General features: G+C 42.0%; 3 protein-coding genes across 5 annotated transcripts; 1 reads left to right on the top strand and 2 right to left on the bottom strand.

The window, feature by feature from the left end:
* The first annotated feature begins 7,387 nt into the window (after positions 1–7,387).
* LOC118397544 (serpin H1-like) lies at positions 7,388–12,156 on the top strand. Of its 3 annotated transcripts, none has more exons than XM_035792428.2 (6): positions 7,401–7,544; positions 8,558–8,619; positions 9,696–10,318; positions 10,461–10,559; positions 10,684–10,916; positions 11,084–12,156. In XM_035792428.2, the coding sequence occupies exons 3-6, from the start codon at positions 9,733–9,735 to the stop codon at positions 11,384–11,386; spliced, it is 1,221 nt and encodes a 406-aa protein (XP_035648321.1). In that variant the 5' UTR covers positions 7,401–7,544; positions 8,558–8,619; positions 9,696–9,732; the 3' UTR covers positions 11,387–12,156. The 3 variants fall into 3 exon arrangements, with proteins under 3 accessions (XP_035648320.1, XP_035648321.1, XP_035648319.1); XM_035792426.2 differs by having other exon boundaries at positions 7,402–7,544; positions 8,558–8,601; XM_035792427.1 differs by lacking the exon at positions 8,558–8,619 and having other exon boundaries at positions 7,388–7,544.
* An 818-nt stretch (positions 12,157–12,974) lies between these two features.
* LOC118396988 (retinal guanylyl cyclase 2-like) lies at positions 12,975–40,560 on the bottom strand. The gene is made up of 19 exons (XM_035791367.2): positions 40,000–40,560; positions 38,980–39,801; positions 31,911–32,212; positions 31,272–31,626; positions 31,092–31,176; positions 30,092–30,188; positions 29,871–30,005; positions 29,666–29,746; positions 29,213–29,389; positions 28,871–29,027; positions 28,131–28,280; positions 27,637–27,785; positions 18,700–18,863; positions 18,264–18,456; positions 17,943–18,117; positions 16,365–16,463; positions 15,846–15,940; positions 15,663–15,748; positions 12,975–14,685 (listed from the first exon to the last, which is right to left on the bottom strand). The coding sequence occupies exons 2-19, from the start codon at positions 39,722–39,724 to the stop codon at positions 14,601–14,603; spliced, it is 3,330 nt and encodes a 1,109-aa protein (XP_035647260.1). The 5' UTR covers positions 39,725–39,801; positions 40,000–40,560; the 3' UTR covers positions 12,975–14,600.
* A 7,973-nt stretch (positions 40,561–48,533) lies between these two features.
* Positions 48,534–58,890, bottom strand: LOC118397543 (WSC domain-containing protein 1-like). Its single transcript, XM_035792425.2, has 10 exons — positions 58,519–58,890; positions 55,209–55,454; positions 54,641–55,101; positions 54,309–54,423; positions 51,042–51,226; positions 50,692–50,813; positions 50,353–50,527; positions 49,962–50,126; positions 49,559–49,759; positions 48,534–49,362 (listed from the first exon to the last, which is right to left on the bottom strand). Exons 3-10 carry the CDS (start codon positions 55,068–55,070, stop codon positions 49,010–49,012), a joined length of 1,746 nt encoding a protein of 581 aa, XP_035648318.2. The 5' UTR covers positions 55,071–55,101; positions 55,209–55,454; positions 58,519–58,890; the 3' UTR covers positions 48,534–49,009.
* Between the last annotated feature and the right edge of the window lie 5,878 nt (positions 58,891–64,768).

Below are 64,768 nucleotides of genomic sequence, written 5' to 3'. Positions count from 1 at the left end.
AGGTGTCTCCACTACAGATACCTGTATTCCGACCTTGACTTAATTAGCTCATATAATTCCACCACCTTTACACTGAATAAATCATAAATAAGGTTGAGTGAAGCTGCTGGTTCTAAGTGGGAAATCATCTACTATATTTATCTCATAGAAATAACACCATTCTCCATGCACTATAATTTATACATTGATAAGAGCTATTGATAAGAGCAAGGTAAAGGAGTAATCCGATTGGAGAAGGGGTTGTAAATACACATCGCAATTGTTTTAGATTCTTTTTTCTTAATGATCCCTGGAGATTAATGTGAAACCAGCCATATGGAAACAAATGTATTGCGGACCCTTTTGCACAGTGAAATAGAATATTAATAGCTGTGCCGTAATTCTGAATTTTAATTGTGTGGCCTCATAATTTGCGTGAATGAAATGGAGACCCAAGCTATTGGCTTCTATAGGGACCTGCAGAGTTTATGTATGCGCTTAAGAATGTTTTGATTATATGCCTGGGCTTTACTCTGTTTTCTTTTACAATTTGTATCATGTTAACTGTTAGCCACTATCAGGAGCCACAGTCACTAATACCTACTTGCATTTATTTTTTAATCATTCCATTCCATTCTGTTTAAATCACATCAAATCATATTTTATTTGTCACATACACGTGTTTAGCAGATTTAGCTAAATGCTTGTATTATCTTTCTTTCCTCTGTGTAGTTGTTCCTGGGGGTCGCTAGCATTAGTGGATCATATTAGGCTAAAGTTGTGCAATAATTTGGGACATATAGCCTTTTGAATCATTATGGAACTCATACCACACGTAGCAGGTTAAATCTGGAGCCTGGCGCACGGTTCATGAAGATTGGACTGTTGTCATACAGTTCCATGATTAGTGAGAATTAGGGTGGATTTGTAGGACTATTGTTTAACCCCTATTGTACACTTTTTTTCCACCTTCCAATATTTTATGGATTGAGCTTGAATATAACAATTTTCAGGGTGAATCAAACCACTTTATTTTTTTATTCCTAACCAAAAAAATGTGCCTAAATAATCTACAAGATCAGAGTATTTTTAAATCTACCAGTTGGTGCTAAAACAGACAAATATGCATAGATTGCTTTCTTTCATTGATCCTTATATTCTGACCTCGTTTTCTCGATGTATTCTATTGAGTCTGTAGACAAAATTATAATTAATGGTACACCGTATTCAAAGGGATGGCTTAAAGCCACATTGAATGAAAACTCCACGAGAAAATCTGTTGGCCAGTAAGGGTGAGAGTTTTCAGTGGTTGAATGAAATTTATTCAGGATGTTCAAGGTAGCCAGAGCTGCAGGGCTCCCTTACACAACTAAAAAACATAAGTCTAAATACCAAATACTGAGAAGTGTGTAGGAAAGGTGTGTGTAGGAAAGGCATAAATTCCCAAGTCGGGATAAGGCCCATCATGCAGGATTGGGTGGCAGTGATTGAAAGCTTTTTTTATTAAAAATGTCCACAACCTCAAACAGTCACACTCCAAACTCCACTATGGCCAAGACCAAAGAGCTGTCAAAGGACACCAGAAACAACATTGTAGACCTGCACCAGGCTGGGAAGAATGAATCTGCAATAGGTAAGCAGCTTGGTTTGAAGAAATCAACTGTGGGAGCAATTATTAGGAAATGGAAGACATACAAGACCACTGATAATCTCCCTCGATCTGGGGCTCCACGCACGATCTCACCACGTGGGGTCAAAATGATCACAAGAACGGTGAGCAAAAATCCCAGAACCAGGAGGACCTAGTGAATGACCTGCAGAGAGCTGGGACTAAAGTAACAAAGCCTACCATCAGCAAGGGCATTGAAGATGAAACGTGGCTGGGTCTTTCAGCATGACAATGATCTCAAACACACCGCCCGGGCAACGAAGGAGTGGCTTCGTAAGAAGCATTTCAAGGTCCTGGAGTGGCCTAGCCAGTCTCCAGATCTCAACCCCATAGAAAATCTTTGGAGGGAGTTGAAAGTCCGTGTTGCCCAGCAACAGCCCCAAAACATCACTGCTCTAGAGGAGATCTGCATGGAGGAATGGGCCAAAATACCAGCAACAGTGTGTGAAAACCTTGTGAAGACTTAGAGAAAACGTTTGACCTCTGTCATTGCCAACAAAGGGTATATAACAAAGTATTGAGATAAACTTTTGTTATTGACCAAATACTTATTTTCCACCATAATTTACAAATAAATTCATTAAAAATCCTACAATGCGATTTTCTGGATTTTTTTCCCTAATTTTGTCTGTCATAGTTGAAGTGTACCTATGATGAAAATTACAGGCCTCTTTTTTTCTTTTTAAGCGGGAGAACTTGCACAATTGGTGGCTGACTAAATACTTTTTTGCTCCACTGTACTTGATTATTCTCAAAGAGTTGAAATTACTATAGGATCGTAAAATGAAATGATCTTCAGCCAACACTCTACTGACGAAGACTCTTATAATGCCTTATCATTTTACTTCATAAATCCCTGCAAAAAGAACACAATTTTGTTGAGTGTCCGATTGTTGGTGGACAGACAGCACCAGCCAGAAGAGAAACAGGAACCCCACTGCCGTCACTTACAGCCATGAGTATTTCTTCATATTGTGGTAATATGAAGTGCTAATAAGCTGTCAGCTCTCTTCATTCATTATGTAAAACATGAATGTAGGCCTTTAGAAAACAATAGATGATGCAACTCTCAGGACAATATTATGCTGTTTTATTTGGATTATGAGGTTAATAAAAGCTTTTGTCATTGATTCTCACTCACCCAAACGGAACTGATTGTAGTTAACAGAACCGGGCTATGATAAACAGCAGCTTCTGTTCTGGTTGGGGCTCAGCTGTTCATTTCAAACCATGCCATCTCTGTCCAAATTGATTCATGCAATTGCACACATCCAGATTTCCCACACAAAGAATAGCAACATTAGAATGCCCTAAAAAGTGCAGAATAAAATTATCTCTATGTTTCATCTTATATGTTTTCTATATGTTCGCAGTGTTTCATTTTCCATCATAGTTAAGGCCTGAAGTTTTTTCCTTACCATGTGACCTGATCAGGAAAAACCTAAAGAATTAGTTTTATATATATATATATATATACACACACACAGATGAAACTACTTGATAAACAGAAAGTTATACCGAATGGCACAGCGGTCTAAAGCACTGCATCTCAGTGCTAGACGCATCACTACAGTCCCTGGTTTGAATCCAGGCTGTATCACATCCGGCCGTGATTGGGAGTCCCATAGGGCGGTGCACATTTGGCCCAGCGTCGTCCGGGCTTGGCCAGGGTAGGCCATCATTGTAAATAAGAATTTGTGGTCAGAAAAGGAACATCTATTTATGTGTATCTAAGCAAACAGCAAATGCTTCCATTGCTATCATTCTGACATCAATTCAATTTGACAGAGGGAGAACCTTAAATGAGAACTGCAAAGTGATTGTTGTCAAGACATTTACAAGGGGATGGCACCCAAAATGATTGAACATCATGTTAGTACTGTAGTAGTGTAGATCCTTTATGCCTCGATCTGGTTCATTTATGCTTTGTAATTCTCAATTAGCCAGAGAATTAACAACCCTCGGATGGAAGTAATGGAAAATAAATAATTGAAATGCAATTAATCTCCTCACATGAAATTATGCATGACAGAGAGTGGATCCCCCATCTACATTTCAAACACACACGCACGCACGCACGCACACACACACACACACACACACACAGCTCCACTTACTGGCTGGGAGCTTGTAACGGCACAGGGGACGGGGGGCAGAGTGGTGTTCAGACTACTTCCTGTGACATTTCATGTGTGAGGGAGCTTCAGCAGAGTAGCAGACCCCCTGCTCTCCCTATGCAGGCATTAGTCAGAGACTCCAACTGGTTTGATGATTCTGTATGTCTCTCCTCCAAAAAGCCAAGCAGCAGGGAGGGTGGCTGGGTGAGGGAGGCACTGGGGAAGTCACAGACTAGGGTCTTTGTACAGGTGAAGGTGTGTGGAGAGAGGGTAAAATTATAACGTAACAGCTTGTGATCGCTCAGGTGATGGAGAACTGGGCTCTTTTTCAATCGTCCTTCCTTGATTTCTCACGTACTCTCTCCTGACCTCTTTCTCAAAACGTATTAGAGGAGAAGATCCAAGGTTCCTTGACTCTGACCTTTTCCAATTGGATCAAACGTGTTGCCTCAGTGCAAGAAACTTCAGATCAGACAAGGCATTTATTTGTTTTGATTGCCATCTAGTGTCTATGTATAGAATTGCATGGGATTAGTCCCATTGTGAATATTTACACGTTCATTTTGCCACCCTCTGCCAACCTCTTTAATTTGAATGCTTATCTAAATGGGAAAAGAAACAGATTAACGAGTATAATTAACCAAATATGAAGTCCATATTTAGAAGACAGATAATGAGAATAGGAGTTCAATCAGAGCTAACCTCAGGGTTATATTAAAGCTGCAACAATATATTGACAATTCTTTTAAACTGCCAAAATGTGTCCTCAATTAAAAATGAGCAAAACTTGAGTCTCCATCAAGTTGAGCAATTGCACTGTTAGGAAACTTTGTTTCCGTTTATAAGTCGCTCTGGATAAGAGCGTCTGCTAAATGACTTAAATGTAAATGTTTATGGAAAATGTGAACCTCTTTAGACCACCAGAGTGCATGCTAATCCAATAGCCAAGTATTGCGAGCCCTTCCCTAGATGACTATTTTATACAGTCTTTGAACCCACCCCCAGGCAGTTATTAGCCTATTCTGCCAGCTCAGCACAGTCACAGACCTGAAGAGGAGTTAAAGTGAATCAAATCATAAAACAAATCAAATGTAATATGTTGAGCTCAAGAGTTTGGATCAAGCGCTGGATGTGGAAAAATGGAAACATGTTTACTTGATTGATTCTAAGCGATGGAAGTTTAGTTACTTACTTGACAGAAATTCAATAGTTGTTTTTAAAACGTATTGTTGTTGGTCAATGATTGCACATACTATCAACCACAGTATAAACATTTATTAATATGGCATCAAAATGCCTCCTGAAAGATATCCAGTACATAGATGTGTTATTCATGGTAGACTATTCCCGATATGTGAATTGCATGATTGTGATATTCTTTAAACATGCTGCTCTCTACCCATCTTCAAGACTCAGATCTAAAGGTAATGCCACAGAAATTTACATCATTCGGCACCGTGGCAACATCACTGAGGTCTGACATCATACGTTAATCTTGGCAGCACCCCCCAAGTTTCCTTAAACTGAATAGATCCCTGGTGTCTCTCATGTCGCTGAATGAAGGTACAGAATCCTGCACAGCGATACTATTTCACATATCCAATCATGTTGAACATCTCAAGCACCAAAAACACCGTTAGTGTAGTTGTAACGGCGGTTGGTGGAAGAAGGTGAGGACCAATGCGCAGCGTGGCACGTATTCTTCATTTATTAAATAGAACTGAACACTAAATACGAACTAACAAAATGCACAACCGAAACAGCTCCGTTAGGTACAAAACAGAAAGCAACTACCCACAAAACCCATGTGTGCAAGAGCTACCTAAGTATGGTTCTCAATCAGAGACAACGATAGACAGCTGTCCCTGATTGAGAACCATACCCGGCCAAAACATAGAAATACAAAAACATAGAAAAAGGAACACCCTGGCCTGACCAAAATAGAGAATAAAAGCCTCTCTATGGCCAGGGCGTACCAGTATCTAACGTCAAACAAGCATGAGAGCAAAATTACAGTTCAGCTGGGTTGTGCATGGGAAAAAAATATGACACTGAAGAACATTGAGATTAAACAGGAAATTAAATGTTTAGGAAACCTCTTCAGTAGCAGCTGCAGACTTCTGTTTCTTGTCCTGAACCATTTAACTTTGTGGGTTTAGTAATAATTAGTATCACCCCAAAGGCCTTTTCATTTCCTATTTAAGTGTTGTGTACAGAGCTACAGAAGAGCGACATAAATGTGTTTTTTTTTAAATACCCCTATCTCCACCAGGCGTACTAGTCCCTCCATCCTTTCACAGGAGTTTGAATTTGTATTAGTCGTATGTACAGGATACACATGGTATACACTGGCCAACTAAATGCTTAAGTGAAGGTTCCTTCTCTACAATGCCACATCAATAAGAAATACATTATAAGAATATGAACATAAAGTAAATGGCTCAGTAGAATAAAATAAACAACATGTCACAGGAGCACCTTTCAGTCCATGTTGGTTTGCTGAATTAAAATGGATTATGCATGTATGAGGCCCTAGTGAGTTTTATAGAGTTCTCACTAAAAAACGAATGTATTGCTAATCAACAGGATAGGGGCATCTTTGCATTAGATAAGATCCATTGGGGATTGGACCAGGCTAGTTTGAACTCGGCCTGGCCTGCCTCATGCAGGTGCTGAGGAATTTCAGAGTATTTAACTCCTACAGAATTTAAAAAACGGAGCCTGGGGGAAGGTGTGTGGACATGGAACAGTGGCATGGGTGTGGGAACGAGGTTACATTTGTAGAAGCCTCGGGGAACCTTCTCCCCCGATCACCAAAAGGCAAGGCTCTCATCAGCTGGCATGTGAGGGTAATTTAAAATAGGGTTGCAAAAAATGTGCGTTTCTGGAGAAAAACTAGCACCGTGAAATGATGTGAACTGATGGCATCAGAATTACATTTCACTATATAAGTTATTCATGGTACCGGCAGAATTTCACATTGTATTACAATAAAAGATTACTTTTCGTTTAAATGGTGTAAAAAGCCATTTCAGTTGCTTGTATTCGGACTGGTGAGGACGTGTTTAGGCAGAGCTTGATTTCTACAGCACTGTTGCTATAGCTCCTGCTCCACAACCCCCATCCTAAACAAGCCTGCAATCGGCAGAGGAAGACGTGGCAGTATGGGGGAGGGGTGTGTGATGGAGAGGCGGAAACTGTAACTACTTTTACAAACTTATAGTAACTACGGTTACAACGACTGTTATAAATGCCATGTGTATTCCCTTCCATAGTCATTGCTTTTTAACAGGGTTATTGAAAATACAATACACGTATACGCATGCATATGAGCATTGTGCCCGGTGTGCCCATTCACAACTACAAGAGGAAGCCAAAGGGATATCATCACTGACATGCACGTATCCACACTATTGTACTGTACTTTTCTTGCACTTTTATGTATAAAAACGAAATGACCACATCCATACCCATATCTATTGTACTGGTGAAAGTTAGAAAATGTGTGAAAGTTAATATGATGAAAGCTGTGTGTGTGATTGAGTCAGCCTACAGCATTAGGACCATGCAGAGCACTGCATCAAATGGATCCAGGGGAGGTCTGAAGTCTCCTCTCCAGAGGAGACACATAGGTTTTTACATTTGCATAGCCCATTCCCAACTTCCAGAAGTTTCTTTTCCATGGTCTATAAAGGCCAGAGAAAAAACTGTAGGATCAGTCAACAGACGAGCGAACCCAAAGAGTGAGGGCTGAGAGAGATCGTGCAAAACGCTGCCAGGTAAGGATTGGGAGAGTCTGGGAGAAGGCTTTCTTTTGACCATGGTTTGTTGGGAAAGCTGTTTTGTTTTAATGTTTAAAGTCAAAGTACAGTGCATGCATTAAGGTTCTGAAATGGCACTCTTTTTAACATAACTCTGTGGAATGTATTCTGATTCAGTCTTTACGTTTAGTAAAATGACATATTTCCTATCTCAACTGTTTGGTGAGAACTGGAGTAGCTGATAGGATGCCGCATTGATGTTCATGCAATGTATCTGTAAAGGGTATTAGATATGGCAGTTATAAGTGTACTAATAATGATAATATCGTTGCTTGATGATGCATGTTGATAGTTTTTTTTAAATTATTCAATAAATTAAGAGGGAACTACAAATCATTGCATTAACTTGATTAACTATATATAGTTAATCAAGTTATAGTTAATGCAATGATTTTTGGTTCTCTCTTAATTTATTGAATAATTGTAAACCAAACATCAACATGCATCATAAAGCAACGATATTATCTCAAAGTACAGTTATAACTGCCATGTGTATATATATATGTATGTGTGCCAGTAATTTATTGGGTAAAACACCAACGTAAAACACCAACGTTTCAGCATCACTGTGCCTTTTTGAGGGTAATTGCACACACAAACAAGCAGAACTGCTACTGACTAACATTGCATAGATGATTTTGGGAGTGGTGGGATGTTATAATAAATCCGAACTTGGTTCTCTGTGGAACTGATGCTGTTCCACTGTGGCATTTCTGATTGGATGGAAGTTTTCCTGGGACATGCACTGACCAATGAGAGAAGTTTTGCGTGTGTATGCATGATATACCTAACTACGGATCATTATTCAAGAAAATATCAAATACAAAATGTTTTCAACAATGGACCCTATATCAAGGGAAGATGGAAAGAATATTAAAATGTAGAAGTAATAAAATAACTCCGTATGAGTCTTGACTAATGCTTTATCACCTGCTCTATGGAGATTACCACATGCACCTCTTTTCTTTCAGAATGAAAAACGAAAACCTTGACATCAGTATGAAAACATTTCAAGGTATCCCAAGAGAATGATGTAAAGACATACAAAGTGAAACATTCAGAATCTGTGAAAAAAAGCTACACAGCCACGTTTTTGAAGGCAGGAAAGCAATTTAGAAGTAGTGGGAAATCAAAGGGTTGATCAGAAGCCACTCCTCCACATGTATCCTGAGGATACATATTTGTTCCTTTTGTTTGAACAAGTCGGGCAAAGAAAAGAGGGCTCCTGTTAGTAACAGCTAAAAAGTACCTCCATAGGTTCTATGTTGACATGATCTATTGACAAATGTGTGCTGTAATGATATCTCTGAGAAATTCTGAATATCATATTTTATTTTAGAAATTGAGTGCTTTTTTGTTCTACAATTAACAAGAGCACAGAGAGGAATCAAATTACACCCTCAGTCAGAGCCCAGCACTCCTGGCTGCTGCTATAGCTCAAGATTTCTACAGCTGCTGACGTGGCTAGAAACATGGCTGCCTAAAATTGGAACACATTCATTTATGCAGCCAACGTGGTGGCTAATGTCATTTAATTGCTGCATTTGTGGGACCTCATTCTAAAACCACACTGTAATAACACATTACACTCAGTAAACAAAACATTAAGAACACTTGCTCTTTCCATGACATAAGTTGAACAGGTGAATCCAGGTGAAAGCTATGATCCCTTATTGATGTCACTTGTTATGAAGAGGAGACAGGCTAAAGAAGGATTTTTAGGCCTTTAGACAATTTAGACATGGATTGTGTTTGTGTGCCATTCACAGGGTGAATGGGCAAGACACGATTTAAGTGCCTTTGAAATGGGTATGGTAGGTTCCAAGCACACCGGTTTGTGTCAAGAACTGCAACATTACTAGGGTTTTCACACTCAACAGGACATCCAGCCAACTTGAGACAACTGCGGGAAGCATTGGGGTCAACATGGGCCAGGATCCCTGTGAAACGGTTTCGATGCCTTATTGAACCCATGCCCCGACAAATTGAGTCTTTTCTGAGGGCAAAACCTCAACATACTCAGCGTATACAAAAATAAACCCTTTGAAACAATGGCCTCAAATACCAACACAGGATTTCCAACATTATTGTATTTTTGTCTGCTTTCAGACTTCTATAGCTGCTCAACAACCAGAAGACAGAAAGGATGTGGGTAACCAACGTAGTAGTTCTGTGCCTCCTGGCCGTTGCGGCCTCCGGAGAAGACAAGAAGAAGCTGAGCAGCCATGCCACCACCATGGCTGACAAGAGCGCCAACCTGGCCTTCAGCCTCTACCACACGGTGGCCAAGGAGAAGGGCCTTGACAACATCCTGATATCCCCTGTGGTGGTGGCCTCCTCCCTTGGCATGGTGGCTCTCGGGGGCAAGGCTTCCACCGCCTCCCAGGTCAAGTCTGTCCTCAGCGCTGATGCCCTGAAGGATGAGCACCTGCACACAGGCCTGTCAGAGCTCCTGACTGAGGTCAGCGACCCCAAGACCCGGAACGTCACATGGAAGATCAGTAACCGCCTCTACGGCCCCAGCTCGGTCACCTTCGCCGACAACTTTGTGAAGAGCAGCAAGAAGCACTACAACTATGACCACTCGAAGATCAACCTCAGGGACAAGAGGAGCGCAGTGAACTCCATCAACGAATGGGCGGCCAAGTCGACAGACGGCAAGCTGCCTGAGATCACCAAGGATGTGCAGAATGCTGACGGAGCAACGATCGCCAACGCTATGTTCTTCAAGCGTAAGTAGAGTTATTCAAAAACACACAGTAGCCTAGTAGTTAGTACCTTTGACTACTGTTATTACTGTTAATATTGGGGTGTATTAAACAGTAAGATTATGAGATGTGAATATCTTTAGAAAACATTATCCTCTGTCTCCAGCTCACTGGGATGAGAAGTTCCATGAGAAGATGGTAGACAACCGTGGCTTCCTGGTGACCCGTTCATTCACAGTCTCTGTTCCCATGATGCATCGCACCGGTAGGTTTCACTAACCTTTTGAATAGAGACGTACCGTACTATAAGCCTTAATATAAGACATTATCTACATCATTATCAAGAGAACTTGACTCATCTATTCTCATCCCATGACTGTGTTCCACAGGTCTCTATAAGTTCCATGATGACACAGAGAACAGGTTGTTTGTGCTGGATATGCCACTGGGCCAGAAGCAGTCCAGCCTGGTGTTCATCATGCCCTATCACCTGGAACCCCTTGACAGGCTGGAGAAGCTGCTGACCCGCAAGCAGCTGGAAACATGGATGGGCAAGATGGAGGAGAGGGCCGTGGCCATCTCTCTGCCCAAAGTCAGCATGGAGGTTAGCCACAACCTCCAGGTAATTACATCATTGCAATTATATTGTTTGCAATAGATTTAAGGGTCATTAAAGACTTATCTCATAAACTATGACTCAACTCGCAAGCTTGACTTTGAAAGAACATATTTGACTTACATATGAAACGTTTCTCCATATTTCACTGTCTATTGTACACTTCTCTCCAGAAAACTCTTGGTGAACTTGGTCTGACCGACGCTGTGGACAAAACCAAGGCCGATCTGTCCAACATCTCCGGCAAGAAGGACCTGTACCTCTCCAACGTGTTCCACGCCTCTTCAATGGAGTGGGACATCGAGGGGAACCCCTTCGACACCAGCATCTTCGGAAGTGAGAAGCTGAGGAACCCCAAGTTGTTCTATGCTGACCATCCCTTCATCTTCCTGGTGAAGGACAACAAGACCAACTCCATCCTCTTCATCGGCAGAATGGTGCGACCCAAAGGAGACAAGATGCGTGACGAGTTGTAATAGTTAATGGACAGTTTGAGAGATACGGTTACTGATTGAATCATGCCAGGAAATAGTATGTGTATTATGGTTTGACTGTTACCCCAAGAACACATTCCAATAGGGCATCTGTGGACTGAATATCTAGACCTACTATTGTATCAGACACATTAAGCACTCCCAGGGAACAGGAGTATATACGTTCAAATAAATGCTGTTTGGCCTTTACAATGCGCCATAATCAATAACATTGTCAGTCTGCATTTCAATACATTTCAGGAAAAATCTGAACACCACAAGTGCCTTTTTAGAGTACCTGAACATTGAATAGCAGACGACCCGACAGCATGCTTATATTAAGTATGATCTCTCTGATTTTTGCCTTCCATAAAATCAGACATTTTCCACCATTCTTTTCACCAGCATTGGTTTGGCTTCTCTCTCTTATTGGGTTTGTGATATGCGTGATTAGTTGCATTATCTTTAATGTTTAAAGAGAAAAAGGTTTGTTGCACAAGTGTACTACAAGCTAATTTCATGTCATACTATTTTCCACTTTCCACCCTGCAAATGACATTTCTCATGCTTTCAGTTGTTTTTGCCTCCCAGCTGCACTGAAACTGTTCCTCTGCAGTCTTTGATTTGATTGAATGATCTATGCCGTTTGTCAACCAAACTGTATGACTGTTGTAGGCATTTACCACTAAACCTTGGACTGTTGCCATAATACAATGTGGTGTCCTTTTTGACTCTTTCTTTCTTTTTTTCAATAAAAAGAAACCTAAAATAAACTTGGTGTCTGCTTAACATTGACTTTATCCAAGTAAGAATCTGGTCAGTTTCCTCAAACATACTGATACATCATGATCAAGAAAGGGTTAATGTTGCATAGTAAAGGGGCCATAATCAGGATGCAAGCCTCTGAAATTAACTACATTTTGCACTGAGTGTGCAATTGTGCAGAACGTGTCTTAACTGTCTGGGTTCAGTGAGGAGAATGATACTCGTTCCAGTCGGGCTGATGGCCCAACATTCCTCTGTCTACAGAATGGATGTGGAGATTCTTTCCCCGGAGACCCTAAGTTGCAAACCTGCGAAAGGCACAAAATTCCAAAAGATTCCCCAATCTTACAGACCATACCCACTTTTAATACAGTTAGTACTGTCAGAGTTTAAGTTTTGTATAGAGCTCACTAAGTTAGGAAATCCCCATTATAGAGCTAATAAACCGAGCTGGGTGAGATTGGAGTGCAAGGTTAACATGGTGAACAGGGAGAAAGATCTACTCAACAAGGATGTCAAATTTATGACACATCTCTATTGTCAATTGACAGACCTTAGACACGAAACTGTTTCAGAAACTGTTAATCAACCATAAATAATTATAAAAAACAGACATTTAGTATAATCTGGGGTGTTAGAAACAAAGTTGCACTCCATCATCATATGCCCGTAAACAATGTAGAGAGTAAAGGACAAAGAGAATGGAGGGGACAGAAAGAGCAAGAGGTTCTCAGCGCCATCTCCTGGTGAATAGAGGAACCATGTGGAGAATACTTTCCCTTTCCTTCTGTCTCGAAGAACCATTGAAATAAGTGTCACATACATCTAAATAAAACAGATTTAATTAAATATATAATATTTACATTACTCTTTGTGTCTCATAAATATTCAAGACTTATAACATAATGAATGCATCTTTACGTTACTGATTACAGATTACATGATTGATTACTTTAGTCATGTAACTGTAATCAGTAACAAATTACATTTTTCAACACTGTGCATCTTGAAAATTAAAGTTGCATACTGTATATTATTTTAATTCATTGTTCTCATAGTCTATGAAGTAGATGAAATAATAGAAGACAATAAAAGTTCACCAATATGTATCATCAAACATCCATCTGCATATATCATTGCTCATGTTATTTGGTAATGATCTATTAATGTTTTCAGCTGCATAGGTAACCCTAAAGTATGAGCTCATAGCGCCTCTAATGGACGCTCATTCATTTTAATTTATACAAGTCATACCTTCAACCAAACAAGAGATGGTACTCTTGTCCATGAAGGTGTAGACATCAGACATGACAATTCTTTGGAGAATCAGTATACTCCGTGGCTCCAAATGCCCTGCTTAAAGGAAAGACGTTTTACAGAAACATTACATAGACAATCTATAACAACGGGACACAGCATGCATATACTAATTATGTTTTGAATTTCTAAAAGTCAATGTAAAACATAGAAATCCAGTGTCTGTCCTTAGTTTTTGCATTGTATCATTGTCCTCAAAATGCACTCTTTTTTTTCATACAAAAAAACATGATTAATATAGGGAATTATTTACCTAGATGCCAACAAACTTGTGGTCCATTAACAATACAGTAGATATATATCCGATTTCCTCTCACAACTGTGGAACGCTAATCTTACACCCTTACAAAGCTTTTCAGCCATAACTTAAAAATTGAATATCATATTTTGCCATAACTAACAAAATGTCTTATTTCACCCCACAACTCTCATCAGGTGGAGAGAAGTGCTCCTTTCAAAACGTTTAGAAGAGTGATAAAATATATTTTTTTTTATTTAAACTCCTATTATGCATGTGATTAAAAGCTACAGTACAGTATGGGAGTGGAGTGATACAGTAGTACATCCTGTTGAGCACTGGGGCCTCAACTCCACTGGCCATGGGATACAATGTATGTCAAATTGACGTCCAAAGTTGATATGTTTCGGATTTTAGCTAACCATAAACCTAACCCTTTTCCTAACCTTAACTTAATTCTCCTTAGCTGCTACATTAATTATCCTAACCTGCTGCGTAAATTCTCCTAACCTGCTACAAAAAGTCAATTTTGACATAAACTGTATCCCATCTAGACAAAACCACTCCACTGACACAAAGCCACTTAGTGGCCAATGGGAGACCAGAGACATAAGTGTATGGTTCATTAAGAAGACACGCACTATCCCTGTCGCAGGACGGTAATACAACAACCTTCATTTCATTAGTGCTCTCCCTTTCTGCTGTGCTGGCCACAAGCAGATTACACAGACAGAAGCCAGGAAATCCTATTAAAGGAGGCCACGTAAGCTGCAGTGAGCAGGCCGGTCCATGCCCTCTGTCCTCCAGTTCTTCATCATCCATTTCTCTTCCTCCCTCTCTCTCTTTGGATGTGTCCTCTTCTCCCCGTGTTTGTCTCTCTCCGTCTGTCTCGTCTGCTCATATTTTAGGTTTGTCCACCTCCCGGTTGGCCTTGCGAAATATAGTCTTGATCTCTTCTGTCACCATCTCTTGCCAGTTGTCCCTGAGAATGGAAGATCAAATAACATTTAAACATATTTCCACTTAAAACAGTAGTCTAGTAGGCCTATCAGATTATAGTAGACAAGACAGCTGGTGAGATGAGACGAGAGGACATGGCAGAAGAAGCATGACTAAGAATGTTAATTGTCTTAGAGAACAAGAGGCTGGAGAGGGAAGGACGGCTCATAATAATGTCTGGAATGGAGTGAACAGAGTGAAATCCATTAATTCCGTTCCAGCCATTTCTATGAGCCCGTACTCCCCAATTAAGGTGTCACCAGCCACCAGTGTCTCAGAGGTGCTGCCTCAAATGAGAAGGTGAGAAGAAAGGAAGGACGGAAATGAGGGTGAACCACTCACAATGGAAAGAGATTATCCAAAATGAACAGAGCTTTTCTGTGATGGTCAAGCTCCGCTTTAACGTTATTTAAGGTGATAAGATCAGAATATTAGAGAAGAGATCAGATCAAGACTTGAAGAGATCAGATCAAGAGACTATGATTAGACAGTATAGGGGGCAGGGGGGCAGTGGAGGGGGCTCAACAAAATCCCATAGATTGAGAAATCCACAAACTCCATGCAACAGAAGAACCCACACAACAACTAGCATTCCACCATGACACAACAGAGCACGGCATGCAAGTTGCTAGCTACCTCCTCGAATCAAGCTTTTTTCTCTGTTTTTTTCCCCTTGTACGCAGCTATATCCTCTGGGTTCAGTCCATGATTGTCATCCCTAAAGTAGGCAAAACATGTAATGCCACCATAACAGCCTCAATCCCATCCTAGGGCTCCCTTTTGCTCATGTAGTGAATGATGAGAAAATGTGTGAAATGACTACACATAAACACATAGAACTGCTGTATAATCAATGCACAAATATTCGCCAAATGAAATGTAGACATGTTAAGATTCACTTAGGGTGGTTCTTGCCAGGGTGTCAACATAAGGTACTGTATTGTGAGTGTGAGTTCTTACCCTGGTTTAATCTCTGGAGGGTTCGGTAAAGGCTTTGTGAAGTTTTCTTTCCCAACCAGCCAGTATGTCTCTTCAATGCCTTTACCCTGTAAGAACACATCATTATTCATGATTTATTTATAAACAGTTGAAAGAGATCCTACAGGTGAACACAGAGGATAATGTATTGTGAGGTGTTTATACCTTCAGCTCTGTCATGCCCCTGACGTCTATCTTGTAGCCCTCGTTGAGGGAGCGCAGGATCTTCACAGTGCTCATGTTCACATGAATTCTATAAGCTGAATGGATATAACACTGTCACTACAAACCATACCATAATGCAGACATCCTGAGCAGAAATACACTGAGTGAACAAAACATGAAGAACTGTTCTTTCCATAACAGACTGACCAGGTGAATCCTGGTGAAAGCTATGATCCCTTATTAATGTCACTTGTTAAATCCACTTCAATCAGTGTAGATGCAGGGGAGGAGACAAGTTAAAGAAGGATTTCTAAGCCCTGAGACAATTGAGATATGGATTGTGTATGTGTGCCATTCAGAGGGTGAATGGGCAAGACAAAATATTTAAATGCCTTTGAACGGGGTATGGTAGTAGGTGCCAGGCCAGGTGCACTGGTTTGTGTCAAGGGGGTGCAACTTAATATTAAAAAGGTGTTCTTAATGTTTTGTAAATGAACACCAATAACCTCTGATACTCACGCAGCCCAGTGGATTCCATACGAGAGGCGGTGTTGACTGTGTCTCCAAAAAGGCAGTACCGAGGCATGGTCAGACCCACCACCCCAGCCACACATGACCCTGTACACACACAACACACATGTGCATCACATCTCAGACATCACATTGAGAAACCAAACCTTGGCCTGCTACTGTTTCAGCCGTCCTCATTATGACTGATGGATCCCCACAAACTGACAGTGAGAAAAGGAAATAGAATCAAAGTGATTGATTGTGATATGAAGAGTTTATTTCCAAAACGTTATATCCACACATTTTTCACGTGTTTTTTTCAGCAGAAATTATTGCTGGTTATGGGTACCTTCATGTGTGTGTAAAATATGACTGTTTCAATTAATAGATTTTAAGTGTGCATTAAAATTTTGATTTTGTTTTTTTTGCAAATCGCTATATCCATTGTTTAGCTAGAATGGAATGTTTTCATACTGTATATTTGACTGTGATATTTGGTTGTCTCACCTACAGTACCAGTCAAAAGTTTAGACATACCTACTCATTCAAGGGTTTTTATTTGTACTATTTTCTACATTGTAGAATAATAGTGAAGCCATCAAAACAATTAAATAACACATATAGAATCATGTAGTAAGCAAAAAAAGCTGTTAAACAAATCAAAACATATTTTATATTTGAGATTCTTCCAAGTAGCCACCCTTTGCCTTGATGACAGCTTTGCACACTTGGCATTCTCTCAACCCCAGCTTCATGAGGTAGTCACCTGGAATGCATTTTAATTAACAGGTGTGCCTTGTTAAAGGTTAATTTGTGGAATGTATTTCCTTCTTAATGCGTTTGAGCCAATTAGTTGTGTTGTGACAAGGTAGGGTTGGTAAACAGAAGATAGCCCTATTTGGTAAAAGACCAAGTCCATATTATGTCAAGAACAGTTCAAATAAGCAAAGAGAAATGACAATCCATCATTACTTTAAGACATGAAGGTCAGTTAATACAGAAGAAATTTCAATAACTTTTAAAGTTTCTTCAAAAACCATCAAGCGCTATGATGAAACTGGCTCTCATGTGGACTGCCACAGGAATGGAAGACCCAGAGTTACCTCTGCTGCAGAGGATACGTTCATTAGAGCTAGCTGCACCTCAGATTGCAGCCCAAATAAATCTTTACGTCACAAATGTATCACAGATCTTTATTAAAAATGTATTTGTTACAGTACATTTGACTGTGTAAAACCTGGCAATACTATTTATTTGTGAGTGAGGTGCAAAAAAACATGATTATTTGTCTCTGAAATGAAAACATCAAGTGATAGATTTCAAACAAATACATGTGTCATTGAACAACCCCATGTCATGATTAGATAGTGAAAAAACACACCAATCACTTTCATAAGTTCTTTAAAACTGTAGAAGCTCATTTACCAAGATTTCTGAAAATGTATATATAGCATTTTGGAAAAAAACTTCATCTTTATTAACAACTCACATTGGGATTCAGCCATTGAGCAAGATTGATCAACTAGCTCATACATGTGACTTCAGAGTATGTCTGCCAGGCAGGGACAACCCAAAGCCCTCTCTCACCTGAGTGTATCCCTATTCGTATCCTGACGGGAATGCCGGGCATGTGGCGCATCTGGAAGGTGCCCACAGAGCTCAGGATGTTCAGGGACATGTTGGCAATCTCCGCTGCGTGTTTGTTGCCATTCCGCTTGGGTAGACCTGATGCCACCATGTAGGCGTCACCAATGGTCTCCACCTACACAATGAAAACAAACAGGCATACAGTAAATCATTGCCACATTGATAGTCAGTGATGCTTCCCTTGCACCACAACCCAACCTGCAACTATGATGCTCAGCTCATTTCGGTTCAACTCAGTAGTGTGAAAATAGTAGAACTGACCTTGTATACGTCGTGGTTGCTGAGTACAGCGTCGAACAGAGTGTACAGGTCATTGAGCAGGTCCACCACCTCGATGGGATCACTGAGGGAGGAGATGGTGGTGAAGCCTACTATGTCACTGAAGTAGATGGTGACCTGGTCAAAGTACTCTGGCTCCACTGTTGCACCCGTCTTCAGAGCCTCTGCCACAGAACTGTATTGTGACATGGGACATTTTGTGTTTGTGGTAATGTGACACAGAGCAACAAACAATTATTATATTATATTATATATTATTATTATTATAAACAATCATTAAAAGTCAAAAGTATGGTACTGTATCTTGTTATGAATGGACAATACCCTTGGCATTGTACAAGAATGATATCTTGAAATAACAAAATGCCCATTGTCTTCTTTAGTTGTCTGTGTGTGTGTGTTATAACATGAAGCTCACGGAGGCAGCATCTCAGACAGCAGTTTCTCTGTCCTCTGTTTCTCCACTTCCAGCTCCTCTGTCCTCTCTCTGATCAGGTCCTCCAGGTTAGATGAGTACTGCTCCAGCATCCGCAACATGGAGTCAATGATGTTGGTCTTCTTGCCCTTGTTGATCAGCTTGAACTGTGACACAACACCACCATCATCATCATTGGTGCACCACTACATTATGTAATATTATGTATGACTTATGCTCTCTGTAAAAATCCATAAAGCTATAAGCCAAGACTTTTCCCGTGTCTGAATAGCCATACTAGCGATTGCATTTTATTTTTATTTATTTTATTTTTATTTTTTAGGGGTGGATCAGCTTTAATATTGAGGAGAGATTGTTGCTTCCATCAATTTAATTGTCTGCATCATTTCCAATCCCCCAGATATTATTTGGGTAAACACACATACATTACATCACATACATACAGTGCCTTGCGAAAGTATTCGGCCCCCTTGAACTTTGCGACCTTTTGCCACATTTCAGGCTTCAAACATAAATATATAAAACTGCATTTTTTTGTGAATAATCAACAACAAGTGGGACACAATCATGAAGTGGAACGACATTTATTGGATATTTCAAACTTTTTTAACAAATCAAAAACCGAAAAATTGGGCGTGCAAAATTATTCAGCCCCCTTATGTTAATACTTTGTATTAACATCATTTCATTATTTCATGTATCGTCAATTCTACATTAAAGAACATGAGTAACCACCACGCTGCATTTTGGTCCGCCTCTCCTTCAACAGACGAACGCCGTTACAGAATCACCCACCACACCCGGACCGAGCGGCGTGGTAACAGGCAGGGAAAGGAGGAATGGACATGGGAAGCGGCTATGGAACCCTGACCTGTTCACTGTGATTACTATTATTTGACCATGCTGGTCATTTATGAACATTTGAACATCTTGGCCATGTTCCGTTATAATCTCCACCCGGCACAGCCAGAAGAGGACTGGCCACCCCTCATAGCCTGGTTCCTCTCTAGGTTTCTTCCTAGGTTTTTTTCTTCCTAGGTTTTTTTCTAGGGAGTTTTTTCTAGCCACCATGCTTCTACACAAGCATTGCTTGCTTTTTGGGGTTTTAGGCTGGGTTTCTGTATAGCACTTTGATATATCAGCTGATGTAAGAAGGGATATATAAATACATTTGATTTGATTTGCTTGGCAAGCTTGGTCTTCATATTGCCGCTTGCTTGGTGGTTCCCCTTGCTTAGCGGCGTGCAGACTCTTGGGCCTTTCAGAACAGGTGAATATATACGGAGATCATGTGACACTTAAATAAAGTCCACTTGTGTGCAATCTAACTAATTATGTGACGTCTGAAGGTAATTAGTTGCCCCATATCTTATTTAGGGGCTTCATAGCAATATGCATGCAGCACTTTTCCGTTTACAATATGTATATATATTTTTTTCAACAAGATATATTTTTCATTTCACTTCACCAATTTGGACTATTTTGTGTGTCCATTACATGGAATCCAAATAAAACTACATTTAAATTACAGGTTGTAATGCAACAAAATAGGAAATACGCCAAGGGGGATGAATACTTTTGCAAGGCACTGTATATCACTTGGTTCCTGTTTCAGTAATAATGAAATCAGACCTTCTTGTTGCGTGTCCGATAATCTACCATTTATATAGGAGTGGTTAAAACATTCTAATAATGGTCCTCTGAGTATATAAATTAAACTTTGGTGTACTTCCACTGGTATGCCATCCAGCCCTGGAGTTTTCCCATCCTTAGAGGCTTTAATTGCATCAATAAATTCCTCCTCTGTAATTTGGCCTTCACATGAGTCTTTCTGTACAGATGTTAATTTTACATTATTAATAGGAAAACAATCCATACAATTAGCTTCGGTTAGTGGAGATGGAGGCGACTTAAACGAAAACAAATGCTTAAAGTACTTCCTCTTCCAAAATGTAATTGTGTGACTATCACTTGTAACAAGTTTCAATAAAACAATTTGGTAGCATTTCTATGTTGAAGATAATGAAAAATCATTTGGTGCATTTTCCAATACATTTCATCCAGGTCGACTTATTTTTTATAATATATTACACTGGATCTTTCTTGAATATGTTCCTCCATTTCTTTTTGTTTTTCCTCTAACTAATTCTGTGCCTCTATGGTTGTCACGCCCTGGTCAAAGTATTTTGTGTTTATCTTCATTTATTTGGTCAGGCCAGGGTGTGACATGGGTTTTTGTATGTGGTGTGTAGCTTAGTGGGATTGTAGCTTAGTGGGGTGTTCTAGGAGAGTCTGTGGCTGTCTGAAGTGGTTCTCAATCAGAGGCAGGTGTTTATCGTTGTCTCTGATTGGGAGCCATATTTAGGCAGCCATATTCTTTGGTTGTGTTGTGGGTGATTGTCCTTAGTGTCTTGATGTCCTTAGTCTGTGTCAGTTTGCACCAGTTTAGGCTGTTTCGGTTTTCATTACGTTTATTGTTTTGTTGAGTGTTTGTTTTGATTCGTGTTACGTTGTTTTATTAAACATGGATCGCAATCTACACGCTGCGTTTTGGTCCGACTCTCCTTCACCACATGAAAACCGTTACAATGGTACAGTTTCTATTGCTATCTATCTGTTCCGTTCGTCCTTCAATTTCCTTTGTTAATATGGACTCTTGATCTAAATTGCTTTTGTTTTATAGATGAGTATGGAATTGCCTGGCCTCTAAAGGCACATTTATAAGTGTCCCATACAATAAGGGTCCCTATGTTATGTCGGAAAAAGTCTTATAAATGATGCTGTCCTAGTTATAAACATGCTATCATCCAGTAGGCTTTGATTAAATTTCCAATATCCTCGCCCATGTGCAAATTCTGTAAGAGTAACATATATGACAATTATGTGATGAGGCGGCAGGTAGCCTAGAGTGTTGAGCCAGTTGCTAGATCAAATCCCTGAGCTTCCAGGGTAAAAATCTGTCATTCTGCCCCTGAACAAGGCAGTTAACCCAATGTTCCTAGACCGTCATTGTACATCAGAATTTGTTCTCAACTGTCTTGCCTAGTTAAATAAATGTGATGATCTGACTGCATCCTGTCCCCTATCAACACTTTTTAAACTTTTGGTGCCAGAGAAAATTACATAAGGTAATCGACACGACTAGCATGATTAAGCCTCCGCCATGTATATCTCACTAGTTCACAGTATTTCAGCCTCCATATATCCACTAATTCCAATATATCCATGACATTCATGATTTCCATAAGTGCTTGAGGGTGATAGTTTGTAGCGTGATGTCCTTTACGGTCCATAGAGGTATTTACAACTGTAATAATAGTGTTGCTTGTAGATAAATTCTTATATTTTCAAAGAAGCTTGGATCATTATTTGGACCATATAGTTTAATAAGCCATATGTTTATTGTCCAATAACATATTATTTAAAATGATCCATCTACCTTGATGATCTGTTTGGACAACTTGCATATTTGGATCAAAATTTGTGTTAATTAATATCATCACCCCTATTGAATTTCTTTGCCCATAGGAGAAATATATTTCGTCCCCCCCAGTCCTTTTTCCACAAAACTTAATCTAAAATTGTTGAATGACTTTCCTGTAAGCAATAGATATATTCCTTCTCTTTTAGCCAGTTAAATTGTCACATTTGTCATAATACATTCTTTATTTAAACGAACACTAAACAAACAAACAAAATAACAAAACGAACGTGACGCTATAACACGAGTGCTGACATGCAACTACACAGACAATAACCCACAAAACCTAAATGGAACATGGCAACCTAAATAGGATCCCCAATCAGAGACAACGATAAACAGCTGTCTCTGATTGAGAACCAATTCAGGCCACCATAGACCTACATTTACCTAGACAATACCAAAACCCTATAGATATACAAAAAACCCTAGACAAGCCAAAAACATGCATACCACCCTCGTCACACCCTGACCTAACCAAAATAATAAAGAAAACAAAGATAACTAAGGTCAAGGCATGACCCCGGACTGTGGCCCGTCGCCAGAGGCCCAGGACTGTGGCCCTTCGTTGGAGGCCCAGGACTGTGGCCCTTCGTTGGAGGCCCAGGACTGTGGCCCTTCGTTGGAGGCCCCGGACTGTGGCCCTTCGTCGGAGGCCCCGGACTGTGGCCCTTCGTCGGAGGCCCCGGACTGTGGCCCGTCGTCGGAGGTTCCGGACTGTGGCCCGTCATCGCAGGTTCCGGACTGTGGCCCGTCATCGCAGGTTCCGGACTGTGGCCCGTCATCGCAGGTTCCGGACTGTGGCCCGTCATCGCAGGTTCCGGACTGTGGCCCGTCATCGCAGGTTCCGGACGCTGTCGCCGGATGCTCTGGACTGGCTACTGTCTTTGGACGCTCTGGACTGGGTACTATCGTCGGACACTCTGGACTGGGTACTGTCGCCGGACGCTCTGGACTGCCGAGGTGCACAGTAGGCCTGGTGTGTGGTGCCGGCACTGGTGGTACCGGCTGGTGACACGCACCTCAAGGCGAGTGCGGGGAGGAGGAACAGGGCGTACCGGACTGTTGAGGCGCACTGTAGGCCTGGTGCGTGGTGCCGGCACTGGTGGTACCGGGCTGGGGACACGCACCTCAGGGCGAGTGCGAGGAGCAGGAGCAGGGCGTACTGGACCCTGGAGGCGCACTGGAGGCCTGATGCGTGGTGCCGGCACTGGTGGTACCGGGCTGGGGACACGCACCTCAGGGCGAGTGCGAGGAGCAGGAGCAGGGCGTACTGGACCCTGGAGGCGCACTAGAGGCCTGATGCGTGGTGTTGGCACTGGTGGTACTGGGCTGGTGACAAGCACCTCAGGGAGAGTGCGGGGAGAAGGCACAGGATACACTGGACCGTGGAGATGCATTGGAGATCCAGAACATAGTGCTGGCTCAATACGTCCTGGCTGGATGCCCATTCTAGCCCAGCAAATGCGAGGAGCTGGAATAGATCGCGCATCTCTGCATAACACAGTGCCTGACCAGTTACACGCTCCCCACGGTAAGCACGAGGAGTTGGCTCAGATCTCCTACCTGAATCCTGCAATCTCCTCGTGTGCCCCCACCGCAAAAACTATTGGGGCTGCCTCTCGGGATTCCTTGCTAGCCGGCTACCCTCATATCGTCGGTGTTCCTCTATTCTCCAGTATTAATCCTCGTAGTATCGCCGTTCCACTTTCGCTGCCTCTAACTCCTCCATAGGACGGTGATACTCCCCCGGCTGTGTCCAGGGTCCTGCTCCATCTAATATCTCCTCCCAGGTCCATTTCCCCATTAAGCGCTGTTCCTCCTTTTCACGCTGCTTGGTCCTGGTTTGGTGGGTTATTCTGTCACGTTCGTCATAACGAGGAGAATACATTCTTCTTTATTTAAACGAAGAACATTAAACAAACAAACAAACAAAATAACAAAACGAACATGAATATATATAACACGAGTGCTACACATAGACAATAACCCACAAAACCTAAATGAAAAATGGCAACCTAAATAGGATCCCCAATCAGAGACAACAATCAGAGACAAAATCAGCTGTCGCTGATTGGGAACCAATTCAGGCCACCATAGACCTACATTTACCTAGACAATCCTAAAACCCCATAGATATACAAAAAAACCTAGACAAGCCAAAAACACACATACCACCCTAACCAAAATAATAAAGAAAACAAAGATAACTAAGGTCAGGGCGTGACATAAATACTGATTGTCTTTTCTTATTATCTGCTAAACCATTCCAATTATAACTGGCTATACTTATTTCACCACTTACCATAATGAGAAATAACTCTCAATTCTATTTATCAAAATGTATGTTTGTAAACGTACCATTAAAAAGTAACATGATGATTGAGTGTCTATGTAGCTGTACCATGATATTTGCATTGCTACTAAGTAAACCTCCAACTGGTCCCCACTATTCCACCCGCTAAAAGCCCTCCTCATCCCGAGTTGGGTTGTCATCCAACTATCCTACAGACCACCCCTGACGCCCCGGATCCCATAGCCCCGGAGAGACTCAGTGCCACACACAGAACAGAAGCAGATCAACCACCAGATGCATTTCCATCGCCCTCACCTCGATTTGTATTATATATAGCCATAACAAATATATATATTTAACTTCTGGAAGGAGATCTTTCTGACAGAAGGAAAAGCTGTGGTTGTCCTTTACTTTCTTTGTTATGTCTATATATATATATATGTCTATATACAGTGCCTTGCGAAAGTATTCGACCCCCTTGAACTTTGCGACCTTTTGCCACATTTCAGGCTTCAAACAAAGATATAAAACTGTATTTTTTTGTGAAGAATCAACAACAAGTGGGACACAATCATGAAGAGGAACGACATTTATTGGATATTTCAAACTTTTTTAACAAATCAAAAACTGAAAAGTTGGGCGTGCAAAATTATTCAGCCCCCTTAAGTTAATACTTTGTAGCACCACCTTTTCCTGCGATACAGGTGTAAGTCGCTTGGGGTATGTCTCTATCAGTTTTGCACATCGAGAGACTGAACTTTTTTCCCATTCCTCCTTGCAAAACAGCTCGAGCTCAGTGAGGTTGGATGGAGAGCATTTGTGAACAGCAGTTTTCAGTTCTTTCCACAGATTCTCGATTGGATTCAGGTCTGGACTTTGACTTGGCCATTCTAACACCTGGATATGTTTATTTTTGAACCATTCCATTGTAGATTTTGCTTTATGTTTTGGATCATTGTCTTGTTGGAAGACAAATCTCCGTCCCAGTCTCAGGTCTTTTGCAGACTCCATCAGGTTTTCTTCCAGAATGGTCCTGTATTTGGCTCCCATCCATCTTCCCATCAATTTTAACCATCTTCCATGTCCCTGCTGAAGAAAAGCAGGCCCAAACCATGATGCTGCCATCACCATGTTTGACAGTGGTGATGGTGTGTTCAGGGTGATATCCTGTGTTGCTTTTACGCCAAATATAACGTTTTGCATTGTTGCCAAAAAGTTCAATTTTGGTTTCATCTGATCAGAGCACCTTCTTCCACATGTTTGGTGTGTCTCCCAACAACACTTTTTATGGATATCTTTAAGAAATTGATTTCTTCTTGCCACTCTTCCATAAAGGCCAGATTTGTGCAATATACGACTGATTGTTGTCCTATGGACAGAGTCTCCCACCTCAGCTGTAGATCTCTGCAGTTCATCCAGAGTGATCATGGGCCTCTTGGCTGCATCTCTGATCAGTCTTCTCCTTGTATGAGCTGAAGGTTTAGAGGGACTGCCAGGTCTTGGTAGATTTGCAGTGGTCTGATACTCCTTCCATTTCAATATTATCGCTTGCACAGTGCTCCTTGGGATGTTTAAAGCTTGGGAAATCTTTTTGTATCCAAATCCAGCTTTAAACTTCTTCACAACAGTATCTCGGACCTGCCTGGTGTGTTCCTTGTTCTTCATGATGCTCTCTGCGCTTTTAACGGACCTCTGAGACTATCACAGTGCAGGTGCATTTATACGGAGACTTGATTACACACAGGTGGATTGTATTTATCATCATTAGTCATTTAGGTCAACATTGGATCATTCAGAGATCCTCGCGGAACTTCTGGAGAGAGTTTGCTGCACTGAAAGTAAAGGGGTTGAATAATTTTGCACGCCCAATTTTTCAGTTTTTGATTTGTTAAAAAAGTTTGAAATATCCAATAAATGTCGTTCCACTTCATTATTGTGTCCCACTTGTTGTTGATTCTTCACAAAAAAATACAGTTTTATATCTTTATGTTTGAAGCCTGAAATGTGGAAAAAGGTCGCAAAGTTCAAGGGGGCCGAATACTTTCGCAAGGCACTGTATATACACATACAGTACATACATTCAAAATTCTGTTTATCTTATTTTCCATAATGAGCTATTAATATTTGTAGTAATGTAGACAATTTATGCAAAGGATTTTTACCTCTCGCCATTACCAAAATTACATTATGGCAAGCAATCATTATATTAGTAAACAGTTAGTGAATCATCCTATATTGTCCCTAACATCTTTAACTCCCTTGGAACAGTTGTGGGATAAACACACACACACACACACACACACACACACACACAACCCCTTTCCCCACAACAACCATAGACTCATATTCTCAACAATTGCACCATTCCAGATTTACAAATGCACATACAGTTGCAGCTGTAAGAGAAGACCTGCAAAACTGCGCAGCGTTTGCATTTTAGGTATACAAAAATAAAACGTTTTATAGTGCTTGAAATGTCGAAAATAAAGTATGCTTTATATGCTAGGATGTTAAACTATATGGATTTTCATCTAGTAGAATACGCTGCACACTTTTGAGGAAGAGAATTGTCTTTTCAGACTAGGGTTGCACAATCCTGTGAACTTTCAATAAATTCCCTGGTTTTCCAGAAGTCCTGGGTGGAGGATTCCGTATTTCCTGCTTACTCCCTCCTGATTCAGTGAATCCTCCAACCGGAATCTCAGGAAGACAAGGGAATTTATTGAAAGTTCTTTTAATTTTGCCTTCCCTATTCCAGACTCGTGTGTTTGACAAGAGCTGATAATCAGCTGATAATGAGATAAGGGAACACGCTGTACCAAAATAAATGAATGATTGGGAATCAACGCAATTGAGCATTATTAGATGACATTCTCAAGATGGGTGAGCCTAGATGGTAATATTTGTTGCTTACTGCATTCATTTTTCCTAAACAGTACATTCTGAACAGTATGTAATACGATTAGTACACAGTATATTGTTTTATTAAGTAGTAGGCAAGACAGATTTCGGACACGGCCAATGAGTGCTGACAGACCAATTTCTGCTGTCCACAGCTCATAATTACCCAGACATATTCCCTGCATTACCCCTCTATGAGACTGGCAGCAGATAACCATGGAGACAGATGAGGGTTTCTGACCTGGTCAAAGATCTCATCGAAGGCTGGTCTGCGATCAGGCTGTTCGCTCCAGCACTGTTTCATCAGCTGGATACACTCCATAGGAGCCTGATCTGGGGCCACCGTAGGCCTGCACATGGGAGGAGGCTTCTTCACCTTACGGATGATCTCTGATGGTGAGGGAGAGAGAAAGAGAGGAGAGAGTTTATACTGTACAGCAGCAGCACAGGAGCCTAACAACTCATTACACAGTGTATTGTCCGCTGGTACTAGACAGCTTGTCAAAGCAAAGCAGAAATTCTGTATGTGCAATATGTAGCTACATTATACACTGTAGATAGGGGAATTATTGTGATTTACAACTCTGACATTACTCATTAGATGCCACTATAACAAGTCAATCAATTGATGTTGATTCACAGATGACAGAAAAATGACCTCAAGCTAAAACCCAAAAAATGCCTCTAAGATCTAAGATTGTATGTTTTTGTTTGTTTTGTATCCCCCAGACCTACCCGCAGGAGTCAGACCCAGCATGCAATATGGAAGTCCTCGGACAACCACCTCTTGGAGTATAATGGCAAAACTATACACATCTCCTTTATAGGTCCCCTTCCGAGAGTTCTCCACGTCTCGGAGGAACTCTGGGGCTGTCCAAAACTGATCTGAGATAGAGACACAGGGTCACGATATTGGCAAGGTAGTTAAATGCCACACCTGGGAAGCATATAGAATCTAAATGACATAGATTATACTCACAAACTAGAAATACAAATGAATGTGTGACAAGTCCTTCTTTAAAGGTCCAATGCAGCCATTTTTATCTCGATATCAAATAATTTCTGGGTAACAATTAAGTACCTTACTGTAATTGTTTTCAATTAAAATACTCAAAAACAAACAAAAATAGCTTCTTAGTTAAATGCTATTTCTAAGCAATCATTTTGCTAGGACTGTCATGGAGTGTTCTGAGAGAGGGGCCTAACTGGAGGAGCCTAGTGGGAGGGATGTGTAACCTGCAAACAAACTGCTATTGGCAGAGAGGAGGGCAAACTCTCTTTTATGATGTCACCAAGCGGTCCAAAATCCCACCCATGCAAAACAATCTGAAATGTAACTATCAACTCTTTTCAAACAACTCTAACAAGGCATTAACAAAAAAAAGGTGTTGTTGACCACACCGCTCCTTTAACGTGATATGGAAGAATGAACATTTAAAAAAAAACAAAAGTGCAGATCTAGGCATAGATGTTACCTTCAGGTGGAACTAGATTTTTGGGGGATTTCTGGGATTCCAACAGCTCGTTAAAGCCGTAGTCTGTGATCTTGAGGACGAAGCGACCGTCCACCACACAGTTCCGTGACTTCAGCCGACCGTGAGGGAACTCTCGATGGTGCAGATACTTCATACCCTGAGAGGCCAATAAGATCAGAACTGGTAAACCATTGGTGTTACTTATGACAAAGTACCAGAAAAACATTTTAAACGTTTGATCTGCTGGCCGATACAGTTTTTAGAAGATATTTTTTTATCTTATTGGGACAAATTAGACTTGTGGAACTAGTTTTGCAACATGATGTGTCAAACATGTCATACCTTGATTAGGTCCAGCAACAAAGAAGACTTGAACATCCATTCCAGCTTGACGTCATCGTTCCTCAGGAGGTCCTGCAGACTGCCACGGGAACAATGCTCCGTCACCACGGCAAACATTTCACAGTCTGTGAAGAACCCCAGGAACGGATTGATGTTCTCATTTCGCAGATCCTTCATCTGGACACATTCACACAAAATGAAGACCCCAAAGTTAACAAAAACAACCTCACATCCCAGACATGACTCTATACATTGTAAATATGGTATTGGCACTGACCCTGTATATAACGTAATCTCTTATTTCTCATGTTATCTTTATTTTTTATACACAGGAAATGTAGATTTTTGATTTTTATACTATTTTAGATATTGATTACTGCACTGTTGAGTAGAGCTCGCAAGCAATTCACTGTACTTGTGCTTGAACTTACTGTTGTTATGTTTGGGTTTTACCTTTGTAAAGATCTTGGTGGTGCTCTGCTTGACTTCCTTGAAATGGCCTTCTTCAAACTTTTTCAGCCACACCCAGTCGCCCTTTGAAGCCATGAAAGAAAATGTGGTTTTATTCTGGCTCCATTCTCTACAAGTCACATTGAAATATTTTAGGATAGGGATGAAAAGTCGACTTGTGGTTCCACGGTCAACTTCGTCAACCTACCTCATAGACAGCTACATTTGTGGTGTCATGTGTTGCAGTAGTGATGCTGTTGACAGAGTGGTGCGGGTCTCCTGAATGCATACCGTTGTTGTCTATTGCACTTTTAGATTCACTCAGGTCCTCTAGAGTGATTTTCTATGAGGCATAAAATAGATGACTGAACATACAGTATATCAGAAAGAGGTAATGTTGTAGAGAATCACATGGGAAAGTATATTTACCCTCTTGCTAAGTTGAGGGTTGATGAACGTGAGGTCCTCCAGAGTCAGTAGGATCCGATTGGGCCCCTTCACCAACTGGATCTGCTGGATTCTCCTCCTACCAGCCAATCAGAGAGCATGTCAGCCATGGTAACAGAAAAGCAATAGCAACTATCTCTGTCTAGGTTTTTAGTCTCTATGCATCTAAACAGCAGAGGTGGGACCAAGTCATTGTTTTACAAGTCACAAGTAAGTCGCAAGTCTTAGCACTCTAGTCCCAAGTCAAGACCGACAAGTCTCAAGTCAAGTCTCAAGTCCTAAACTTTGAGTTTGCCGAGCCAGTTGTAGCTCAATCTTGGGTGCAATGTTCACGTTCCCGCACTGACTGACTGTGTGGAGGCTCATTGATTTAACATTATGTTAGCCTACATGCTACACTAGCAAATATATAAATTATATAGCTGTCTGCTATATTAGCCACGACTTCCCATTTTTTGTGCAGCTTCAAATGTCGAAGAAAGTTGGAAGTTGTTGCGTCTCCGTCTGTCATTTTCTTCCCGCATGTTATGCAAGTTTCAATCTGTTTTTTATCGATACAGCGTCTTCTTTATATCCCAAAATAATAATTTGGGGTATCAATCTTTCCAAGGGCTCCGTCTGAATTCACCCGCCGACGTTCCTCTGCACTGCAACGCGCAACTTTTTCTCAGCTGGCACAATTTGATTGGCTGCTGACCGATTCAAACTGTAATCCGTTAAATGAAGAGTTGATGCGCTGCACACTTTTTTTTAATAGCATAATTTTTCATATCTGGGCGGGAAAAAAATCAGGTCGAGTCAAAAGGCTCAAGTCCAAGTTAAGTCACGAGTCATTGGTGTTAAAGTCAATGTCGAGTTGCAAGTTATCATATTTGTGACTTGAGTCTGACTCGAGTCCAAGTCATGTGACTCGAGTCCACACCTCTGCTAAACAGCATACAAATACAGTAAGAAACATGAACAGGACAGTGAGAAGAGTTACCTTACGAACAGACTTAGACCAAGTCCTCCCACAATCAGAATGAAGATGATCACAACCACCACTATGACGTAGGTTATCTCCACACCTGAGACACAGGTAAGACATGGATACTAAATACATAGTTTGGTTGTGTGATGGAAGAAGGAAAGACACAAACTAACAGGCAAACAGGTTCTCTACCTCCAGTGCAGATTATGTTTGGTTCAAACCAACAGCTGGAGTCTGAGGGGGGAGGGGAACCCCCAGGGAAATGAATGGATTTGCCTGCAAAGCGGACCATGTCAGCGCTCAGGTCCACCAGATAGGAGCGGTACAGCTGACCGTCCCATCCGTCGGAGTCCAGGATGACATAGTTGGTCTGGCTCTCCCCTTCAGTGTCTATCTGGATCTTCTGGTTGAAGCCAGAGAATGTCATGTTCCTGGTGAAATAAGCTAGGTTGGATCCGGAGAGCCACTGGCCAGCTCTCCTGGCATTGTGCATGGCTTTGGCAAGGAGGTAAATACCATTGTAGATGGTTCCAAACAGGGGGTTGACCTGGAATGCAAGGCCATTGATAAATGGTTTATTTGGTTAAAATTATTAGCTTTTCTCAAACTAAGAGTGATACACTGATCTAAAACTCACCCCCCAAAAAGTTATATATCAAATGGCCTGAAGACTATGGTGTTTCTCTACATAAACAATGTTCAATAAATACAATCAATGGCATGTTTATAATACTATTGTAATAACAATGTAATAACATAACAATCAATTGAAATTCAGATGGAATCCACTCACATCCCACAATTGAAAATATCAAGAAACACCCTCCTCACCTGCTGTGGGACCAGTGATATGGTGAGTTCCTCAAACCTCTTGGCCATGTTGAATGCCTCGTTGAATGACATCAGATCTGAGGACACAGTGATGGTGAGCACGGCGTCGTAGGCCTGCCGCAGCTTGGTGTTGTTTTGCAGGGGGAAGTAGGACGTGTTGGCGTAGGGCAGGCTGTAGAGCAGGGTGTCGTAGGGGACAAAAACGTAGCGGCCCTTCGTCAGACCCATCTCATTGGCCTTCAGCAGGAAGGCTGTCTGCTGCTCCCCACCAATCAGAGCAGAGTGCATGCACATGATGATCACTGGAACACACAGGACAGAGACAGTGAGGGATTGCCACCTTAAAGGGGCAATCTGCAGTTGCTACATAACATTAGGGACATAAAAATAAATTATATGTACAGTGCCTTGCAAAAGTATTCATCCCCCTTGGCATTTTTCCTATTTTGTAGCATTACAACCTGTAATTTAAATTGATTTTTATTTGGGTTTCATGTAATAGTCCAAATTGGTGAAGTGAATTGAGAAAATTAACTTGCTTCAAAGAATAAAAATTAAAAACTGGAAAAGTGGTGCGTGTATGATGCCCCTAAATAAGATCTAGTACAATAAATTACCTTCAGAAGTCACATAATCAGTTAACTAAAGTCCACCCGTGTGCAATCTAAGTGTCAAATGATCTCAGTATATGTTCTGAAAGGCCCAAGAGATTGCAACACCACTAAGCAAGAGGCACCACAAGCAAGTGGCAATATGAAGACCAAGGAGCTCTCAAAACAGGTCAGGGACAACGTTGTGGAGAAGTACAGATCATGGTTGGGTTATAAAAAAATATCCGAAACTTTGAACAGCCCACTGAGCAACATTACATCCGTTGTTAAAAAAATGAAAGAATATGGAACCACAACAAACGTGCCAAGAGAGGGCCAACCATGAAAACTCACAGACCAGGCAAGGAGGGCATTAATCAGAGAGGCAGCAAAGAGACCAAAGATAACCCTGAAGAAGCTGCAAAGCTCCACAGCGAGATTGGAGTATCTGTCCAAAGGACCACTTTACACTCCACAGAGCTGGGCTTTACGGAAGAATGGCCAGAAAAAAAGCCATTGCTTAAAGAAAAAAATAGGAGACTCCCCAAACATATGGAAGAAGGTACTCTTGGCCATCAAGGAAAACGCTATGTCTGACGCAAACCCAACACCTCCCATCACCCCCACAGTGAAGCATGGTGGTGGTAGCATCATGCTGTGGGAATTTTTTTCATCGGCAGGGACCAGTCAGGGAGGGTTTCAATTCTGAAACTGGTCAGAATTGAAGGAATGATGGATGGCGCTAAATACTGGGAATTTCTTGAGGGAAACCTGTTTCAATCTTCCAGAGATTTGAGACTGGGATGGAGGTTCACCTTCCAGCAGGACAATGACCCTAAGCATACTGCTAAAGCAACACTTGAGTGGTTTAAGGGGAAACATTCAAATGTCTTGGAAGGGCCTAGTCAAAGCCTAAACCTCAATCCAATTGAGAATCTGTGGTATGACTTAAATATTGCTGTACACCAGCATAACCCATTCAACTTGAAAGAGCTGGAACAGTTTTGCCTTGAAGAATGGGCAAAAATCCCAGTGGTTAGATGTGCCAAACTTATAGAGACGTACCCCAAGAGACTTGCAGCTGTAATTGCTGCAAAAGGTGGCTCTACAAAGTATTGACTTTGTTAGGGTGAATAGTTATGCACGTTCAAGTTGTTTTGTCTTATTTCTTGTTTGTTTCACAATAAAAAATTATTTGCATCTTCAAAGTAGTAGGCATATACAAACCCCCCAAAAAAATCTATTTTAATTTGTGGTTGTAAGTCAACAAAATAGGAACAATGCCAAGGGGGATGAGTACTTTCGCAAGCCACTGTACAACTGTTGTACCCCATCAAAACCCAAAATATAAGCTTGTTGATTCATGCAGACCACCATAGTCCCTGTGCCCAAGAACACCAAAATAACCTGCCTAAATGACTACCGACCCGTGGCACTCACGTCTGTAGCCATGAAGTGCATTGAAAGGCTGGTCATGGCTCACATCAACACCATTATCCCAGAAACCCTAGACCCACTCCTATTTGCAACAGATCCACAGATGACACAATCGCGATTGCACTCCACACTGCCCTTTCCCACCTGGACAAAAGGAACGCCTACTTGAGAATGGGAGTCATTGACTACAGCTAGCGTTCAACACCATAGTGCCCTCAAAGCTCGTCACTAAGCTAAGGACTCTGGGACGAAACACTTCCCTCTGCAACTGGATCGTGGACTTCCTGACGGGCCGCTCCCAAGTGGTAAAGGTATGGAACAGCACATCTGCCAAGCAGATCCTCAACACAGGGGCCCATCAGGGGTGCGTGCTCAGTCCCCTCCTGTACTCCCTGTTCACCCATGACTGCATGGCCAAGCACAACTCCAACACCAACATTAAGTTTGCCGATGACACAACAGTGGTCTGATCACTAACAACAATGAGACAGCCTACACGGAGAAGGTCAGAGACCTGGCAGTGTGGTGCCAGGACAACAACCTCTCCCTCAATGTGATCAAGATTAAGGAGATGATTGTGGACTACAGGAAAAGGAGGGCAGAGCATGCCCCCATTCTCATCAATGGGGCTGTAGTGGAGCAGGTTGAGAGCTTCAAGTTCCTTGGTGTTCACATCACCAACGAACTGTCATGGTCCAAACACACCAAGACAGTTGTGAAGAGAGCACGACAACACCTATTCCCCCCCAGGAGACTGAAAAGATTTGGCATGGGTCCTCAGATCCTCAAAAGGTTCTACAGCTGCACCATAGAGAGCATCCTGACTGGTTGCATCACTGCCTGGTATGGCAACTGCTCGGCCTCCGACCGCAAGGCACTACAGAGGGTAGTGCGTACGGCCCAGTACATCACTGGGGCCAAGCTTCCTGCAATCCAGGACCTCTATACCAGGTGGTGTCAGAGGAAGGACCTAAAAGTTGCCAAAGACTCCAGCCACCCTAGTCATAGACTGTTCTCCCTGCTACGCATGGCAAGCGGTATCGGAGCGACAAGTCTAGGTCCAAAAGGCTTCTTAACAGTTTCTACCCCCAAGCCATAAGACTCCTGAATGGCTAACCATTACGTTGCTGCTAATCTCTGTTTATTATCTATGCATAGTCACTTTACCTCTACCTACAGATACATATTACCTCAATTACCTCAATTAACCGGTGCCCCCGCACATTGACTCTGTATCGGTACCCCCTGTATATAGTCTCGCTACTGTTATTTTAATGTTAGTCTTTAATGATTCGTTATTTTACATTTTCTTATTTTTTTTCATTTTTATTTATTTATTGTTTACTTCAGTTTATTTAGTAAATGCTTTCTTAACACTTGTTTTTTCTTAAACCTGCATTGTTGGTTAAGGGCTTGTAAGTAAGCATTTCACTGTAAGGTACACCTGTTTTATTCGACGCATGTGACATTTTATCTGATTTGTTGTCAGTGGCGACCTGTCATTCATGTCTGTTTTTAGCCCCACCTGTTGTTGATTTATTTATTTTTTGTGCGTGTTTTACATGTTATTTAATTTGTGTCACATACAGTATCAGTTTGAAAACAATGTAAAAACACATTTATTGATTGAATAAAGCTGCATACGGACATGGTCTCTTTCTTGCTTTATTTAGTAAGGCAGCTCCAAAAAGCACGTGTTTCAGCATAGCTCAGTGCTTTCTGTGGTGGAGGGGCAGCCAGCGGAAAATACAGAGCGTTGGCATTGTTAATCTTCTCTAGTTGCGCCGTGATTGGCTCAGGATTCTGTCACTCATGGGGGGACACAACGTCTCTGCAGAATCTACAGGGAGAGCTAGCCAGTTCAAGCCCCATTGGGTGCTAGCATAGATTTACATTAGAAGTGCCCATCCAGCATGACTTCTGCCACATTGAAAACATCTGAAAACTCGAAACTCTGAAATCAGTGAGTTCAAGACAACTGGGGACTTGGAAAAAAACTAGCTCCGACTGGGAAAATGTGCTTTGAATGGACAACCAACTCGGAATTGCAAGTCGGGAACTCTGGCCTCTTTCTAGAGCTCTGACCTGAAGATCACTTACATCATAATTCAACCTTGTTTTTTCAGAGTTCCAGGTGTCTTGAAAGCACCACAAATCCAAAGAGTGTCAGACTTTGATAACAAAGTTTGAAGACAAAATTTGCCAGCAAGAAATATCACCACGCCATCTTCCTATTTAAGTGAGCACAGCACAACAACTGTGAGTTCAAAAATGTCTTGTATGCTGCTGCATAAATTATGTAATATTGGGGGATATTGGGGGATGTTTTTCAGCGGCAGGGACTGGGAGACTAGTCAGGATCAAGGGAAAGATAAACAGAGCAAAGAACAGAGAGATCCTTGATGAAAACCTGCTCCAGAGCGCTCAGGACCTCAGACTGGGGAGAAGGTTCACCTTCCAACAGGACAACGACCCTAAGCACACAGCCAAGACAACACACGAGTGCCTTTGGGACAGGTCTCTGAATGTCATTGAGTGGCCCAACCAGAGCCCGGACTTGAACCCGATCGAACATCTCTGGAGAGACCTGAAAATAGCTGTGTAGCGATGCTCCTTATCCAACCTGACAGAGCTTGAGAGGATCAGCAGCGAATACAGGTGTGCCAAGCTTGTAGCGTCATACCCAAGAAGACTCAAGACTGTAACTGCTGCCAAAGGTGCTTCAACAAAGTACTGAGTAAAGTGTCTGAATACTTACGTACATGTGATTTGTTTTTTATTTAAATCAAATGTGCAAAATATTCAAAAAAATGTGCTTTGTCATTATGCTGTAGTGTGTAGATTGATGAGAGAAACAAAATGTAATCCCTTTTAGAATAAGCCTGTAACATAACAAAATGTGGAAAAAGGGGTCTGAATCCTTCCCGAATGCACTGTACTGTATTACACTAATACTAAGTGTCTGTTGTGTAGTAAGCTGTTAGTAACCCATGTGCCTATTTGGATCCCTTTCCCCCTCAGAATTTAGCCTACTGTTCATACTTGGTGGTGCACATGTAGCCGGTAATCTGTTTTTGAGAAATGTAATTGAATACTGTAAGAGCTTTAATTTTTCTGCTTTTACGCCCTCTATTTATCCTACAGTTCTGACTTGGTGTACAGAGAGAATAGTGTAAGAACGGCCCATGTTCTGAATTCTGTCGCTGTACATTTCAAAAGTGCTGAACAAAGTTATATTGACTAGTCCATCTTAGCTCACTCATTAATGTCTTAATCGAAATTATGGATTGCCTCTTATGCCCTCATCGTTCCCTTATGCCCTAGTTTGTACATCTCAATTGTTATAGGCCTATTGCTTATATAGGTCTCTCACTAGTACCTTCATTAATTTAGGCAATGTTGGAATGATTTCATTGTTTAGCATACTTTATGTATTATAATTAGCTCATGTGCTTTTCTTGAGGAGATACTATATAATGTTGTTGGGTCTGTAACCATGTTTGCCAGTGACATTCTCACCGTTCAAATATTTGTTATAAACAGTAACAGACCCATGTAATTCCAGTTGATATTGCAAGGGTTGTTTTGTTTGCGCAACATGCTGTGATACAACCTGGTTCAAGATAGTAACAAACAATGGGAAACCACACACTGAGTAAAGGAATAACAACATGAATTAATTCCATAAATAAAGTAAACACTCAACAATAATCAGATGAGGCATGAAGGTCAGTAAATTAGGTCTCAACTGCTAAAGACACAATGAAACAACCAACGGTATGCATGGAGAGAGGAATCTCTTGCTGATCGGGGAAACAGTGCCTTTATGCCACTGCAGAGCTTTCACAGGTGTGCCGCCTCAGCAGTGACAACCCTCCCATCTCACACACCTCTCCTACGCTGCACAAATCAGTCCACTGAATACCCCTTTCAATACTAGATTGGAGGGAGAGGGGTGGTGTGTGTGTGTGTGTGTGTGTGTGTGTGTGTGTGTGTGTGTGTGTGTGTGTGTGTGTGTGTGTGTGTGTGTGTGTGTGTGTGTGTGTGTGTGTGTGTGTGTGTGTGTGTGTGTGTGTGTGTGCGGTGACTTAAAGCAGAGTAAAGTTAAGGCCTCAACATCTTGTTGAATTTATCTGAAGTAACATCTGAATTTTTGTTGGTGTCCAACTTGAAAGTGCTGAACAAATAGGCCTAGCTCAGCTTGTTGCTTGCACTTGCTTATACTTAGAGTTAAGTATTAATGATATAAGAACAAACATTATGAATTTACTGAACATAAATGTAATAATTTTTGTGTATGGTTCAAAAGTCTAAACTAATTTTGGAGTTTGTTATTATTGAAGGAGAATGTGGTTCTTATCGACTTACACAAATCCACAAGGAGTCAGTCGTAACCACATTTTTTGAAGCAAGTCAGCCATATCAGCTATGGTTTTTAAAAGGAGGTAAATAATAAGGCTCCACTGATAGCCAGGTGTAGCAGCGGTAAGGATTCACTCCTTAGTGCTGAAAGGAAAGCTCTGCTGATGGGACAGCTTTATGTAGGCCATAACCGTTTTTGGGCACCTTGGTCACCGTTATAATGCAATTAATGTATTGTTTAGTGTTGTGTAGTGGCTTTGCTGGCATGCATAAAAAAGTTTGCCCCACCAAGATTTACATGATAAAATCACCACTGATTTTAAAAGTAAACAAACACTTTATAAGTAAACAAACCCTTTATAGCCTCAAAACATGGTTAAAACTATAAAGTTGATATCATGGATGGTTAGTACTTATATCCATTGCTCTTTCTATGAATTTGAGAGTGGTTACATTTCTCCAGCCCCATCCCTCAGTGATTTGTTATTGTTTCAACTGTGGATTACCCCTTTAAACTGATCAGGCTCAGATGTTCTGTTGCCTAGTTAAATCAAATAAAAATAAAAAGCAGTCTTGTGAGGCTTGATAGCATAGCCTGCACTTATTTCACTCGTATCTTTTCAGTAAACAAAACAGAATATAACAAAATAGAAGGTAAATATGTTCTTAAAAACACTTGCCTTTGATCTCTCCAGCAGCCTGGATTCTGCTCAGTGTGCTTTCCATCTCCGTCTCGTTCATTCCCACCGAAGCTACTATGCCAACGGGAAGTCCCTGGCTCCGCAGGGAGTTGGCCACTTTACCGGCGGTGTCTATCCAGATATCCTCATTGGAAGACACGATGCCGATGTTGGCCCAGCTGAAATGCTTCAACACCGTGAACAACACCCGTGTGGGTGACGGCAGTGTCCGTGCGAAGGTTGGGTAGCTCTTGATTCGATCCAATTCATAGTTAATACATGCCCAGGAAAAGATAGCTTTATCCCAGTTTTTGCCCAAAAGTGAGGCTGCGTCACAGTATCCTGGATTCGTGGGTCCGACGAAACCGTCCACCATCTTCTCGTAGTACACAAATGTTGTCAATGCTTTAGACGTTTCACATGCTTCTTGCAGGATCACAAAGTCCAATTTGCTTCCCAAATCTAAACTGAAATCCTCGTTTATTCTGCCCACGGCCAGTTTAGCGGCCAGCGCAGGTAGGGCCTTGGAGTAGACCGGGTCGCAGTTCCAGGGCCCAAGGACCCCAACTTTGAAGATTAAACACTGGACACAGCATGGAAAAGTCAAAACCCCGAGCAGGACCCATAGCAGAAAGTTATAGAATGGCAGCGTTGTAAGGCTGTGTCTGCTCTTGAAGATGGGGCCATAGGGATAGTTGGATAAGTCCCATAGCACACCTCTAACATTTAGAGGAATATGTTGCATTATCCTGCTGGAGTATCCGTATTGGTGAGCTGTGATCTGATCCTACATCAAAGCATTATACACCAAACCAAAAACATCTGCAAAAAAAGATTAGGTTAGCCTATTCATTTTAACATAATTTATAATAAGGATTAGGCTACTTCAAAATGTTATAAACTGCATAAAGTTAACACAAGGTAGGCTATGTGAGAGTGAGATCACTGTATTTGATAGCATGTTATCTCAAAGAGACACTCTTGAATAGCATAGCTTTAATCATAATATGTTGCACTTACCATTGCTTTCTTGGGCCTTTTTGAAAGCTGTGAAGTCTGAGGATAGTTTTTTTAACACTCCTGTTTTTTTGCAGTAATCCTCACCTCACCATTCCAGCATTCTCTATATTTTCACTCATGTGAAATGTCATACCGTTGCCCAGTTGAAGCCACAACACCTCATTATCTTTCTGGTCTCTACCATAAGGTGAGGCAGAGGCAGGAGCGTCAGGAGCGCCGTTGTCTGTCAACTTCAGCACCCTGGAGAGATCCTTACATGCTGTTGTTGGCGCTTGAAGAGGCTAGCGCACCTTACACAGGTCTGCTCCACCACACACAAGTAACATTTTTCTCACCTTATAATGTTAGCTCATTAGAATCAAACAGACTAACATTATGTATCCGTGTAAAGTATCCTTCTTGACAAGCAAAGGTTACCTGATGCTCAACAGGTTGCAGAAACATAGACTACAAAAGCATGCAAAATAAAGCGATATTTTCTTCAATGTAAAACTTATTTATATTCAATGTCTAATGAATATATATTATAAATTATAGCAGGCCAAGATCAACCACGCCAATTCAATCAAAGCCCTTTCAAAGTGACCTGTAGGCAAAACGGGTGCTGCACCCGGACCTAATCCATATTCGGTAAGGCACACTATAAGAGGATTGTCAATGCACGTTGGAGTCTCAGAAACACATAACCCTCGCACAACGCCTTGTCAAGATAGTAGCCTAGGCCTATATTCTGCAGAAAATCACATTTGAATTTAAATAGAGGGCTCTAAAGAAATATAATTATACGTTTTCTATTTGGCACTAATAACAGTGATGAAGATGAAAAACAAAGTATTTTATCTAGGGTCACATAACTTATTTATTTCCTTTGCCATGGAGACAGCTTGTTGCATGAACACTATGCACCGAACAATAATTGGTCTGATGCGTTTCTGTGACAATGATAGGCCCCCCACTTAAGTTGAATTTGCTCTTAGGTGTAGAGGGAATAATTAACGTTAACGAAGGGTTTTCCCTGCGCGTGTATCCCCTGAGCTCCTCAATATTTGCCTGTGTCAGTCATTTCAGCTGTTTTGACGACGTGTTTCAGGAATCCAGTGCCAATTTAGACAGATTAGGCTAGTGGTAGGACCCCCCCTAAAAACAAATGTATACCCCTACCAGAGGTCGATCAAAACACAACCATATTTTTCACATCTCTAATGTCTCCCATTTATGAAATGGATGGTTGTGTAAAAATATTTTACTCCAAAACTAAACAAAATAATGCAGAATAATGCCTGGCTGGAGAGATACAATAGACGGAAATATCAACTATAAATATTTATGATGAATGTAAACTAAAATGTTTGGTAGCTGATTAATAGACAACTCAAGAAGTCAAATTGGCTCTCATTCAGCACTGTATGGTCCTGCCTGACAAGACATACATACAGTTGCACGTCTTTTGATGTTGTGGCTATTCTAACTGGCTCAAAGGAAAACAAGTGGGCTCAGACATCGAAATTAAATGTTTTGGGGTCCAAGGTTCCAGCACATCTCAATGTGCATCACAAATGCAGTGAGCCAGAGGGAGGTCATGTTGGATTCAGGCAGCCTTATTGGAATAGCAATAAATCAAAGCTTCGCAACAAATCAAAGCTTACTTCTAAATAATGAGGAGACTTAAGAGCCCAATAATGGAGGCACAGGTTATAACACAGTTGGTATACTGCAAGTTGTAGATCTAGGCAGAGGGTGTTCAGAGTTCTCTTTCCATTTGTGGGAGCCTCCGAGTCTCAAAAAGACTTGTGACTTGGAATTATTTTAAGAAGGTCATGCCAAGGATCATTTTGCTATTTGATTTAGAATTTTAATTGATATAAAATATAAAATATAAAAACATTATTTGATGAAAATGTGTTTTTGTCCTTTTAGCCCATACAAACCCATTGAATAAGAGATTCACTACATGGAACAACAGATAGTCCATCCCAAAAGGAAGCTTGTTCTGAAGTGTCTGTCCTTGTATCTGAAAGATCAGGAAACATTTATTGTTTTTTATAAGACGTATTTAACCCCTTATTTTTTACACTAAACAGTCTCCATATATACTTTCATTAATGTTTTCAACTGGTACCGGGGACCTTCAGACTGGTCTTGTCAGGCCTGTGGGCGACATGTATGTGTTCATGAGAGGCTCACCTTTTCGTTTTAGTGTGTAGCCCAAACTGGACACTACAGACAAAAGTGGCCAGATCGTCTGTACAGACTTCAGACGAGTCCCAAGACACTTGTGGGGGTCGTAGAGCAAATTGAAGAAAACCATCAAGTTCGTGAGAATCTCATCTTTCCATAGAGGGGTCAATGGTATTGCGGCAGCCATATTGCATTTTGGACTCCATTATGGATTTGGAGACAACTCTAGGGGGGCCCCCTAACATAATTGCAAGAGGCTAAACATATGAAATCCAAAGAGGAATATTAGACTGAAAAGAAATGACTGTTTTCACCATCTCAGCCCACATGTTTAACTTAAATCCGATAAGATAACAATAGTCACAATAACAGAAAACCTGTAACTGTATGTATTTTTGTCAGGCAGGATCATACAGCACTGAATTAGAGCAAATCTGACTTGGCAAGGTCTCTATCAAAGATTTTCTCTAGTACTTTTGTAAACTTTTTAGCCAGTAGTTCTGAAACTACTGCCCAAAAGCCAAAAGTGGTCCCTGAAAATTGCATACTACACCATGCATTGCCAGCTCTCACTCAAATAGCGAGGGGCTAAAGCTCATTGGTTGGAACTCGAATTGCTAGTGGGCTGGACCGCGTGGGGGAAAATGTAGGGAAAATGGCGCCACACAGCTTCCAGTAAACAATCACTTTCAAACTAGGGATTTTGTGGCTAATTGAGGTAAAACAGTAATTCTGCTCATAGATTATGCATGTATGAATGAGATCACATGTTTAGCAATATCAGCGCTTGCAATATTGGGTTACATGAGTTTATGTGGCCCATCTCCTCTTGGGCCGTGTTCTGCACTTTTTTACACAACCATCCGTTTCCTAAATGGGAGACATTAGAGATGTAAAAAAAATACAGTTGTGTTTTATCCTTCCTACCTTTGGTAGGAGTATTTCAAAAACTAAAGCCCTTTTTGAGGATTGGCCCGAGCCTAGATACAAACATCTGGCTTTTGGCATCGGGACTCGCTAAAAACACTGCACTTCGAGTGACTTTTCGTAGGCAGGTCAGGAGAGCATTTTTGCTAACCCTAACCCTTTTCCTAACCTTAACATAATTTTCCTAACCTGCTACGAAAAAGTTGAATCATGTTTTTAGGGAATCTCTTTTGACATGACAACATATTTTTGAATATGGACAGGCCTACTATATTTGAACCCAGATAAATATAATGGATTATCTCCTATGACTAGATAAGCCTTTATTATTTCATTTGAATCCTGGGTGGAAGGCTATGGCTGTGTGTGCGTGTGTTTATGTTTGAGAGAGAGACACACAGAGAGATAGACTGAGAGCGAGAGAGAGAAAGCGAGTGGAAAAAAAGAGAGAGAGAGACAGCTAGACAGAGAGAGAAAGTGCTGGGAGGTGGGTCGAAAAGCAACTCCACCTTTGCTGACCCATATCCCGAGTAAGCTGATGAGCCTCTTAAATGCAACACCTTGACACCTCTCTCCTGCTGCCAGAAATAGGGGAGAAAAATGACGCTCAGCAGAATACACCATGCCACTAAACATACAAAATCACCACACACAAATCATACTCATGAAATTAATGTGTACACATGCTTTTCTATCGTGCAGTTCTGTCAAAAACTAGTCCATGGATACAACTAATATGTATTATTGTCATACCTGGACAATATATGCCTATGGAATGGCTATAGTGTGCATTACTTGTCCTGTTCGAATGCTCTATAGGTCTTACCCTGACCCAATCTGGTGGATTTGATATATAATCACTGATAAAGACAGGAGAATGTGAACTGGTGAGTTAGGTCTGATGTCCCTGGGACAGTATTTAGGTATATATATTTATTAATGTTGAGGTAAATTGCAGGTTCAGACATAACACGTCTTAGTAACCTCTTGATTAAACGTTTGCTTATTCTTCCATAGTCACAGTAGTGGTATGACGATGGTGAATCGACCACAGACAAGATAAGCGGAAAAAAGTCTATTTTGATAGAACTATCCCATAATCCTAAAATATTATTTAATGTCCACACGATGGCGCCAAGTGTACATTAGACTGGAAAAACAATAGACTTGCACATACCAATACCATCTCCAATCTGTATTTAGCATTCACTTTCACCAAGTGGCACTAGATAATATTAACCTGTAGCGGTGAGTGAGTAAAATCACTGGGGAAGCCAAGCCATGTTACAACCTACACTGTATGTGTTGTGGTAATTGTGTTGTTTGCTGTCAAATCATATGCCTTACAGCCGTGATATATAAGCCTATAGGCCGAGACAATAAGAAGACAGTGGCAGAATAAATTCAACCACACCTTTGTTTTATGATGAAACCGGATAGCAACTTCTGTCCAGTGAAGTCCACGACACATATTGCATGTAACAGACAGTTAGTTACATGACAGTCAATCATTCAATCAAATGTATTTATAAAGCCCTTCTTACATCAGCTGATGTCACAAAATGCTGTACAGAAACCCAGCCTAAAACCCCAAACAGCAGGCAATGGAGGTGTAGAAGCACGGTGGCAAGGAAAAACTCCCTAGAAAGGCCAGAAACTAGGAAGAAACCTAGAGAGGAACCAGGCTATGAGGGGTGGCCAGTCCTCTTCTGGCTATGCCGGGTGGAGATTATAACAGAACATGACCAAGATGTTCAAACGTTCATAGATGACCAGCAGGGTCAAATAATAATAATAATCACAGTGGTTGTAGAGGGTGCAACAGGTCAGCACATCAGGAGTAAATGTCAGTTGGCTTTTCATAGCCGATCATTCAGAGTATCTCTACTGCTCCTGCTGTTTTTAGAGAGTTGAAAACAGCAGGTCTGGGACAGGTAGCATGTCCGGTGAACAGGCCAGGTTTCCATAGCTGCAGGCAGAACAGTTGAAACTGGAGCAGCAGCACGACCAGGTGGACTGGGGACAACAAGGAGTCAGCAGGCCAGGTAGTTCTGAGGCATGGACCTTGGGCTTGGGTCCTCCGAGAGTGAGAGAAAAAGAAAGAAAGAAAGAAAGAAAGAAAGAAAGAAAGAAAGAAAGAAAGAAAGAAAGAAAAAAGAAAGAGAAAAAGATAAAGAGAGAGAGAGAGAGAATTAGCAGGAGCATACTTAAATTCACACAGGACACCGGATAGACAGCAGAAATACTCCAGATATAACAGACTGACCCTAGCTCCCCGACACATAAACTATTGCAGCATAAATACTGGAGGCTGAGACAGGAGAGGTTGGGAGACACTGTGGCCTTGAATGGCATTGGTGGTACAGCATGGTTAAGCAAGTTAATGTTTCAGACATTTTCAGACCACTAAACAACTATTGATTTAGAACCACAGAGTTACCGCAAGTCACAAATAAATCAGGAGATGCCTCCACTATTCCAGCACCATTTCAACTTCAACATTTAAACATCATCAAATCACCTATGCTTAGTCTAATACAGTGGCAACTGAAAGAAACCAAAAACAATTTAGTCCAATCAACATAAGCTAAATTCAATGCGGCTGTCTATGGTTCTGTTTCTATTTGTGTGCGTGGGCGGGCGTTCGTGCAAATACAAAAACATGTTGACTCACCCTACTTGTAGAGAAACACCAATGCCATCCTCTCGTTCATGCTGATGAAACGGTCTTTCACTCTGTCATACAGTAAACCCTTTTATTTTATGTTGTCCTAGGCTACCTGGCTAAAATGCTTGCTCACTACTGGTAGCCTAACTTCCATTCATGGGCAACATTAGCTAGTTAACATTAGCCTTCTACATCTAGCTGCATATTGTATTTCCATCCTCTCAGGCCAGGGGCACAACAATGTATGAATAAATGGTGGATCAGAATTGCTGTTAAAATCATTGGCCAGTACAGAGAATGAAGAAAAACTACAAGTCCAAACCCCATCTCCATCCATGGCTAATTTAGGAATAGCCACAGGAGGACAACAACACAACTAGATGCAACAATTCAAGTTGTTTCCATTAATGACGTATGCTCTCACAATTCCTTTTCACTGCCACGACCATTCACAGTTGAGCTCGCACAGATCAACACTGATTGGACATTTTTTCTTTTTCGTCAAGGGAGGCCAAATTCTTATTGGCTTCCCTTGCATTCAATTCTACGTGTGGCAACAATGTCATACTCGTTTGGACCAGACAGCATCAGATAGATGGCCTACACGTAGAGAGACAGAGGGGCGCTGTTCACTCACTATGATGCTTTCTCCTGTGAGATACATTCAGCCTCTTGCGAATTGAAGGAAAATTATGAAAGATAGAAAGATTGTATCATTTTTTTTGTACTTTGTTTGGGAAGCCTGGCTTTCCTTGGCATCCATGAATACACACCACTGATAATAACAACCTTACTTCGGCCCCCAATAGAAAAATGCGCTCAGCATGTATTCCCCATGTCCCAGAATCCCACGTTAATATTTTATACCCAAGGTTTCTGCTTAAATATACCTTTTTATTTTCAGGATATACAAACTTTATAATGTGTATTTGTGTAATAAGGCCTAAAAGGAATACAACATGTAGTTCTGTATTTTGAACTATCACTTTAATCTCCCACTCTTGATTGTGGACTTCAGGAAACAGCAGAGGGAACACCCCCCTATCCACATCGATGGAACAGTAGTGGAGAGGGTAGTAAGTTTTAAGTTCCTTGGCATACACATCACAGACAAACTGAATTGGTCCACCCACACAGACAGTATCGTGAAGAAGGCGCAGCAGCGCCTCTTCAACCTCAGGAGGCTGAAGAAATCCGGCTTGTCACCAAAAACACTCACAAACTTCTACAGATGCACAATCGAGAGCATCCTGTCGGGCTGTATCACCGCCAGGTACGGCAACTGCTCCGCCCACAACCGTAAGGTTCTCCAGAGGGTAGTGAGGCCTGCACAACGCATCACAAACTACCTGCCCTCCAGGACACCTACACCACCCGATGTCACAGAAAGGCCATAAAGATCATCAAGGACAACAACCACCCGAGCCACTGCCTGTTCACCCCGCTATCATCCAGAAGGCGAGGTCAGTACAGGTGCATCAAAGCTGGGACCGAGAGACTGAAAAACAGCTTCTATCTCAAGGCCATCAGACTGTTAAACAGCCACCACTAACATTGAGTGGCTGCTGCCAACACACTGACTCAACTCCAGCCACTTTAACAATGGGAATTGATGGGAAATGATGTCAAATATATCACTAGCCACTTTAAACAATGCTACCTAATATAATGTTTACATACCCTACATTATTCATCTCATATGTATACGTATATACTGTACTCTATATCATCTACTGCATCTTTATGTAATACATGTATCACTAGCCACTTTAACTATGCCACTTTCTTTACATACTCATCTCATATGTATATACTGTACTCAATACCATCTACTGTATCTTGCCTATGCCGCTTTGTACCATCACTCATTCATATATCTTTATGTACATATTCTTTATCCCCTTACACTTGTGTCTATAAGGTAGTAGTTTTGGAATTGTTAGCTAGATTACTTGTTGGTTATTACTGCATTGTCGGAACTAGAAGCACAAGCATTTTGCTACACTCGCATTAACATCTGCTAACCATGTATATGTGACAAATAAAATTTGATTTGATGTTTTCCAAAAAACATTTAGCAAATATTTCCCATCAGTGTACCGAATGCTGTAGACAGGGAGAGACAGAGAGAGAGAGACCAAGACAGAGATAAAGAGAGAGAGAGAGAAAGAGAGAGAGATAAAGAGAGAGAGAAAAAAAAGAGAGAGAGAGAGAGAGAGAGAGAGAGAGAGAGAGAGAGAGAGAGAGAGAGAGAGAGAGAGAGAGAGAGAGAAAAAGATACAGAGAGAGAGAGTACCATATTACACAATTGTAAATCCAGACACTCTGGTACATAGTGCATCGCCCACACAACCAGTGCTGCTGCGCTTATCAGCTCAGTACAGATTAGTATAGAGGACTAGAGACTTGCCCCTCTTCTCTGAGCTAAACCTGCAGGCTGGGACTGTATGTCTGGTCTTGTCCAGGGCTGCTCTCTTGAGCTGGGACAGATCATTCTGTCATGGGCCTGCTCACTCTCCCTCTCCCTCTTCTTCTCTCTGGGGATGTAGCCCTCAAAATACAACCTGACATCATTTTCCCACTTCCCTTGGCTGTAGTGTAGTTGATCCCTCAAGATCAACTAGAAAATAGTGGTATATTTTGTCTAATTTGGTTACTTGATGGTCTAATTATGCTTATGTATCAACACCACCTTATAAACACTCCAATGTTAACTCATATTACAACAGTATCCCTTTCTGAAGACGTTGCTTGCATTAAATCATTTAAATGTCACTTTATTATGTTGTAATCCAATATATAGTTTGTATATTTTAATCACAATAATAAAATTCAAAAGTGGGTTGAACCACAGGATGTAGCCTATAGTTCTTATAGGATGTACCATTTATTTAGAGTTGATTTAAAACAGAGGAAACCGTTTCCATTGTTTGCTACACTTATAAGTTCACCTCCAATGAGGCAATGTCCCAAAAAGCCTAACAATTCTAAAACAGAAAGACAGTTCTTTGATAAAGCAGTGCTTCTAAAACATAGAAAGTGTTCTGTGAGAATAGCCTCTGTGTATATGAGTATGTTTCCTTTGCATTGCACGCTCCTGATATGAAACACTTTCTCTTGGGTTGGATAGGGGGTACCCATCCATCCGTGCCACCACAGCTAAAAGGCAGTGTAAACCGAGGAGGGACAGGGTAGTGGACGAGGTGGAGATCAGGGTTATCAGAGTTTAGCTGTCCATCATCTGGGCAGGTATTCCAGTGGAAGGCCTGTGTGGTTGCTGTCCCGGAGAGCCTGGTCCACCGCATGGATCAGTCTATCTATCAGTCCTCTCATGTCGGGTGTGAAGGGGTCGAAGGTGGGCTGCCGGACCCCGGAACGTTTGAAGTGTCCATCCTGGTTGCTCTCGGCACACAGCAGTTTGTCCTCTGTCACTGTGGTGTTGAGGAAGGAGGTGATGGATCGTAGCTGGGGCACCAACGCTGTCTGGAGTTCCTCAAAGTGGACCACTAGGACTCGCCGGCCGAACCGCAGCCAGTCCAGTACGTGCGACGCCCACCAGGAGGCGTAGCTGCCTACAAACTCAGGCCACTCTACAAGGGGGGAGCATATTATAGTACTTTTCAGAAAGAACAATGTCAACTCACACAATGCAGACAGACACACAGACCCTCCCTCCTGCAATAAAAAAAAACGGTCCCAGGAGATCTCCTACTTTGGCTGGTGTACTATACTGTACATGACTAATACATGCCACAATCAAACCCAGATTCCAGGCTGGCTCTGTACCTTTGGTCTTCCAGTGATGATCAGAGGCGTATCCCAGATGTCCTGCACACTTCCTGTTGAACTCAGCCATGAGGGAACGGTACGGGCTCCTGATCAGCAGGATGACAGAGTCGTACATCTCTATCTCTCTCTTCCCACTCTCATGTGTTTTCACACAGATGGTCCGACCACTCTTCCAGTAATCCTTCTCGCCTTTGAAGCCTACACAACACCAAGACACAGATGCACAAACCATATGGGAAATATTTTGTTTTCGTCATTGGCCGTATAGGTCAAGCCAGACAGAGGGGTATGGATGATTACTTCATTTTTTTAAATCTTGAATTTATTATGGACTGAGGCAAATAGCTGGATCTGCACAACAGGCCAAGGACAGAAGTGGCTGTACAGTATAGGAGCTGACCTCTGTTGTAAAGGGTTCCATCAAAGTAGTAGCTGCCTGTGTAGTATCCTGTGGCCAACTCTATGAGGTGTCTGACCCAGGTGTTGCCTGCTCCTGGGAAGCTGGAGAGCGCTACCAATGAACTGGACTTCTCCGGTAGGAACTTCCTCTCTGTGCATCTGGAGTCTGGGAGAAAGAAGGAATTTAACATTTTAAATCAGGATGGGAATTGTACATAGTCTGCTCAGAAACGTACTGAATTGCAGAAACACAATTTTAACATCTTGAGTGGAATTGCGTGGTGCAAAGTGGAGTTTGGTGTCATGCCGGATTGGTGCTTAAAATTATTTCACAAGGTTGGCTGTATTGGATTTGAAGGAAGAATGCTTTTTTGGTTGTTTGACCGTGTTACCTTGGACAGGTGTCTGGTAGACCTGGTAGAAGCGCTGGAGGGTTGATGGTAAGGAGGCCTCAGTGGTGTTGCTCTGTGAACAGTGCTCCTCCTCAGTCGGCTCATGGAGAGTGAAGTCAGGAGTAGCGTAACCACAGAAACAGTCCGAACTCCTCAGCATAGCCAGAGGAAACTCCTAAGGCCAGGCAAATGTGGTCACACTTCAAACAAACTAAAACGTATAATGGGTTTATAAGACATTCAAAAAGTCTTCATAAGCACGTCATAAATGCTGAAACAATTTATTTATAAGTATTGTTATACTGTAACATCCTGACAACGGCACCCTAGGGGTCCAACCTTGTTCATGCAGGCCTCTATGCAGGACTGGGAGGTGAGGTTGGGCTGGAGCACATGGACCAGAGATGTAGAGGAGCTGTTCTCAGGCTCCCTGAAGCAGCCGCGGTAGCGCACGTTCCTGTCTGCAAACACAGAAGAGGTAGTTTGCACAGCTGCAAGTCTTAACCATATGGCTTCAATACAGACCTATAACATACCTGAACATTCCCTGTAAGCAGAGCCCTAGACGTGTCTGTGTAGGTGTGTAACAGATGTGTGTTCTCCTGACAATGAATGCGATGCTTTATCAGCTTGACTCAATCTCCTGCTGTTCCCCAGCTCTCAGATTGGACCAGGTCCCTGATACTCACATCTCCTCTGGCCTGGAAGCACATCCTCCACCGTGAACACTGACAGGCGCCCAACACCTCCACAGGGGGAGCCTTTCTCCCCTTTACAGTCCAAGCTACACTCCTCGTCTCTCACACGCAGGCTGGTGATGTGGTTGCCACAGTAACACTCCGACCCATACTCCAGACCAGCAAACTGGTAGCCACTGTAATAAATGACATTCAGATAGATATAAAACTCTGGTAAAAGTTTGCATCAACTCACAAAGTATTCACAACACATCTGTAATCACTAAACAATCTGGTTCTTTGTAAAAAATAAACGTATTTCATATATTGACTTCCTAAAAAGTCTTATTTTTCAAGAGTAATCTTTGTCTATAACTATGCTGAACCATACGTGTATCACGAGAACATACAGTATGTTAATAATGAATTCAACAGCAATGCAAATGCAGCACACTCCTCAACCCTAGGGGTTAATTAGGGGAGCACTGAATGTCTCGCTCCCTTTGCTCTGCTACACAATTAATACTGACAGAGACTGAAGCAGCCTGCCTGCCTGTCGCTCCCTAGTCCCTCACAGTAGATCTCTCCATCTCTCCAACCCCCCCTCCTCAACTCCTTCAACATCTTCCCTGGGAGACCAGAGACTACAACACTCCTCACTGCTCCTCTGCTCACACATCCTTAATTCGGAGGCTTCAATTTCTCAGCCTGGGACAAACCAGCTAGTGCTCTGCTCCTGCAACTGTAGGTCTGTGCTTACTCTCTTCCCCCCAAACTCTCTTCCATTACTAGTTAATACAAGTAAAGTATTGTGGAACTCCTCGGGTGAGTCTATGCCTATCAGTGGTGGGACGTCAGGGCCAGCAAGGCCTTCTCTGCTGGCCTAAACATCATCAGAATATAAAAAAATGTAAAATAAATTTTCCCACAAATACGTGTTAAATTATTCCCCAGAGTAAGAGTTATACTCTTCATTTCATAGCTTTCCTCTTGGTTGCACTGCTTCCAGCCCCAGGTTGAGATTTGGAGGGCTGGTCTTTATGTTAGATCTTTTATCCAATCATATTCAGCCATCATGTTTTGCCAGGGTTCTAAAATCTGCCCTCAGGCCTTCAGAATCAACAGTGCCGGCGCTTGTAGTTTAAAGTGAATGGAGATTAAAATTTAGTGTCAACCAATCAGCTTTAGAGATGGCTATTGTCCGCCTGCTGGCTGGTTCCAGTGTTACACAGAAGCCAGCTAGCAGGCGTAAGTGCGTGCACGTCTTTTGATTGGATTACCAATATCGAGAGGCAGGTCCTATATGGGCAGGTCTATGCAAACCTCAGAACTACAAAACTGAATTTGATAAACTAATTAATTTGCGTACTACTAAGCTGTTTTTTTTAACCCACAATGGCGGAAGGAGGAGAAGATATCGATTTGGTCGAGGATATAATTATAACGCCATTCTCAAGACAAACTTTTCAAGAAAAGTTAGACATTGTCAGGAGAGGTCGCCAGACGCCGACGCTACAAAGCCTGTCACAGGCGGGAAAGGGGTTCGTTCGCCACTTCCAAAGTTCCAACTACGAGCGCTATCAATGGCTCACAGGCTCCGAGAAGCACTGCAAACTGTAATGCTGGGAATGCCTATTATTACAATTGAGCGAGAGAGGCGCAGGTTCAGTCAAATCTACGATGACACAGCGCGCATCTCAAATTCACCCAGCGCATGCAGAGGCCCAGCACAAGGAGACCCTCACACATACTACCAACAACTCCACAGCAATATTCTGGACAACATTATTTGCCAGATACGACACAAGTTTCAAGACCACGAAAAATGTATGTTTCTCTCCCTCCTGGACCCCCAGCACTTTCAGACCTACCGGAAAAAAATCCTGCAAACAGCCTTCTCCAGTTTAACAGAGAGACACGGAACACTGTTCGACCTATCCAAGCTAAAAACAAAACAGAACTGACTGTAATGTATGCTATGACTGATTTTTAAGGGAAAAGTCCATCTGATCTCCTTGATTTCCTTAAGCAGAAAAATTGAATGAGGACAAGGGGCAACTTTACACATTGGCATGTTTGACAGTGACTATCCCAGTGTCCACGGCTTCAGTCGAGCGGTCATTCTCGGCCTTAAAGCGAATCGAAACCTATTCCAGAAATGCTACTGGACAGACTCGGCTTTCAGCATTAGCCTCCATGTCGATAGAAAATTACTTATTGGTGGAACTAAAACTACAGATAGACTGTACAATGGCTCACAGGCTCCAAGAAGCACTGCAAACTGTACTGCTGGGAATGCCTATTATTTGCAAGTGATAGATTTGGTGTTTGGAGCCACACTGGCTTTGCAAGTTTGAGTTGTCTAACCAAGGCAGCAATGAGACACGGCTGGGCACTTACAAGCAATGGTGCTTTTAAAAACTTTTGGGGACACCCGAGTGGATCTACAGCTCAACGAACAAGCGCGCAGGGCAACGGGAGCTGCACAATGAAAAGGTATTGTACTCTTCCCCTGCAATTCTATGAATAAAAATGTCAATTTCAAGGTGACGCAACGCCTGGTTTTATACTGCGTTTCTGTCTAAATGTATAGTGTCTAGAGCCATGGCATCATAATGATGGTAATAAGAGGTGGATTAATTCGGGTGGGACTGTGTATGACCTCACTGAAGGCCCAGCCCCCAGGCCCACGGCACGCCACTGATGCCTATGCTATGCTAATTGTATGGTCTGCCTACCTGTGGGTGCATTCCAGATACACCGATTCTGTGCAGTTTAATCTGCAGGGATTATAGGAGGGGAATGGGGGTTATATACTTGTCACCTTCTGACCTTAGTTCCTTTGTTTTGTATTTTGTTTTAGTATGGTCAGGGCGTCAGTTGGGTGGGTTGTCTATGTTAGTTTGTCTATGATTTTCTATTTCTGTGTTTGGCCTGGTATGGTTCTTAATCAGAGGCAGCTGTCAATCATTGTCCCTGATTGAGAACCATATTTAGGGAGCCTGTTTTCCATTGTGTTTTGTGGGTGGTTGTTTCCTGTTTAGTGTTTTTGTTTCACCTTTCAGGACTGGTTGTTTGTTGTTTTTGTCGTTTTGTCTAGTGTTGCATATTTCATTAAATAATATGAACACTTACCACGCTGCACCTTGGTCCTCCTCTCCTTCCCCAGACGACAAGCGTTACAATAATGTTGATGATATGCTCCTGAGATGTGAAATACTTCCTGTGTTATGAAAGATCTGATAATAGTGTGTTGAGGCAGGATGGAGAGACAATTACCTCGCTGAGCAGGTATCCTGGCACATGGTGCTGGTCATTTTGCGGAAATCAGTGGATACAGATCCTCTCAAAGCCCGCTCCTTGGAATTGTCCAGGAAGCAGCCCATGTAAGAACCTTGCCATGAGAGCAAACAAACACACATACATAAAATAGCAAATCATTAGTTACAGGTTAAGTAATTTGTCATTGTGTTACTTCATTTTGTCAACCACTTTTTCAGGTAGTGTCTCCAAAACTTGAGACAGCTAATTTATAGAATACAATAGCCCTTCAGAATCTCCATTCTCAATGGCAGAGAATAATTTTCCTAATTTCTGGGATAGGTAGGTACCTTTTTGAGGCACATTCCTCCTGGGGGTGCTCCTCTCCACCTGTGACATATCCTTCTCCGTCATCAGGCTGTGGAACCAGCGCCGCCGCAGGTGTCGGATCTCCAGATTCCTCGACATGAGCCAGCGTGTTCCAGTCCTGTTGTCCAACGGGCTCCCAGGCTGGTACCCCTGTCCCCTGGACATGATCTGTGAGCTCCTGTCCCTGTAGCCTCCTAGCCTCACGGGTGGCATCCCCAGGGCCCAGGGTGGTGAGGGTAAGGAGGGCAGGGAGGACAGTGGAGGGCTGGTGGCCCCTCGCTGGGTCACCACCAGGTTGGCCCGTTGGAGCAGCAGGACGCTCCCTGCCATGATGTAGGCCACACCCAGGAAGAGCAGGAACAGCTGGGTCCTCCGGAGGAAATGCTGCAGTCTGTAGAGGGGCTTGGCCATCGATCCCCTCTTTATCTCAGCCTGCCGCTGGCTTCAAACATATACAGAGCTCTGGTGTAAAGCATTCTATCTCAGTAACATACTCTCTTGTCTAGTCATCTCAGCAATACGATTATTGTAGACTACAATACTTCTCACCACGAGAGGAATAGGAATCAGGAGTTGGTGGAGCCTAGTCGTTAAATGTCCTTAGATGTACCTCGACCATGATCCACTCAAGCAAGAGGTTCCGCTCCATAGCTTGTTGCTGTACGTATCTTGACTGTAATGCGAAGACACAGCCTCTTGAATCAGGATGATTCAGCCCACCTTCTCCAGAGCCAATGGAAGGCAGTCTGAATGAGGTCAAGGTTCAGCTTTCTCTTCTTATCCTCAAAGATGAAACTACAGATAGGAGACACAGGAGAAATATTGTGTTACTGAGGCAGAGTGGTTATGGTTGTATATATCTCTATTATAAAGGAGAGGAGGTGAGCCTAAGTAAGTCACCAATTCCTCCTCTACAAGTTGGCAAACTATAAGTTCCATGTCTACTTGTTTACAATACGTAGTTGACATGCATGACACAAAACCAATTGCCTGAATGGTCTCAAAACTAGATCCTTCTCTTGTCCGCGTAACCTCTCACCTTCATCTCAGACTCAGCTTTGGAATACGGCCCAGTCCTAAACAAAGGCTTGACATGTGGTGGCTTTCTTTCTCGCCAGCACCAAGGGAGACCAGGGTGGAATGGAAATAAGCTTAGAGAAACATTCTTTCCATGAGTTTATAGAGTAACTAGCAGATGCAAGTTTTCCTTCACAAAAATAATAGTTTTAGTAGCGTTAGCCAGTGATGACATTACGTTTTTTTTTACAAGAATGACTTATTTCCCCCACAATGTGAGATTCTCTGTGTCATCATCTAATCCATTACTTTCTGACATGAACCAACAGTGTGAGGTCAACACATTTAGCTCAGTCAGCTTTTCAACCCCCTCCCTTTCAGCAATAACATACTTGTATTTGAAGGAACCAGATTGCAATCGTCAATCTCAACTGGGCCATACAATACTTTTAAACCTTGTGTTTCATTATAGAGGTAATGCCAGTTTTCCACTGAGTTGTGGGTTGCATCTTCTTTCTTGAAAATTAATAAAACATAGGAACCCTGCAGTTTAAAGCTAAACCTTTCACTAATGAATGTAGATTATTTCTCAAACAAAGCACATTTTAACCAGGACTTTACAATTTAAGGCATTAATCACATGCAAAATAGGCTACTTTGAAAAGGAGAATAAACTTTAAAACCAGATTCAAGAAGTATAGGAAGGCTGGCAATAAAGCACTGTCGTGACTAAGAGAGCCTTTACAGACAGATACATTTATCCTTCCAAAAACCAGCCAAATCTCTTAATAAGTTTCAGGACAAGATAAATCTCTTGCAGGGTCAGACAAATCTCTCGAATTTTCATCCAAATTCATATCCTGATATGCCAGACAGAGCTCCCTCTTACACATTTTTATTTGTTTTGCCTCAGAGGAACTGCCTCGCCTCAGAGGAACTGCCTTGCCCCAGGCAAGCACTGAGGCACTTCTTTAGTTGCTCTTCTTTGTTTTTCTTTTCATGTTGCTCCATACTTCCTGGAACCTACGGACTGTCTTCAGGTGCAGTACAGACGAGGTGATTATCATAAACATAGTCGAGCTCTAGAGTAAGCGCCCTTTCATATGTTTTAGCCTACTTTCACATCTTAGACAATCTTGTACATTTTGCCAGTTTGAATTTTGTTTTTTTCCAATAAATAAACCTTACTGTGGCATTTCTGCAAATTATTTTATTTTTGTGACCAAATTTACATAAATGTATTTGTTTTTATAAGACAGAAGCATCAGTCCAAGAGAATAAGTTATTTGTATGTATATATTTCTGTAAATTCTGACCCAGATTTTAGGGTATGAGCCGAGACTATGCTAAACCAAGGACAGCCTCTGCATTCGTGACCTGTGTGGAATACACTCAGCCACTCCTGAGAGTGGTCCAGGGCCGGCACTTACCAATCCTTTAAGAGCCAGCCAGAAAGGGATATATATGTAGTGCTGCATTAATATTTTGTTAGTAAATGGAACATCTTGGGTTATATACACTTTGTTTTTCATTTCCATTTGCAGATTGATGGACCAAGCCATAAACAAGCCACAGTCACTAAAAAACACTCAATAAATGGCTGCAAAAATGATTGCAAATGCCACATCCTGAACACTTTTTTATTGACTACTGAAATAAAATGGATCCATGTGTAAAGAATGAGTATCTGCACCAAGCTCTGCTGCAACGATACTTGTAGTGTATTTATTGAAGAACACATGGTTATACCTGCAAGTGTGTTTAGCAGAAAGCTTTAACTGCAGTTACAGAATGTTCTGTTGTAATATTTTGCTTCATCTGTCTATAGCTGATGTTGGAAATGGTATGAATCCCCTACTGGGTCTTCTATTGAATTTGTATTGAAGATTAATATTTTTGTAAATCTATGATCCAAAATAGCACAAAGTTGTTATTTTTTCCTTCATCCTTTATATAGCCAGTTATGGCTTTGAGGAGGACATGTTTGTCTTCTGTCTACTCCACATGTGACTGGTGGCATGCTGGCATAATACCTGATCCTCTGACACATTGATTTCCACCTCCATTTTCCCAACCCTGACAACTAGTCTCCAACCATTCTCCCTTGCAACCTTCCACCATTCCCCTTTTCCTACAATGGCCCCAGCTGCTGAACTCAAATGCCCAGGAGGCTGTAGCTTGTGATCCACCCTGGAACACAAATCAGCTCACACAAACAGCCCACTGAATACCCCATTCAATACTAGATTGGATGGAGAGGGGTGGTGTGTGTGTGTGTGCGTACAAGAGAGAGGGGGGGGTCTTTCTCTTGGTGTTTGTGGAAAGAAAACAGAGGGAGACATTCTCCACTGAGGGCTATGTAATGATCTGATGTGTCTTGGGCATTAACCTAGCACCAATAAGGACTCACACTTCGATGTTGTATCATATTTAAATTGGTTTTGAATTGAGACTCTGCGGTAGAGCCCTTTCTAAATGCCATTATAAGTTGGGAAAAAGTGGGACCCTTTATATGAGGAAAGATTTGCCAAAAAATCATAGGTTAAATTTCAACTGATCAAAAACAATCTACTATCAATAATTCCACTTGTTTGCATCATGTAGATCTTCGCATGGCCTCGATGCATTATTTATACATCACATCAATTTACAATAACCTACAACAACCCTTTTAAATCACCAAAGTCACATTTGGGGCCATGTTTTCAATTGCCGTTCAGTAGTCTAAAAAGTTCACGGGTTAGACCATGCACAAATGACTTATTAACACGTTAAAACATCAACATATAATCATTCCTAAATCAATACAGCTCCACAATGACAAACATACTGTAGGTCTTACCATAACGCCAGTATCTCGATAGTAGGCTAGGCTAAAACAAACGAACGAAAAACGAATCATTAACAAAAGCTACATGTTAAACAAATTCTGCACATCCTTCATAAATGGCATCCGAGTGTTCAGTCCTTCAGTGTTTCTGAGTCGAACTGGCGCTCATCATTGTATGTGGCGATGTTTATGTCTCTTCGTCGGCCTCATCTCATTCTTTTTATTTTCACATGTAATGCCTTCTAACGCGAAGTCATTATAAAAACATGAATCCCGATATGTTGCCTCGGTCACACACACAGCAGAGCAGCATCACGTTTGTCTCTATTCGCGCACAGACCCAACTGTTTAACCGGACAGAGACAGGGATACAGCGCGCATGCTCTTCAAGGATACTCCTCACAGCTCACTGGGGGTTCGATGTGCACTGTGCACGTTTTCCACATTGTCTGCCTAATACAGCGTAATCCTTCATTCTATTACATTCGATAATATTTACATTATTTGTAAGAATCATATAAAATATAAAAAAATAAGTATATTTACTTTCTGTCATCACATTCATTGTGATATCAATTAGGCTCCATCATGGAACATTGTCCTTAATTTGTTTAAATACTGTGATTCTAGATAGGTGCCCCTGGTTTTACAGACACCTATTATTAATGTCTGTGAAATATCGGTGAAAATAGAGATTGGCTTCTGGTCTTTTTTTGCTGTAGATTGGAAGTTTCCTATGGCAAGGGAATATGTGTGGCTTGCATTTGAAATATGAGACTCCAACAGCTGCATCGGTGTTATGACATCGATGGATCAAAGAGATCAGCGCTACCCTGAAATTACAAACGGAGTGGAAGGGGTGCAGCTGTGGATGCTACATTGTCAGTTTGTAGTGCTAGTCTATTAGGCTAGGTTCAGGCCAATTCTGATATTTTCTCACTAATTGGTCTATTGGCCAATCAGATCAGCTCTGAAAAAGATCTGATGTGGAAAGATTAGATGTGATTGGTCAAAAAACCAATTAGTGGGAAACATATCAGAATTGGGCTGCCTGTGTAAACACGGCCTGACTGACCTGTTAATGAGAATGGTTAGGACATAGGAGAGGGAAGTCTTTCTGCTGGCGTCGCTTGTTTACCTTGTTTACACACACACACACACACACACACACACACACACACACACACACACACACACACACACACACACACACACACACACACACACACACACACACACACACACACACACACACACACACACACACACACACACACACACACACACACACACACACCAGATGATTGTTTAACTGAATTCTACAGTGGGCTTGGTGCTAATCAATAGGCTTGGTTTTACTGTTGATGGAGAATATAGTGGCTGGAGAAGGAACAGGTCTTAGCGCAATTAGAAATGGATAGTTATAGTACTGATCAGATAGAGCCTCACACTGCAGCTCTGGCCATTGCTCCCTGTCTCCCCTGCTAGATGGAACTAGTTCATCCCTGTGTGGTTGGGTCGTAATGAACACACTGATTACTTTTCCTAATTAGAAACAGACACACGGAAAGGGTCTCTGTATAGAACAGCAGGTGAAGTATTAGTGTAAAACATCTCACCCGTCACAGATCGTCACTGCAGTGCAAACTCCCACACACCTCTCCCATGGGTATATGAGCTTCATGCTGTATGACCTTCATGCTATCTTGAGCCTTTGGAGAAGGTCTCGTATTTACACTTCCATTTCACACTGTACAGTCATTCTGCTCATATCGACAAAAAAGCTCATTTATTACCCAGAGTGCCTTGTGTCAATGTGCACAACACCCTGCAAACTACAAGTACTGTAATTACAGCTGACGGTGCCTGGCACCGACCACAGCCTTGACAGAGGTATGCAGTCATATAAAACCTAATTAATATCAGATGTTAATGGATGCCTCTGCTTTGCCCTTGATGCAGATGAGAAAACCCTATAACTGTCGCAGGGACAGAGAATTAGCATAGCTCCTGATGTACCCCAGGCTGGAATGAACTCTCCAGAACTCTAAGGGTTCTAATTAAATCAAGAGGCAGAGATCTGTTCCCAGTTTTTCTAAAGTTATCTAACTGGATTTCGCCTATCGAATAGGATTAAAAGCATAGAAATAGAACAAATAGAATGGGAGTCCCCATTCAATCCAATGATTCATCTGTTCTATTCATTCTATTTCTATGCATTCAATCCTTTCCGATGGGTGAAATTCAGATAGATACATTTAGAAAAACTGGGCCCAGGGGATAAAGAGGATTAATGTTAGGAGGCCTCTGTAAAGTCGACTATACCTCACCCTGGGTCTGGATTAACACCTTCTATACACTACAGGTTACCATCCATGCATGCAGGCTGCATATATAACACGGATATAAGACACAAAGGCTTATAGCAAGCGTTCCTTGGCTTTATATTACCGTCTATAAGCAAATAGAGTACAATGTATCTGACTCTAGTCTGTACACGGACTGCCTGCCAGTGACAGATATATTCATCAGTTTGCCGTGCAGTAATGTCCAAGATAATGTGTTTGTCATCTGGTCCGGACATACAAATCAGCTTATCCCCAGGGGCTAAACTGAATGAAGCAATGCATATTAGTAATGAATGAATCCAGGGCTAACTCAGTTCAACATTGACCTCCTTTACTATATGAAATGTCAGAGTTGACATATCGTGGCAGTTCGGAGTTACAGGATATGTTTTTATTATGTTTGTTTTTAGCCCCCCCCACCCTCCTCACTCAACCTCCATGTTTGTTAGCATCCATCGGCTATTTCTCTCTGCCCTTTTTGCTTTGTTTGCATTCAGTCAGAGTACATTCACACGCCAGGAATGAAAGGGAGGGAGAGTTTTTGCCCTCTAGTTACCTGCAGGGATGGACTGAAACAGTGCCGCTTGAGTTGGCCTTTTATCATACAATGAGCCAAGAGTGATATGTCTGTCTATTGGTGCCAAGGGCGAAGGGGGAACTGAACTTTAAAGTCAGCTTTCCACACTCACTTGACCATAGAGCAGTCACTTGGACGGAGCTGAGTGATTGGATGCTTGCCTCAGTCCATGCTCTAATTTAGCCATTTAGACTCTTCTCCTTCTCAGACTCTGTTTCATCACTGCCTGCCTGGTCTGCACTCTTCGTGTAATGTTTTGTTTTGGATAATCTCAAATGTAAAAGGGATGGATGCGTTGCAAATAATGTTTTTGTTGTTGCTTGATGACTATCATTTGTAAACTCTGGCATGTGGGCCAGAGATGCAATTTGTTTTATGGTGCCTTGTTACTTAGCTTTACATTTTTTGCTGGTAAACACATTAGTTGCAATGAGATTAAATGACATTGCTATAAATTGCTATTACATGTACCTCTCATTAGTGGGGGAGATGAATGCTGCTTTTAGTGGAGCTGGCTTAGTCTGATAGATGTGTCCATGTTGTTGATCCAGCATTAATGAAGTTATTAGTATGGACACTGGTAATGCAGGCTAATTTCTATTTCTACTGTGACATAATGGATTTGAGGCTCTGGATCAAGAAACTAGAACGAATCTGATTGTGTCACATTGATTTTGATGAAGATATGCTGAGATAATGAAGACATCATTCAGCTCCCTGAAATCACTCAGAGCTTAGTTCAAATACTCATCCCCCTTTCAACCCCACAATTGCTTTGATTCTAGATTATACAGAGATGTATCGTTATAGAGACATTCAGATGGAGCCCTTTCATAGACCGGCTGACTCATAGAGACAGAGAGAGGAAAGAGAGCTGTGGGACTCCGTCGGGATGTGAGGGTTGTGCTTGGTTAGGGAGAAGCCTGAGCTGTCACCTCCTCCACTGACATGGTCTCAGGGCAGCAGGGCAGGACTCAGAGCTGGCTGACTGGCTCGAAGTTGGCTGAATGGCTCAGAGCTCAGAGGGTGCAGGGGGGGGGGCAGCAGGCAGCAGGCAGCCAGCAGGTTATCCAGCCGGATCGACAGGTCCACTAGCTGGAGGAGGGTGGTGTCTCTGCAGGCCAACTCCTGTCGGACGTCCTCGCGCAGACTGCAGCGATAATGGTCGATCAGGTCCCTGTCGTTCCATCCCGCGCCGGCAGCCAGTGTCCGAAACTCCAGGGCGAACTCCTGGGCGCTCCTCGTCCCCTGCCTCAGATGGAATAGGCGTTCACCCGCCGTTCTACCCTCGGGTGGGTGGTTGAAGACTGCCTGGAAGCGGTGGGTGAACTCCTCAAACTGGTCCAACGCCCCATCTCCCTCTCTCCACATGGCGTTGGCCCACTTCAGGGCTTTCCCAGTGAGGCCCGAAGGAGCCGGGTGGACGGTTGCCAGGTACAAGTCCAGCTGCAAGAGGAACCCCTGGTAGGTCGCAGCCGTCCCATCATATTCCTGGAGAAGGGAGAGACAAATCCCACTGGAACCAGGAGAAGGAGGGGCGCGTAGTGGAGACCCCAGCTGTGCTGATGGAGGCGCTGGGAGAACTCCCTGTCTCTCCCAGCAGTCCATTGTCTGGACAACGCGGTCCTTGGCGGTGCCAAGATGGTGGAGCATTGTTGCGTGCTCCTGGACGCACTCCTCCACCCCTATACCCGGGGTACCTGCTCCTGCTGACTCCATAAGTTGGGTCCGGTATTCTGACGGCAGTTGTGTCAGACGCAGGAGAGCAAAAACTGTATTTTCAGTTTAATAATAAAAAGTCACCGGAAAACAGAACAATCAATAAATGGGTACAAAACCCGACATACACCTGACATAACGTGCACAAGCACGTTAATAATACCAGACAATGACATGGGGGGAACAGAGGGTTAAATACACAACATGTAAATGATGGATTTGAAACCTGGTGTGTGGGAAGGATAAACAAAACAAATGCAAAATGAAAAGTGGATCGGCGATGGCTGGAAGACTGGTGACGTCGACCGCCGAACGTCGCCCGAACAAGGAGAGGGACCGACATCGGAGGAAGTCGTGACAGGCTCAGAGCTAGCTGACTGGCTCAGAGCTCCACACTCGCTGACAACTGACACTCTCACTTCACTGGCTCACTCAAGCAGTGAGACATGGCAGGGGGACATGGCAGAGAGAGAGAGAGAGAGAGAAGGCTGTGGGGGGATACCCTGAGAGACTATGATGGAAAAGGTCCAGGAGTCATCACATGACCAGGGTTGCTTTCTTTCTGTCATGAAAGGTAGCTGCTGCCTCTGGAAAAAGAGAAAAAACTTGAAATGTGTATATATCTTGTGGATTGTCATGAATAAAATAAATGACCACCTTGCCCTAGCTGTTTCCAACACTACTGTGTTCATCCTGCCAGCTCTACTTTTGTTCTCTTTGCTGAGTTGGACACTGTCATGGTAATTGTTCTGCTTGTTAGATCCACTTAAGAAAAAGCCTGGGGATTCATTTATCAATATTGTGTAGAAACTATTCGAAAATACTACTGACCAATGGAATTTAGAATGTTCGTAAGCATAGAAAAAGTGTGATTTATCAATCCTATGAGTGTCATACGTACAGCGATAGGAGATCATTGTTGATAAATCCCAATTGTTCTCAGCCTCAGTGCTCATGCACAACCTTGGCTATTTGTATTTGAAATGTCTGTAATTAACCACATGTCACACCCTGACCTTAGAGAGACTTTTCATTTCTCTATTTGGTTAGGTCGGGGTGTGATTTGAGTGGGAATTCTAGTTTTTCTATTACTTTGTTGGCTGGGTATGGTTCCCAATCAGAGGCAGCTGTCTATCGTTGTCTCTGATTGGGGATCATACTTAGGCAGCCTGTTTTCCACCTTATTTTGTGGGATCTTGATTTTGTATAGGTGCTGTGTAGCCTGCAGAACTTTATGTTAGTTTTGTATTCTGTTGTTTTTCGGTGTTCATTTGAAATAAAGTAAGATGTTCGCCTACCACGCTGCACCTTGGTCTAATCCTTCTCTAAATGATCATAACACCATATATGATCAAAATCATTTCTTTAAACCTGTGGAGTACATACAACGCTGTATCATGAAATACCCTACAACGATGCAACAACCCCCCAAAAAGTTGAAAAATAAACATTTTCCGAGATTGAAATAGAGGTGCTAGTGTCAGAGATTGAGTACAACCAAAAGACTGAAATAGAGGTGCTACAAATAAAATGACGTCAAATCACATTATATCTACAGTAGCTTTGATGGGAATGATCATGTCGACATCATACATTCAAAATCTTAGCTAGCAGTCAT

The sequence above is a fragment of the Oncorhynchus keta genome, chromosome 18 (genome assembly GCF_023373465.1).
Source record: "Oncorhynchus keta strain PuntledgeMale-10-30-2019 chromosome 18, Oket_V2, whole genome shotgun sequence".
In the NCBI taxonomy this organism is placed as follows: domain Eukaryota; kingdom Metazoa; phylum Chordata; class Actinopteri; order Salmoniformes; family Salmonidae; genus Oncorhynchus; species Oncorhynchus keta.
This window is presented reverse-complemented; position numbering and strand designations above follow the sequence as displayed.

What these genes read in the sequence shown, in the direction of transcription:
- LOC118397544 (XM_035792427.1), top strand. Translation starts at nt 9,733, where the DNA reads ATGTGGGTAACCAACGTAGTAGTTCTGTGCCTCCTGGCCGTTGCGGCC. An exon ending in CAACGCTATGTTCTTCAAGC is followed by an intron (nt 10,319 to 10,460) that starts GTAAGTAGAGTT and finishes CTCTGTCTCCAG; the next exon opens with CTCACTGGGATGAGAAGTTC. An exon ending in AGGTTAGCCACAACCTCCAG is followed by an intron (nt 10,917 to 11,083) that starts GTAATTACATCA and finishes ACTTCTCTCCAG; the next exon opens with AAAACTCTTGGTGAACTTGG.
- LOC118396988 (XM_035791367.2), bottom strand. Translation starts at nt 39,724, where the DNA reads ATGCAACATATTCCTCTAAATGTTAGAGGTGTGCTATGGGACTTATCC. An exon ending in GGCTGCTGGAGAGATCAAAG is followed by an intron (nt 32,213 to 38,979) that starts GCAAGTGTTTTT and finishes TGTGTGTTCCAG; the next exon opens with TGATCATCATGTGCATGCAC. An exon ending in TATCACTGGTCCCACAGCAG is followed by an intron (nt 31,627 to 31,910) that starts GTGAGGAGGGTG and finishes CTTGCATTCCAG; the next exon opens with GTCAACCCCCTGTTTGGAAC.
- LOC118397543 (XM_035792425.2), bottom strand. Translation starts at nt 55,070, where the DNA reads ATGGCCAAGCCCCTCTACAGACTGCAGCATTTCCTCCGGAGGACCCAG. An exon ending in CAGGATACCTGCTCAGCGAG is followed by an intron (nt 51,227 to 54,308) that starts GTAATTGTCTCT and finishes CATTTATTACAG; the next exon opens with TGGCTACCAGTTTGCTGGTC. An exon ending in TGGAACCCTTTACAACAGAG is followed by an intron (nt 49,760 to 49,961) that starts GTCAGCTCCTAT and finishes GGTGTTGTGTAG; the next exon opens with GCTTCAAAGGCGAGAAGGAT.